Here is a 72,089-nt window from a genome sequence, read left to right on the forward strand (position 1 = left end):
ACAACAATCTCAAGCCACAGGATTAAATCCGACCTGGCTGCCACCAGATGTGACTGATATAAAACATAATGTAATTGTAAAAGAAAGACTTGAAACCTTTTACCCACTCCCACAGTTAGAACTAGAGAAGATTATCACCTCCGCAAACTGTACAAGTTGCACACTTGATGCAATTCCCACAAAATTGCTCAAAGAAGTACTACAAGCTATTATCAATCCTCTTTCAACTATAATAAACTCATCCCTTAGACTGGGACACGTACCCAAAGCTTTTAAACTAGCAGTTATTAAACCTATGACCAAGAAACCAAATCTTGATGCTAGTACACTGTCTAATTACAGGCCTATTTCAAACCAGCCATTTCTATCCAAGATCTTAGAAAAAGCTGTGGCCCAACAACTTAGTTCATATCTACATAAGAATCATATATATGAAAAAATCCAATCTGGATTCAGGCCACATCATAGTACAGAGACAGCTCTAGTCAAGATAACAAATTATTTTCTTCTTGCCTCTGATCAAGGCCACATATCCCTGTTGGTGCTCCTTGACCTAAGCGCAGCCTTCGATACAATAGACCACAATATTCTCCTAGAAAGTTTAGAAAACATGGTTGGAATTACAGGGACAGCCCTATTATGGTTCAAATCTTACTTAATGGAACGTTATCAATTCGTAAAAGTAAACAATCTAAATTCAAATTATTCTAAAGTAATATTTGGAATTTCATAAGGCTCTATTTTAGGACCATTATTATTTACATTATACATGTTACCAATAGGCACAGTTATAAGAAACCATGACATTAACTTTCACTGTTACGCAGACGACACACAATTGTATATTTCAGCCAAGCCCGATGACAAACACAGATTAAAGAAAATAGAGGACTGTGTAAAAGATGTGAAAGGCTGGATGTTGCATAACTTCCTCCTTCTAAACATCAACAAAACAGAGGTCCTGCTTTTGGGTCCGAAGGTGGCAAGAAATAAATTATCAGATTTAATTTTAAATCTCGCTGACTTTCCAGTTAAACCTGGTTCAGCAGCAAAAAATCTTGGTGTCATAATTGACCCAGATTTATCATTTGATCAACACATAGGCAGTACCACTAGGACAGCTTTTTTACATCTTCGCAATATTGCTAAGATTATAAATGGCTTATCCCTGCAGGACGAAGGAACATTAGTACATGCCTTTATTACTTCAAGGCTTGACTACTGTAACACACTACTGTCAGGATGCAGGAGCAGTAATTTAAGAAAACTTCAACTAGTTCAAAATGCTGCAGCCAGGGTCCTCACTAAAACTAGAAAATTTGAACATATTAGCCCAGTTCTATCATCACTTCATTGGCTGCCTGTTAAATTCCGCATCGACTACAAAATTCTGTTATTAACATATAAAGCTCTACATGGGCTTGCTCCTGAATACCTTCAAGATACAATTTCCTATTATGAGCCTCCATGTTTACTCAGATCACAGAATACTGGATTTTTAATAATGGAGCCTTTTCTTATAAAGCCCTCAATCTCTGGAATGATCTTCCAGAAAATGTTTGGGACTCAGACATAGTTGCAATATTCAAATCTAGGCTAAAAACTCATTTGTTTAGTTTATCTTTTGGTAGTTAATGCTCCCCCATAGATAAAGGCGGCAGATCCGGGGGGTCCATGGACACAGGGAATTATAGTTAACTGAGACGCTGGTGCTGTCGTCCTGCCGCTTCACGCGATCACTCAGGTTTGTTGACGGTGGAGCGGAGGGATGCCAGTGTTTCAGGATGCTCCCGTATCTGTGTGTCCTTCTGGTTCCCTGGCTTGCTCACTTGAGGGTTTTTACATTTTTTTTACATTTCATGTCAAATCTTTCCCTTACTGGAACTCTGTGAAGCTGCTTTGTGACAACATCAGTTGTGAAAAGCGCTATACAAATAAATTTGATTTGATTTGATTCTGCTTCTTGTGAGGCAAACAGGACTTTTTGCCGTAAGTCTAGGGCAAGCATGAGGACATTTTGTGGGCTCTCCTTACTTCACTGGACCTCCAAAGTAAGTTGCTTATAAAGCTCTGTGGTGCTTTTCTCTTGGAAATGAGAATGCAAAATTCATCTTAGAGTGGGTAAGTTTAAATGACACTTTCCCTCTAAATAGCTACGCAGTTGCAGGCCTGATGATATTGCTCTAATCACAGCATCAGTAATTTCTATCTTTGGGTAGCCTCAATGTATTCCATTTTCAATCTGGTGTGCAAGGCTTGAGAAAGTGAGCTTAACCTTTTGCCTTGGTTCACCAATTTGACCAATTTGATATTTTGAAATCTTTGTGCTACAGTGAGTTTGAAGGCTGTATGTGTCCTGTTTTTGGCTCTATGGTACTACTTGAGGCCGGGCAGAGCTTACACCCATGTCACTGACTTGATATAGCTCGCTTTGCTTTTGTGCTAATGCATTCTTCAGTTCAGCCAATTCTCTGTACTGCCGTTCCCTTTCAGCTGACTCATAACTGAGGTGGTACTCTCAATTGGGGCAATCACTTCTGAGTTTTTGTCTTTTAACATCAAGAGTTTGGACATCCCACCATCCTCCAACTCCTTTACTTCCTCTCTTTCCAGATGCCAGATGATATGGGAAATAAGTGATATGCTGTTTTTGTCAAAAACCTTTTCCCTATTCAGTCCAATCAAGGATGACACATATTTTAGCAAGTTCTCTGTGTACAACTGGTTTAACAGAATGATCATTTCTATTTGCATATTCCTAGCACTTCCGCCATTATCTCCCGAGAGAAAGGGACATTCTGACTGCAAATTAGTAGGCTGTGAACTGACTCGCGTGACTGCAACCGTTGTGTTTCGGTCTACAATGGCACACGTTTGTTCAGTTCCCTCATCTTGTCCTTGCTACAGCATGTTTCCTCCCTCTACCTGGTTCTTTGGTTTAAGAGATGAACTGTGTCAGAAGCTGTCTGTCTGAGTGACAAAGTCCTCTGAAAGTTCATCCCAGCCTTGCCTCCAAATGTTGTATCCCTGAAAAGGGGAGATAATAAATGAGAAGACTCAAGCATGATGTTTTCACAGTGCTGTAATATCAGTTGTGTGTAATGTCAGTTGTGTTTACATGAAAACAATATTTTAAACAAATAAAAGTTTCAGAACACTATCAGCTTCTCAATATTAAGAATCACCATTTACCAGGCAGTAATAATCACACAGTATAAAGCACTATTTTATCAAAAAGGACATATATATGTATATATATATATATATATATACAGGGGTTGGACAATGAAACTGAAACACCTGTCATTTTAGTGTGGGAGGTTTCATGGTTACAGTCTTTATGTGCATTAATTGCACATTGCACCAGTAAGAGCAGATTGTGAAGGTTCAATTAGCAGGGTAAGAGCACAGTTTTGCTCAAAATATTGCAATGCACACAACATTATGGGTGACATTCCTAAGTTCAAAAGAGGACAAATTGTTGGTGCACGTCTTGCTGGCACATCTGTGACCAAGACAGCAAGTCTTTGTGATGTATCAAGAGCCACGGTATCCAGGGTAATGTCAGTATACCGCCAAGCAGGACGAAACACATCCAACAGGATTAACTGTGGATGCAAGAGGGAGCTGTCTGAAAGGGATGTTCGGGCGGAATGTATCCAAAAACATAAAACCACGGCTGCCCAAATCATGGTAGAATTAAACGTGCACCTCGACTCTCCTGTTTCCACCAGAACTGTCTGTCGGGAGCTCCACAGGGCAGCTATAGCCAAATCTTTGGTCTTTTGCCAATGCCAAACGTCGGTTTCAATGGTGCAAGGAGTGCAAATCTGGGGCTGTGGACAATGTGAAGCATGTATTGTTCTCTGATGAGTCCACCTTTACTGTTTTCCCCACATCCGGGAGAGTTACGGTGTGCCCCAAAGAAGCATATCACCCAGACTGTTCCATGCCCGGAGTGAAGCATGGGGGTGGATCAGTGATGGTTTGGGGTGCCATATCATGGCATTCCCTTGGCCCAATACCTGTGCTAGATGTGACAAGGACTACCGAACCATTCTGAAGGACCATGTGCATCCAATGGTTCAAACATTGTATCCTGAACGCAGTGCCATGTATCAGGATGACAATGCACCAATACACACAGCAAGACTGGTGAAAGATTGGTTTGATGAACATAAAAGTGAAGTTGAACATCTCCCATGGCCTGCACAGTCACCAGATCTAAATATTATTGAGCCGCTTTGGGGTGTGTAATGTATGTTGGTCATACACCGTGATACCTCTGTGAATATATATTTAATATATATATATTTATATTTGTGTTTATAGCGTTGACCTTATTCAAACACTTATAATTACTGATTGTTTGACTAATGATAGCAATTAAAGTTTATAATTGGCTTAAACAATTATAACGTTAATAATTAGTTTGAGAATGGGTAATAGTCAAGCTAAGTGAGTACTTCAGGATTTTCAGGAATTTTAATGAACAAACTGTACACACTGTAATTTCAAATAATGAAAGTTTTATTAACAAAGAGAAGGATATTTAATTAACATAGCGTGATCTTGAAATCTCACGGCATCAACGCAGGGGAAGCCGATTCGACTTTAAAGATAAGCTAGGCACTCTGGCTTGTGACTAAAGTGTTGCTAACTGAGGTTTAATTAATATAAAATTTATCAAGAGACTTGATTCAATTTTCAGCTCTGGAGATGCGTAAGTTTAGCTTACTTTTTCGTCGATTCTCACCACTCGTTGAATACAGAGGCTCTCTGAGGTCCTGGGAGTGAAGGCGTCTCACTTGGTTTCGCGGTTCTCCCGCGGAAGTGTCCAGGCTGAGTCAGCGTGGAGGTCTTCCTTCGTCGGTTGAGTCGCCTCGGGCGTACTCGGAGCGTGATGACGCAGGCGGCAGGATCCTCTCTTTGGCTTACTGTCTTGAGCAGGAGTGTCCAACCATATGGACGTTTTGGACGAAAATTTCGCTAGTTACTGCAGATCCAGAACTGAAATTCGATTCAATATACTTACTTATTCTACGACTTTCTTTATCTCGGCGGTGTTTCTTACTCTGGCCACGAATAAGTTCACCTGCTTTGATCAGTCGTGAGATTAAACTTAGATTGGGCGATAAAACATAAACACGATTAAAAGAAAAGGAGATATTTAAATCACCCGACGTGTTAGTAAGGCTTCATACTCTAGCTAATTCAAGACGTCTCTTGTGAGCTTTAGTGAAGTCTTTTAAGGTTCTTCTTTGTTTCGTTCGTCGGCGTGAAGTGTAGAAAGCGTCTCGCGTGGAGAGGTTTGGAGCTTGAAGAGGTGAACAAAGAGATCGCGTGCAGGCGTTCAGAGCGGAAGCGAAGTTAAGAGTTGAGCTTCTGATCTTCTGAGCTGCGGTTGAGCTGAGTTGAGCTTCCGATCTTCTGAGCTGCACGGGCGAACTTGATGAACTGCACGCTCTCTCCACTTCTTCCTGTTTCGAACTGTGTTGTTCTCTCTACTTGTGTTCCAACTCAACTTTCCTTTGTTTTTTCAACTCACTGTCTGGTGTGCCGAGCTGAACTTCTTTTCAAAGCTAGTGCGGTCACGCCCTAATGGGAGGTGTCATTTTTCCGATTGGGTGCGAGTTCGAGGCTCACGTGACTTTCACTAGAGAGAGAGGAGGGGGAGTTTGAATCAGAGATTCAACAGAAAGAGTGGAAATTTCGTGTATCGAAATTTCTTATACATGTTAGTAACATATAACAATGAGTATCCTGGATTATTAATATCAAACATTTACATAAGATTTCATCCTGGGTACGTTGTGTTTACGTCCCATTTACAATGATATCTGAGGACACAGAAAGTGACATTCATACATATTGTTTATGCATATTAATCAGAATTTGATTTTATTTTCGTTATTGTTTAGGCAACCCCGAGCGAGGCGTAGTTTCGCCAGTGTCCATTTGGGGTCGCTGTTGGTCCATGCCGTTGATCCATGCTGTTCGTCCGATGAGGATGGTTAACGAGAGGTCACATCGAGTTCAATCAGTTTGACCATCTGGGCTGTCTGTTTAGTGGGCTCGAGATAAGGACTGAGACACTTAGGAGCCACTGTCATATACGGCTTATGACTCCCCACTCTTGTTTGATGTCCTTTTGGTCTAAGAGCATCATAAAGTGGATTTGTTATCTTTATGTTTCTGAAGGGAGGAAGGGGTGTTGGGGCCAGGTTCTGGTCAATCTTTTGATGTAGACCTTATGCGTGTGCATAAGTGTGTAGGGGCTACAGGGTATTTGCGCCCCCGCAGTTTGTGGAATGCTGACTTGGTCGCAGGCACACACACAATCCTGTGGAATATTGGATTGTGCCGCAGACGAAAATCCTGGTCAGAGAGGACAGTTCTTTAATGAAGAACTTTTCATTTTTCGATCTATACTCCACTACAGGTGTTTTGGAGGAGCGAGTCAGGAAACGTTTTCTCCCACCAGCATCACGTAGTGACCTGGCCACTATACTGCAAGAAGAATGGCTTAAAATACCTCTGACTACTGTGCAGGACTTGTATATGTCATTCCCAAGACTAATTGATGCTGTCAATATATATATATATATATATATATATATATATATATATATATATATATATATATATATATATATATATATATATAGTGCCAACTCTCCAAATTGAGTCCCTAGATGGCAAAATATGTGTGTCACTACCTAAAGTCTTGAATGTGATCATATACTTGATGATCGATCTGAAATACCATCTTCTGAGGTTGCATGGCACTTTGAGCACCTGAGACCCATAGCGCATGAAATTCCTAGCATGGACTCTTATGCCCACTGACTTTACTTGGGCTGGGTTATAGTTGGAGATGTTTGTTTGGGTTTTGCACACAAACCAGCTGTTCTGAACATGTTCCATACAAACGTACTCTCAAATGGACGTCCAATTATTTGCACTCCATGCCCTAACCTTATTCGTGTGTGAAGGGAATCTTTAAATGTGTGTGTGTGTGTGTGTGTTTGTTTAAACTCTTTCCTCCCTGATAGATGTCTCAGTTACAAATTAACCCCTTATATGGCAACAAGGTGCTTATGTATATGTGTGTATGTATAAGAAAGAAGGTTTTTTGTTCTCTGTTTCAGAGCAGAGCAGAGGGTTAGTGCATGCTTTTACTTGCTCTCAATAAAGGTTACTCAAAGACCATTTTCAGTCTTATTTCTTATTAGTTGATCATTTCCATGACAAACTTGGCATCACAAACAGGATGACTACAACCCTCAGATGCTGAAGGGACAGAGCCACTGAGAGGACGCTCTTAAGGAGAAAGCCCTGAATCAGGAGGGAACTCCGCTCAAGCGTGAAAGTACCGCTGAACAATGGGTTTGTAGGAAAATATGGGACGTCTCTCAAAAATTTATGAAAAATGGAAAACCTTTATTACAGTTGCAAGATAAAAAGATGTACCATGGGTTCAGCGGAGCTAGATTGAACATTGAGTAAAAGAACACAGTATTTTTATATTGCAAACCCGCCTTTCATCTCAGCTCCTCCTAAAGAACACAATACACATAGAACCCTGTCATCTGTGAGGAACTTAATGTGTATTGTGTTCTATCACCTCCTTGTCCAGGCTATGCCCCTTTGGTTGTGATGGCCCTGATTGTCCTCCAACTGTTGGTCACCTCCTTTGGTCACAATGAGGTGTCGTGGCCCTTCCTGTTTATTCATAACAAAGGCTTTCCCATCTCGAGAAGGAAGCTGGCTTCAACCATTTGCCATAATGCTGTTGAGTGTAGCATGATAAATAAGTCAATTTCCTGGGTCCATACTGTAATTTCTTACAGGTTCTTTCCCTGATGCTCTGGGCATGGGATTGAGTTTTGCTGGATTTAAACTATAGCTTTCCTTAACTATAGCTTTTTCTACTAGATATAAAAATAAAACTTTAGATAGTTGGAATTTCTGGGCTCTCTTAGCTGAGCTTCCAGGCTGGAAGCAGATTCATTCCACTCCTCCTGTTTCCTTATTTCTCTACATTTTCTTTTTCTGTTCTGGCCTGGAGAGAAGAGAAGAGCTGAAAACTTTCTCCAAGAATTAAGAATTTTTTCTTGGAGATGCCTACCCAAATAATTTTTTGCGCCACTGGTTTTTAAGCCAGATTTTAGGAAACCCGCCTTAAATGCCTGATTGGTCCTTAGGGATTGAGGTTTGGATCATCTCTTGCCCCTGATTGGATGTTTCCTGTACCCAATTTATGACACTTGACAAGACAAAGACTTAAGGAAGGTTCATGTTGAGTGACTATCCAAGAATTATGAGTCACACTTTTGCAATATAAAATATTATATGTTAACACAATGTAGTATCATTCAGACAAAACCATGATTTACATAATTCTTAACCAAATAACACACAGAGTACCAGGCTACATTGGTTCCCACATAAGCTCATATTAAAAGGTGATTTTAAACACATGTAAATTAATTCCACCTGTTTTGATTGTCTAAATGGAATTCATTTCACACAGTTGTACCCATGTATAATTCAAACTGTTTTAAACCAATGGGAATTAAGGTTTAATTCTATGCCTTTGAGAAGTTCTTGATAAAGAAGTTTTAGAGAGAGCATAAACTGATCCTTGGAGTGTCTCTGCCATCACCAAAGATTCCTCTCTTGACTATATGAGATCTTGAGTCATAAACTGTCCTTGTAGTGTGGTTTGCGATCCTTCTCTGCTCTGTTATCTCAAATTCCAATCTGGGCTGTGTGAAGAGGTAAGGTCTCTGAATTTTGCCATATAGATTTTTAGTATTAAAGTCCCAAAAAATGCACATTCATCTCAGTTTACTATAATGGTGAAGCTTCCTTGAAATAGATGGAAATATGGGTCAATTGTTATGGATTTCCTGAGTTGGGAACATTCAGTGTAAAATGGTGGCATGTCTTTAAAAAAAATTAACAGAGAACCCTAGGATAAGAAAACCAGAAAGTTGTGGGAAGTGTAAAAATGATGCAGTGGAAATATGGTTAAATGAAGCCTATTCCAGAGAAGAGGCTTCGGGGGTGGGTGGGTGGGGGGGCTAGGCAGCCTGTGAGAATAGTGCAACCGCCAGGGCAGCAGTAAGAGCATCCTGTAGCTGCAGAAAACCCTCACCAGGAAAACCCACCTCCGGACGGGGTGGACACCCAGAGACACTAACAGGGAAGTAACTAACCATTATTATTCTTTATATGCTAAACAGTTGAACTCCTCCCCTTTTAGGCTCCTGCTAATTACAATGAAAGTACATGGCAAGTTAATAAGGTTTTAGGTAGACTCAGAAGCTGCATGTTCTGTGATTTAGACTAAGCAATTTAAACTGCCCCTATCTAGGAATATAGTAAGCACCCTCGGGAGAGTTGGGGCATGTTCCTGCAGAAAAATATTCCATACCTGTAGTGTAATGTAGACAGGTCACTCATTCCTTTCTAATGTCTGATGAATACCCTATAAAAACTTACTCACACAAGATTTAACTGGCAAATTGGGATGTGTTTTGCCTAGCACCCCAGGAGTAATTCAAATGGAGATGAGTGATCTTTAATTAGTACAATATAATGGCCACACCTCCTTTTATGCTAAGCCAATGCCTACCCCATGCCTTCTTTAGTATACCAGTACACCCGGAAAGTCAATTTTGGTTTGTGTTTTCATTTGAAAGTAAGACGTACACATGACTCTGCCAAGGCTCCCACCATTTATAATGCTGCCCTACAGGACAGCCTTGAGTCACTAACCATGCCCCAGTGAGTGGCCTTAATAGGTAAACATATATAACACCACAGATTGATTGCTTCTTTGTTCGATGCAATGCTTTTACCAAAACATTTAACCATCTGTAAATATGGAAAAACACATTATTCAGTTTTTTAGAAACAGGAATATCCCATGCTTGTTAAAATGAAAAATGCCCTTGATATCTTGCATACAGGACTGTAAACTCTTTAATTTTTTTAAAGCTTTATTTATGGATTTTTTTTCCAGAGAACATATTACAAAAACCATAACATAATAACAACCCACCCCACCCCACCCTCCCCATTGCACAATGTATATACAGACACATCTGGATGGAGGAAAATAAAGAAGAAGAAGAAGAAGAAGAAGAAGAAGAAGAAGAAGAAGAAATTATAAATAAATAAATAAAAATAAAATTCACTTTTTTCCCATTTTTGTACTAAACAGCTGTACCCAGAAAGAGGGTAGAGTTGTCAAAGATTCAACATAGTCAATAAAGTGCTCCAGTAGGAGTAGAGACACAGTCCGTTGAGCCACATAGAGTAAACTTGATTTTCTCTAGCTTCAGAAAAAGCATCATATCTTTGAGCCAGGAATTGAAAGAGGGAGGTTTACGAGATTTCCATAGTAGCAGTATTCTGCGTCTGGCTATGAGAGAAGTAAAGGCGATAATGTCTGATTGTTTAGAGGATAATTGCAAAGAGTTATCCAGAGTCCCAAGAATAGTAACCAGAGGCGATGGTGTTATTGTAACCTTAATGATATTAGATATCACTTTAAAAATGGAGATCCAGTAAGACTGGAGTTTGTGACATGCCCAGAACATGTGTGTTAAATTAGCAGGTATACCGCTGCAACAATTACAGCTCTGGTCTACGTGTGGATAGATATTTGCAAGTTTAGCTTTACATAGATGAATTCTGTATAGGATTTTAAATTGAATGAGTTTAAGACGGGCACAAGAAGCTGAAGAAGCTCCCCCTCCCATTTAGACCTCTGTTTTACGCAAAGCCTACACTATTCTGAGTCAAAATATGACTGTACAAATGAGAGATTAAACCTTTCTGACTGTATGTGAATTTATCTATAAAATGAATGGGATCAACTTCAGGAAGAATTGGAAATGAAGGGCAGTGGGTTTGTACAAAGTTTCTGACTTTAAAGTATCGAAATAAGTTCCCCTGAGGAAGATTTAATTTTTTACAAAGATCAGAAAACGTGAGGAAAATTTTCGAATTCTCGTCGAATAGGTCTTTGAACCTGACTAAGCCACACTTTTGCCAAGGTGCAAAAGAATAGTCCATAAAAGATGAAAGAAAAAGATGGTTGTTTCTAATAGGAAGAAGTTTCTTAAGGAAAAATGAGATGCTTTAATATGAAAATTAAATTGGGACAATATTCATAAAGTTGAATAGACTATAGGGTTGGAAATTTTTTTGCCAGATTCTATGGGAAGTGAAGAGTGTACTAGAGCGGGAATTGAAAACTGGTGGCATGAAGAGGCCTCAAGAAGGCACTATATAATAATAGAGAAAACTGGGCAAAGCTAAGCCACCTTGTGAGCGAGAATTTTGAAGAGCTTTTAAACTTATTCCAACCATTCCATATAAAGGAAGAAATAAGCTGATTTAGGGATTGAAACACGGGTTTGGGTATGCTATTCTCATCTCTGGTACCACGCTGGTGGAACGAGCTTCCAAGCACTATCAGAGCAACAGAAACCCTCTCCACATTCAAGAAATTCAAAAAATTCAAGAAAGACCCAGCTTTTCCGAAAGTATCTCATGCACTGAAAGTCTTTCTTTAATGCACTTATTACTTCCTGGCATATTGCACTCAATGTAAGGTAATTTGTATAAATTGTACTGTAGTTTGAATGTTAGATCCTCTTTTGTAAGTCGCTTTGGATAAAAGCGTCTGCCAAATGCATAAATGTAAATGTAAATGAATAAAGGAATACATTGAAAGATACATAAACATTTAGGTAATACTGTCATCTTGATCACATGTATTCTACCCATAAGCGTAAGAGGGAGACTTTTCCATTAATGGGGGTCTGATTTTGTTTTAAGAATTAGTGTGTCTAAATTGGCTTTATGTAGTTCGGAGAATCTAGGAGTAATGAAGATACCTAGATATTTGAAGCCTGATTCAGAGATACGAAAAGGTAACATGGATAGCTGAGAGGAGGGGACCTGTTGAGTGATAGGAAAATATTCATTTTTTTGATAATTCAATTTATAACTTGAATTAAGTTCAATTGGAAATTAGTTAGAAATAAGAAGCTACCAAATTTTTCAAGAATAGAAATTATTTTAGGGGTGGATATCAATGGATTGGAAACAAACAGTACGAGATCATCAGCATATAAAGACAATCAGTATTCACGATCATTTCTAAAAATACCACGGAAATTAGAGAATGTTCTTAAAACTATAGAAAGTGGCTCTAATCCAATTGCAAATAATAAAGGAGACAGTGGGCAACCTTGACCTGTTCCTCTGTTTAGTGAAAAATATTTTGATCTGTTGTTGTTGGTGCAAACACTTGCTTGTGGAGAGGCATACAAAAGTTGGATCCAATTAATTAAGTTGTTTCCAAAACCAAACTTTCAAAAGCCTTTTCGATTGTCAAGAGGTGTAAACTATACTTAACAGCTTCCTTATGCTGGAAAAAAAGATGTCGACCAGGTATAAAACCGGTCTGTTCTTCCGCAATGGTGGATGGCATAAATGGACTTAGTCTAGTTGCTAAAGTTTTAGATAGAATTTTAAAGTCTGTGTTTAAAAGAGATATGGGCCTATATGATGTGCATTCTATTGGGTCTTTTCCTTTCTTTGGAAGTAAAATTATGGTTGCTTGTGTAAGTGTAGGAGGAAGAAATTTATCTTGAAATGCTTCATTATACATTTCTAAAAGTATGGGTGCTAATTGATAGCTAATTTTTTTTTTAATTTCTGCTGGATAGCCATCTGGGCCTGGGGCTTTGTGACTTAGCATACTATGAATGGTTTTAACAATTTCTTCTAGTGTGAGGGGGGTCTCTAACTCGTCCACTGCATGTGGATTTAACTTAGGAGTTTGTATATCGTCAAAAAAATGTTTCCATAAATGAACCACCTGTTGGGAACTCTGTCTTATAAAGGGTAGAGTAGTACACAAGGAAGGTAACATTGATTTCTAAGGGATCAGAAATGATATCTCCAGCCTCATTTTTAATTTGATCAATCCATCTGGAAGCTTCTTTCTGTTTTAATTGATGAGCCAACAGCCGATTGGCCTTTTCTCCATATTCATAGTAGAAACCTTTAGAGAGTAATAGCCTTTTTCCGCTTGAGTTGTAGATAGTAAGTCAAATTTGGCTTGTAGATCAATTTTCTTTTTGAAAAGGTGTGGATTAAAATTAGAAAATATCTGATTGTCTAACTTTGTAATGGAGTTTATTAAGTTGTCGAGCTCTGTGTGTTGAGCCTTATAAACGTGGGCTGAAAAGGAGATTATTTGACCACAAAGATAAACTTTTAAGGATTTCCAGAGCAGTAAATATGAAATTTCATCTGTTTTATTTATACTTAAAAATGTATCTATAGCAGAGTATATATATATATATATATATATATATATATATATATATATATATATATATATATATATATATATATATATAATAAATGCCTTATCCGAAAGTAAGAGAGGATCAAGTCTCCAGTTAGCTTTGGGTTGGGGAAAGTGAGAAAGATTCATTTTGAGCAATAAGGGATGGTGATCAGAGATGATGGCCGGCAAGTATTCTGTTCTAGTTACGGTTGTTATTAGTTTGCGGTCAATAAAAAAAAAATAATCTATACGTGAGAAAGTTTGGTGGACCATGGAGTAAAATGAGAATTTTTTTTAATAGTGTCTCCAAGGGTCAACCATGTCGTTTCTGTTCATAAAAGAAGAGAAGACTTTAGTGTGGGTTTAGGGTGTTAGAGATTTTGGGTTTGAACGGTCCAACAGGTGGTCAATAACACTCCACAGTGTGGGTATCCATATCGGGTAATGAGGATAGTAGTTTGTTTGCAAAAGAAATATCATCCCAGTTAGGTGCATAAACGTTCACCAAAAGTACTGGGGCTTGGAACAATATTCCAGTAACTATGACATATCTGTCTTTGGGATCAGAAATGACCTTTGTGTGTTTTAAATGAATTTTTCTGTTTACTAGAATAAAGCTCTGCTACTGAAATTTGAGAAAAATGATTGGCCAATCCAAGAACCTTTAAGCCTAGCTTGGTCTTTAGGGCATAAATGTGTTTCTTATATAAATGCAATATCTGTTTGTAAGTGGGGCAGCACGGTGGTGCAGCAGGTAGTGTCACACAGTTCCAGGGACCTGGAGGTTGTGGGTTTGAGTTCCGCTCCGGGTGACTGTCTGTGAGGAGTTGGTGTGTTCTCCCCGTGTCCAGTGGGTTTCCTCCAGGTGCTCCAGTTTCCTCCCACAGTCCAAAAACACATGTTGGTAGGTGGATTGTCGACTCAAAAAGAGTGTGTGTGTGTGTGTGTGTGTGTTGCCCTGTGAAGGACTGGGTGTATTCCTGCCTTGTGCCCAATGATTCCAGGTAGGCTCTGGACCCACCGCAACCCTGAATTGGATAAGCAGTTACAGATAATGAATGTTTGTAAGTGTTATAGATGAGAAATAATTTTGGACTTTTTGATTGGACCATTCAAACCTTTCACATTCCAAGAAATGAAATTAATTTGAGGTCTATGATAGCCTCCACCATTATCAGCCATTAATTAAGTAACCAAGTAAGCCACAGAGGGAGGAGGGGGGGAAATTGCATAAATGTCTCCTTAGTTAAATCATGTGTGTGTGTTAACAACTTTCCACTTAAGGTGTAACAAATATACACTTTATGCCCTAAGCCCCCTTCCCCAAATGAAGACGGCAGAGGGCCAGCAAAACCATTTGGTTCCCATAACTAATACTGTCATTAAGACAAAAAAAACTTAGATTATATCAACAAGGGGCTCCATACGAAATAAAAACATAATAAAGGGAATAACAAAGTGACAACATAATGAAAGTTAAGGATATTTGGAGCTATAATAGCCGCTTTGTGTGACACTTATGGTACAGATGAACATTTAGCTCCGGACAATCTCACTTTGGAGGGTTCCGACGGTCCAGAAACGTCTGAGAAACCTGGGGAGTTTTGAAAAAGTGTTTGTTGTTGTCAGACAGGATCCACATACGAGCAGGGTACTGAACTCCAAACTTCATCCCTCTTTCAATTAGTCGAGACTTCACTTGTTTGTCAATTGTCGCTAAAATGAACTGAAAAAAGTCGATTTTCCCATGTTTTGTGTAGCAAATAAAGGTGTAAAGGACCTGAAAGCACAGATAGGTTCAGCTAAGCATACAACGGCAGCGAGGGGCATGACCTCATCACTCCCCATCTCAGATCTGGTCACCCTAATTAAAGAAACACACACATTTAAAAATCCCCTTCATAATTCCCCCTTTGATCATTAATCACTAGTCCCTATCCACCTTGGAACGAGGGGACCAAATTCAAGTGATCTTGTTTTGTCGGTTGTGATTGGACATTATTGACAAGAGCTTGCATAGTGGTGGTGCGGGCCAAACAAGTGGTGCAGAACTGCAGGATACTTGGGACTAAGATCGGCAGTAGTAGAATAGTTACAAGCACTGGGATTGCTATTACCATCAGCTGCATAAACCATCCACCAAATAATGCAGCCAACCAGCTCCCCCAATCATTGCCAGCCTCTTGAAAAGTAGTTACTGCACCTCTCCACCAAAACTACCTTGCTTTGCCTCTGGCTTGCCTAACAGTTATTAAAGCAATATATACAGACTTCATGCTACCACTGCATCTTTGATTTTGTATTTCTATTTAATTATAACAAATAACCGGCAACATTCTGCATCAAACTCTCTCCCTGGATTTCTTAGAAACCAGAGTCCGACTCTGAATATGTCCTCTCCTGTGTGGTAAAGACATTTGAAAACTTGAAACAAGGAGTTATGACGAACTCAAATAGTTTTTACCATTACAAGTGTTCTCCTCTGAGCGAGTTGAGCTGAGGAACAGAATCAGAATTTAATGTTCTCTGAGCGTGTTGAGCTGATGAACTAAATCAGAAGTTAGTGTTCCCCTCAGAGCGTGTTGAGCTGAGGAACAAAATCAGAAGTTAGTGTTCCCCTCAAAGTTATTTTGAAGTGTTTTAGAGATGCAAAGGTGTTAAACAGTTATTGTGGTGAGTTTGTGAGGTCTGTTCCTGGAGAAATTAATTTGTTGATTTTATGCAGATTATAAGTTTAGTGAAAATATTCTGAAATATTGCATTTTCTGTTTATTTTAATTAATTTGATGGGATTAAAAATAAATCCCTTTTAATTTGTTCCATTGTGTGAAATAATGTAAATAAACAGTGAAGTCTGAAAATCAACAGCAGGATTATGTAACGGGTCGACAGGCGTCTGAATGTTTCCGTCATCGCTGATCAACCGCCAGAGAAACAGGTTCTGTGTCCTTTATGAGTAAACAACAACCTCATCCAATTACTCATTGTCATCAGGTGTCTGCTAAAGTTCCTGCTCCACCAGCCGGCACTGCCCCATGACCCACGACCCAACAGTCACAAACAAACAAGTTCCAACCTGTCTTTATACAGTTCAACTACGCTCTCCTCCTACATCACCCTCTTGTACCAAGGAGAGTGAGAGAAAGAGAGAGGAGGAGGAAGAGAGAGGGTGTTGTTGTGCGTGTAGTGTGATGTTATGTGTGTAGTGTGTTGTGTGTGTAGTATGTGTTGTGTAATGTGTGTTGTGGTGTGTGTAGCATGTTGTGTGTAGTTTTGTGTCTTGTGGTTTGCTGTGTGTGTAGTGGGTTGTGCGTGTAGTATGTCTGTGTAGTGTGTTGTGTGTGTATAGTATGTATGTGTGCACTGTGTTGTTGCGTGTGTAGTGTTGTGGTGCATGTAGTGTTGTGTCTTCTTGTGTGTGTGTTGTGGTTTGTTGTGTGTATGCTGTGTTGTTGTGTGTAGTGTGTGTAGCTGAGTGTGCATAGTATGTATGTGTGCATTGTGTTGTGGTGTGCGTTTGTGTGTGTAGTGTTAATGAGTTGAGGCTGCTGTTTATTTAGCCTATGTCGCTCCATCTCAGAGATGTACTGGTGTTTTTAAAAAGACTAAGATAAAGAAAAGTGTGATTTTCAAACACTGAAATCACTGATTTATTCACATTTCAGCTTTCTGAAAACAAATAATTAAATAAAACCAAACTCTGCATAAATCACATTTAAATTACAGCACTTAGAGAAACAGTGATTATGGAAAAATGAAAAAGAATTACATACTAAACAGAAAATGGAAAAAAGAATAAAAAAGGTAAAAGTATAAAAAAGGAAACCACAAGAAATATATGGAGGAAAAGAGCACAAATAAAAACCAAAGAAATGTGTAGAGAAAAAACGCAGCTCAAAATATTGTTTAAATAAATTAACTAAAAAAAAATAATTTGTTTGTGCTGTTATTTCATGTTAAATGTCTGTTTCAGAAATCTTTATTTTAAAGAGAAAATTTTGTAAAAAAGTAATTTCATTTCTGAGTAACATTTCATTTCTTAAGTCCATTAAATGGGTTTAAAAATAAAAAAAACTGAATGAATAGGACGGTCCAAGCGGCTCTGGGTTCCTTTTGTGTGATTTTTTTTTTAAATGAATCTCTACACCTTTCTGAAATATACTGATATATTGAAATTAATGCTCTGTGATATTAGCAAAACTGTACAAAACAATTGAAAAAATCTAGATTTAAAATTAAATATTAAACATGTATATTTCACATATTTCACATGTATAAATTATTAAGTTTATTAGTGTTAGTATAAAGATAATAATATTATTGTGATTATTAAATTTAGAAGTCATTACCAGGTGTTAAAAAGGACAGAATCTGATGTAGAAACAATGGGAATAATCTGATTAAACCTGAAGGGGTCAGATACCTGCGAGTTTGTCAGTGCAGACTGATAAACACAGACATGGTTTAATAACAGATAAAAACAAATACATTTTTATATTTTTTATAAAAGGCACCTCACAGTCAATGTCTCGCTTCATTCTCCTCAGTTTCTCAGCTCCAGTCTCTCAGGGTCTCCACTTTCTTCTCTGACCACGAGGGGGCGCCACGGCCTGGATTTTCCCCACTGGTAAACACACGCTTAGTTTCTGTTCACAAACATCTGTTCCTATTACAGTCATGGCCCGGGGTGTATTTTATAAACACTGCTCCTCTGGGATGAGACCCCGAACCTCACTGATGATTCGGAGGCTGAACTCCAACAGCTCCTCACAGCTATGTTCAGATCCTCACAGCTTTGTTGGGTTTAGATGAGGTTTAGTCCCAGGACGATGGACTCTGAAGATTTAGAGCAGGTCCAGATCTGCAGGGGTGAGGGCAACAGGTTTACTCCAGGAGTATATCTTGAATAACCCAGAAGTAAAATCAGGATTAACCAAGTGTAAAGCAGAATTAACCCAGGTGTAAATTAGGATTAACTCAGTTGTATGTCAGAATTAACCTGAATGAATGTCAGGGTTAACTATGGTGTGAATTAAGTTTATCCCAAATGTAGTTCAGTATTAACCCAGACAGATTTCAGTATTAAACCACGTGTAAATCAGGATTAACCAAGTATAAAGCAGGATTAACCCAGGTGTAAATCGGGATTAACTCAGTGGTATGTCAGGATTAGCCTAGATGACAGTAAAGGTTGACTCTGGTGTGAATCAAGTTTTTCCCAAATGTAATTCTGGAATAACACAAATTGACGTCAGGATTTACCCAGGTGTAAATCAGGATTAAACCAGGAGTAAATCAGGATTAACCCAGGTGTGAAACAGGATTAACCCAGGAGTAAATCAGGATTAACCCAGATGGATGTCAGGATTAACCCAGCTGTAAATCAGAATTAATCCAGAAGTAAATCTGGATTAAAGTTTAGCTGCAGATCTCAGGAAACGATAGCCACCTCGGATTCATCAGAGGGAAGCAGGCTGAAGTTGGGTTTAAGTGGGGGATTAAGTCCAGATCTCGGTGGGGACGATGGCCTCCTTGGTTCCGACAGACGGCAGAAGTTTCTGCTCACTGAGGAAGTCCAGAGGGAACTGAACCAGGAACCCTCGGATCTTCTGGAGGTTCTCCTGCGCCAGGCCCCGGTCCAACTTCTCCAAACCCGGTTTAGTCTGGAAACTCAGCAGCTCCGGAATATTCCGCACCAGACTGGAGGGGAGACACCTGAATACCTAACACACACAAACATAGATTACACACAAACAAACACGCACACACACGCACGCACACACACGCACGCACACACACGCACGCACACACACCTTCTCGTAGATGGTGGCATTACGCGCTGCAGTAGTCATCCAGACCTCTTTATAGAACCGGTCACTGATAGGGTCTTGCACGTCCACACAGGGGTCCGTAAACGCCCCGAGAACCATCCTGAAACACAGAACAATGACAATCAGACTCCCCTAGCTCACCCACCAGGGTGTGGTACTGGTGTGGTGGGGGTAATATCCTATGTGCGGTGGGGGTAATATCCTGTGTGCGGTGGGGGTAATATCCCGGTTGTGATGGGGTAGTTTCCGGAGTGCGATGGGGGTATTTGTAGTACTGTGCGTACTGTGGTGACGTACCTGAAGCACTCAAGCCGAAGCTGCAGGGCGAATTTCCCCGCTGAATATTCCTTCCCATCCATCACTGAGGGAACCATAAGCTGGTCCTGGATGACCACGGCCACCTCACTGTCCCTCTTCCCCAGCAGACTACGGTCATTAATGTTGGCAGAGCCTGAGGGAGCAGGAGAGATGCTGGTGATGTGGATGAGCTGTAACAGTGCTGTGTGGATTGTAATCTGTCAGAACTGGGAGATAAACTTCCAAACTGAATTTACACAATGTGGCCAAAAGCAAAAAATTCTTTAGATAAGAGAAGAAATGTAGTTCAGTAACAAAATTTGGCATCACTTAAAATAACTAGCAATCACATGTGATGTTGTGGGACCAAAGCAACCACCTGCAACACAATAGCCCAGCATGATCTCTTTATGTTGTTTGTTTTCTGTATCATTGTCATTGTGTGTAATTTACATTAATAAAGTCTTTGAGGCGTGTTTCAGGATTTCTCAGTTAGCCAAATAACTTAAACTCTGAACACTGTCCAACTTATACTGCTCTTATTCAGTTCAACAGCCTTGAGTTCTGGCTAAAGTTATCCAGATAAACCTGACACAGGATGTTATTTTTGTTGATGATTTTAAACTAAGATGAGTTTAAACTAAGGGTGGTGCAGCTATTTAGGTTTTCCAGCAGGGGGATTTTTTCAGCAGGTTTTCCAACATGAGCTGGTCACAAAACTCATAATACGAAAAAGTATACTCCGCTGACTCATCTTCATTTACCTGTCATTACACTGACACCTAGTGGCCAGGGGTTGACCGGGATTTCTGAAATAATAGAAATAAACCCATTTCTATTATGGCCCCCATTTGGGAGACACGCTCTACGGAGAATAAACTTTGTTAGTTGCTGGTTCTCATGTGTGTTACACTAAGCATAATAAATATTCACTTTCATGAAAACTGTTTACTACATCTTTGGGATGTGTCCACACTGTCTCTCCATCACTGACCGATGATGACGGTGTTGTCGTCAGCGATGAGAAGTTTACTGTGAACGTAAATCAGCTCTGTCACCAAACGGCCTTCCAACTCTGCATGAGTCCGAAGTCCACAGAACGAGATATAATTCATCCACTGATCGTCCACTGAGAGAGGTGAGTGGGGGGTGAGAAAGAAAGGAAAAAGACTGAAATTCACAAATAAACGCATGCACAGGCACAAGAAATAAAAAATACATGAACAGAATAAAGAGACTGTAGGCTTTACTCTCTTTCCTTAGCTGAGAGATGATGGATTTGTCTCCTCTGTTAATTGTCCTGAAAACATCACAGACACACAGACACACACACACACACACACACACACACACACACACACACACACACACACACACACACACACACACACACACACACACACACACACACAAAGAAACTGCTAGGTAATAATCAAAACAATAACACTACTTTGTAATTTAACTCAGATAAACAAATCAGATAAAACGCTATCACTATTCATATTTCTATCCCCAACCATGTGGCAAAGCTGTAACCCCCACCTGGATTACAACAGCAACCACCTGGCAAAGCCTTAGTAGCCATGTTATATACAAGGACCATAGAACCACCTAGCAACACCCTGGCAACCATGAAACCTAGTCATAGCCACCACCTGGGATATCATACAAACATGTGTGTGTACCTGTAGTTAAAGTGCATCACCGCCTGTAGAGCACTTCCTCCTCCGGTGGAGATGTCTCCCTCAAATCCCGGCAGCAGAGGAATCACCACATACACTCTGAACTTTTTATTCTCCCTGAGACACACACACATACACACACACACACTATATATACTACATCTCCAAAAGTATGTGAACACCAGCTCTTCCAAAGTATGGACCTTGTCGCTCCAGAACACCTGACTCTACACCCATACACTGGAACATAGCTATGAGGATCTGATGGAGTTCAGACTCATCATCATCAGGAGGAACTCCATCACTCCAGACAACACAGTTCGACATACCAGAGTAACTCCATCACTCCAGAAAACACAGTTCCACTGTTCAACACACCAAAGGAACACCATCGCTCCAGAGAACACAGTTCCACACACCAGAGGAACTCCATCGCTCCAGAGAGAAGAGGCAATACCCTCTCTGTCTTAAAGCAACTGAACTTACTCGGTACAGAAGGGTGCCCACAGATTTATGGACATTGTCAGCCCCCTGTGAACTCACTGGAGATTAGAGGTTTTCTCTCTCTCTCTCTAATTTTGTTCTTTAACTCACCTCCACTTAACTCCACTCCACTTTTCTGAGTGATGTTTATGAAAAATACAGAAATGTAAATAAGTCACTTGTGAGCGCGGATGATCCTCTCAATGATGACGTCTCCCACTTTGTTGAAAACCTGCTTGTTGTCGGCGCAGCTGATGAAGAACTGGTTCTGAGGAAAACAAACCTATCAAGCAAACACTAACTAACACATGTAACTGAGAGTGTTCATGATTTTAATCAGTAAACACTTATATTTAACATATATATATATATATAACAGAATATTTCCTTTCCATGCTAACTGGAGTTACTGAAAATTTAGTGCTATGCTAAGAGCTAAGAGGAGTTACCTCAATGTAGATGAAGTGTTTGCTCTTGGCGATGACCTGGATGTAGGCGTTATGGATGGAGTCTTCATTGTACTTTATACCTGCTGACCAATCAGCTGCTGACCTTAACACCTGCAAAGGTACAGGACAGGTAGAAGAGTTATCAACACTGTACCCATCACAATAACACACACCATGTAAAGTTCTTCCACACCAAACTCATTCATCCATGTCTTTAAAGGATCTTTATTTGTGCAATGGTGCACAGTCATGTTGGAACAGGTAGGGGCCGTCCTTAACCTGTTCCCAAATTGTTGGATTGTGGACATGAAATTGTCCATAATCTCCATAACCTCTGCATTTCATGGTGATTGACAGTGCTCTGCAGGGTTTACACATCATATTTAGTACCTACTCAGCTCGGCTGGAACCATAAGAGAGCAGGGACCAAAAAAAAATAAATAAATAATAAAAAAAAAACAGTTCCAGGACCAGATTTGGCCAGTTGAAAGGCAAAAGATCAAGTCAAGTAGGTTCCATGCAGTGAAAAAAAGCCATAAGGTGCTGAGCCCAACTCCTGAAAAACAACCCCACACCATCATCCACCCTCCACCAAACTGTACACTCGGCACAATGCAGTCAAACAAGTACCTTCGACCACCAAACTCAGACTCATCCAGCGGATCACCAGATGGAGAAGCATGATTCGTCACTACAGAGAACAAGTCTCCACTGCTCTAGAGTCCAGTGCTTTACACTACTGCATCCGACACTTTGCATTGGGCTAGGTGATGGAAGGCTTGGTTGCAGCTGCTTGGCCGTGGCGCTTCCATGAAGCTCTCTACACTGTTCTTGAGCTAATCTGAAGGCCACATGAAATTTGGAGGTCTGTAGCAAATGTTTCTGCAGAAAGTCAGTGACCTCTGTGCACTATGCCCCTCAGCATCCGCTGACTCTGTGCTTATGACGGTACCACACTGGAACTGAGCTCCTGAGAGCGACCCATACTTTCACAAATGTATGTAGAAGCAGTCTGCACATCTAGGTGCTTGGTTTATTCACCTGTGACCATGGAAGTGAGAGGAGAACCTTAAGTCAGTGGCTTGGATGGGTGAGTGAATACTTTTGGCAGTATAGGGTCTGTGTTTATATACAATAGCAACCACCTAGCAACACACCAACAACTGCCAGATATACCATAGCAAGCACCTAGCAACACCCTAACAACTACCATAGCAACCACCTAGCAATGCCTAACCAACTACCAGTGATACCACAGCAACCACCTATAGCAACACCCTAGCAACTACCAGAGATACCATAGGAACCACCTGTTTAAACCCAACCAACTAACATAGATATCATAGCAACCATCTAGCAATGCCCAACTACCTAAAATACCATTACAGCAACCTAGTAGCACCCTAGCAACTATCAAAGATACCATAGCGACCATCTAGTAACACCCTATCAACTACCTGAGATACCAAAGCAGCCAACTGGAAAATCACAGTAACACTGAGCCACAATGACCAGTGCCAGAGATTGCAATCGGAAAAGCCCATAAATCAGCTCCAAAACATAACCACACTGCAAACACCTCACTTACCACAGAGAAAATAAACAATTAAGGACATTGTGTGTGTGTGTGTGTGTGTGTATAATTAGTCGAACCTGTGCAGTGGTCTGGACACAGTCTGGCACCTGGTACAAGAGTTCATTTGCGGTGCTGTGAGATTTGGGCAATAAATACGGGAACGACAGAGATCTGTATTTCGGCTTCATTATCTGAGAGAGAGAGAGAGAGAGAGAGAGAGAGAGAGACAGACAGAGACAGACAGACAGACAGACAGACAGACAGACAGACAGACAGAAGTGAGAGACAGAGAGAGAGGTACTGGAGATGAGGTGGAGGGAGGGTTCTGGAAATAAAACTGAAATAAACATGGGGAGAGTTTTTATAAACATTATAAACGTTTTTCTGAAAAAGACAGACAAACATGGCCAGATGTACGTGGACAATTTTCCCAGCATCTCTCCTGAGTGTGTTCCTTTCGTTGCCGCAGGAACAGTCTTTTCTCCAGGGAAGATTTACACTAGAATTTATGCAATATTCATGATGATTGGATTCCATTCCAGAGTGTGTGGGCATGTGTGTGTGTATAACCTTGGTGAAGTTCCAGCGCTGTATGAAGTGCCTGGCTGCGTCTCTGGCCGCTTTCCCATGAACCACTGCGGCAATGTCATGCCATGGCATTCTGGGAGTTGTGTATCGGTCTATAAAATCTACAGAGAGAAAGAGAGAGAGACGTTAACTGTTATTACAGTTATAAAATAATTATTATTATTATTACAGCAATTGTCTTTTCATTATTTTATTTAAAACCTCTCTTACCATCGAAGGGTTTCTCCAGCTGAATCCAGTCTTTGAAGACAAAGTTACAGTAATCTTTACCATGCCAGAACCGAGTGTCTCCCACCAGCTCCCCCACACCCGTCTGTAAACTACGCAGAGAACTAGCACCTGCACACACACACAAAGATAATACACTCCAGTTTCTTCGCATGGTCCAAAAACACATGTTGGTAGGTGGATTTGCGACTCAAAAATCTCCACAGCAGGTGTGATTATGTGAGTGAATATGTCAGGATGTGTTGCACTGTGAAGGACTGGTGCCTCCTCCAGGGTGTGCTCCCACCTTGCACCCAGTGATTCCGGGTAGGGTCTGGACCTACTGCAACCCTGAACTGGATAAGGGTTACAGACAGTGAATGAATGAATGCTATGGTATCTCTGGGTTTTGCTAGGTGTAATAAAGGGGGTACTATTATTGGAAATCATCGTTAAAAGGTGTGGTTGTGTTACAAAGGTGTAATAAAACCTGTACTCACGGTCAGAGCTGTCAAAGCTGCTGATGCTGTCCGAGTGGTGAAGCCCGTGTTTGTGAAGGTGTCGATACAAACTGAACCGAGTCTTTCGGGTTCGTCCCAGACCCTTAAGCTTTGGCAAATCACACAACTCCACAGAACCTTTATTCCTGCCTTTATTCACCGACACCACAGCACCATCAGGCTGCAGAAAGAACACACACACACACAAAAAAGTATACAACCAGAACAGGACAAAGAACACACAGAGGACACTGTCACACAGAACAAGTTCCAGGTGGTCTCTAAGGTGTAAGAGGGTTGTTGCTATGGTAGCCAAAATAGTTGCTAGGTATTTTTTTGTGTTGTATGCTGCTTCAAAAGACATTATTACTATGGTAATAATTATGGCTATTTATGGCTTATTTACTATGGTAAAAAAATTTGGTAGGGTGCTGGTGGGGTTTTGCTTGCTAAAGTATGATTGGTAGTCACTTGGGTGTTGCTATATTGTTGCTATAGTGGCTCAATGCTTGTTGCTATAGTGAACATGAATGTTACTTTGATTTTCAAGGTGGTTGCTAGGGTATCCTAGACAGTTGCTGTGTGATTGCTATGGTATGACAGACGGTTGCTAGAGTGTTGCTACACTGTTACTAGAGTGATGGCAAGAAGTTGTTTCTGTATTCCTGATGACAGATAGCATATTGCTAAGGTGTTGCTAGCTGGTTGCTAGGGTGTCAAAGGTCTAAGGTATTGCTATGTGATTGGCTGGTGTTAGTGATTAGTTCTGAATCACACACACAGCTCCAATTAATCCCAGAAGAGCTCCATTGCTCCAGAGAACACAGTTCCTGGTGGGCTGCCTGGGATCGTCAGGTTTGCAGTCAAAAATATTCTGACGTTACTGACATAAAATTAATAGTAATATCTACAAAGTGTTTCAGGAAAATGCAGTGATGACAGCTTTGAAATTAAAGAAAGAAACATCTGAAAATGAAGTGTAAAATTTAGAGAAAAAAATGACAATATTGGGACCTTGTCTCTCAGCATCCACACATTCTGCAGAAGAGATTATGAATATGACAGAAAGGTTCTGGACCTGGTCACAGTTCTGTGTGGAGCGGGTCACGCTGCCCACATCTGTGAGCCGGTGTTCTCGATCGTCCCAGCGGCCATATGCCAGATCGATCCCCCCGATAAATGCCACAGACTGATCGATCACCACCATCTTCTCGTGATGAGCCCAGAGGTAGACGGAGGAGGAGACGTGGTCCGGGTGTCTCATCACCTGTAGAGGACAGACACATGGACACTTAACACTTGTGGACACTCCATCACTCATCATCATATTTCTGATAAAGTGGCCAGAGACCGTACCATTTACCTTAATGTTGGGGTGGAGGTGGAGTAACGTTCTCTTGCTGTATTCACTGTTAATGCCCAGCGCCAGCTCCACCTCCTTATACAACATCACAAAGATACGCACACCTTGTTGCTGAAAACACACACACACACACAATCAGATGTGCTTAGATGATATTTTCATAATTAAATGAACTGTAACTGAACAGATGATTTGACTCTATAATAAATGGATTAACTGATGAATCAGTTTTGTAATAAATGGGAATTAATTGATTAATCAATTCTTAAATAACAGTAAATGAACTGATAAATCGATTCTTTATTATTAGTAAATGAACTGACGAATTGACTTTAAAAACTGAGTGAACTGATTAATCTGCTCTGTTATAACTGAGTGAACTAATGAATCAGTTCTGTAATAACTGAGTGAATTGAGAATCACTCACTGCTTTGCGTTTGAGGATACAGTCGAGTCTCCATCGATTTCCCTCAACCACCGGCCTTTTCAGGAATATCTCTGGACTTAGCCTACACACACACACACACACACACACACACACACACACACACACACACACACACACACACACACACACACACACAATAATGAATTATCAGCAAACTCATCTGATGTTATCTTTTAAATATAACCTTATAAAAGTTACTCATTTTTTCTATATATATATATTGGGAATTTTTGGAAATAACTTGTTTCTGTATGATGTTCTGCAGCAGGTCTCTACCCACCCACAACAATCAGTTTCTATTCACAGTTGTATTATTAAACCCATTATAAAGCCCCAGTGTCACCCCCTGGTAATCACTTTTATAATGACATTGCATACCATTTTCTGTATTCCATCAGAGATCTGATAAAGAGTAGTTTTCAATTTTCCCCATTTCTGAAACTACACAGTCCTCCAGGGTCGCTTTCTGAAGAAGGTTTTTCATACGAGATTCTCAGTCACAGAACCAGTGAACAGCTAAAAGAAATCAGCCAATAGCATTCAACACTTGCCCAATGACTCTGATTGGTTAGAAGGGTTGGCTGAACAGGGCCCTCCCATGGTTCTACAGATTCACAAACCATTTCTGCACCACATGCATTTAAGATGCATAGCTGCAGATTCAGTTTCAGTTTCAGATTCAGTTATTTGGAACAGCCATGGCCTAAAAGTTAGAGAAGAAGGCTGAGGACTGAAAGGTTGTTGATTTGATTCCCATGACCAGCAGGAAAATTTGGGGCGGTGGGAGTGAAGGAACAGCACTGTCCTCCTCCCTCAATCCACAGCTGAGGGGCCCTTGAGCACTGAACCCACAACTACTCCCAGGGCGCCAGGGATGGCTGCTTGCGGCTCTGGGGGTGTGTCCATAGCCCGTAGTGCATTAGTGTGTGTGTGTGTGTTCACTGCCACAGAAGGGTTCAATGCAAAAGACGCATTTTGTTGTACATTGTACAATGGCATATAAATGCACATTTCACATTAAATGCACTGTTTCGACTTGCTAGAAATATCCAAATAAACTAAAAAACTATGTATTTGTGAGAATGTGTTCAGGAGCATAATTCTTATTTCACACTTCTACATTCTGATTTAGAAATATGCAAATCTTCTCCATGGATTTATTTTCTCTGACACAAGAGTGTGAACTTGTTTCCTCTATATTAACTGCTGTAACTCTGTGTGATATTTTATTTACTGTTGTGTGTAGAACTGGATTGTTCTTCTGCAGGGAGGAATTTGTGAGGGTGTTAATGATAAAGTTGTGTTTGTGGAAGAGGAATAATATTCTAACGGCCCGAAACTCCTGAAGTGATTTTCTCTGTGACTCAGATTTACTGAAACACACCTGTGACTATTTTCCCCAGACTCTGCAGTTTCGGTCCAAATTTACCTCTACACTTTCACACCTTCCTTTAATACCTTCATTTTCACTTCCAGTTTTCTGTGAAGAATTTGGATCCGTGTGGTCAGATAATGTTGTTAAACCCAGTTCTCCACAGGTGAACCCACATGCCTCAGATGAGTCAACAGGTAACCAGCACCGAAAACGCTGATTGATCACAACCTTTAAACCCTGCTATAGCATTTTACAGCAGTCCTTATCAGATTATACAGAACTGTCCACAGTGTGTGGAGTGAGGTTTGATCTGATAAGGACAGGTGAGATCATGTCAGGACAGGTAAGACGAGTGAGTAATATGTGGGCACTGCTGTGTTTCTGAGCAACAAGAAAACAGGTTAAAGGAACAGTTCAGCCTCAGTGTCCTCTGACATTCAGCCGAGACAAGCTCAGGGTCCAAATTCTGTTAAGCTACAGCTGGAGCTGAAGATGATGCTAACAAACACTAGAAGTCAATAGTCACCCAAATAGGCTTTTTTTTTTTTTTTATGAAGAAATATTTATATATTTACTACAGGACCTGTTGATTAGACCCTCCCCCAGGAGGAGGACGAGTCATTAGTCCCTCCTCCAGGAGGAGGGAAGGTAATTAGTCCCTCCCCCAGTAAAAGGGAAAGTCATTACTCCCTCCCCCAGGAGGTGGGACAGAAATTAATCCTTCCCCCACTGTTTCAGGAGCTCCTGAGAGATGACTGTAGGATGCATGTATGAAGGCTATTTGGGTGACTATTGACAGCCAGCATTTGTTTACACCAGGGCATGGGGTCCCCAGGCTCAGCAAAGAACCAGTCCATGCTCTAACAGTTAAAACCTACCACCAGTCCGTGATGAAGATCTCCTCTTTAGCCGCTTCCAGAGCATTCGCTACGTCCTCCATGTAGGTCTTACCATTCACATACCTGCACACAGTTGAGGACAGGTGAGATAGCTGAGATTGGTAAGGAAAGACATTTGAGACAGGTGTGAACGTGAGACAGACGAGGACAGGTGAGATGAGACAGATGAGGACAGGTGAGACAGGTTAAGTCAGATGAGATTGGTAAGGACAGGTGAGACAGGTTAAGTCAGATGAGATTGGTAAGGACAGGTGAGACAGGTTAAGTCAGATGAGATTGGTAAAGACAGGTGTATCTGGGGTGGATGTGAGACAGGTGAGGACAGGTGAGAAGAGAGCGGTGAGGACAGGTGAGACAGGTTAAGACAGATGAGTTTGGTAAGGACAAGTGAGACATTTGAGTGGGGTTGGACATGAGACAGGTGAGGACAGGTAATGTATTTGGAGAACGTTAATTGGATTGTACGATTTTGCGGGTGTTTATGGAATGTACCATATAGAGGGTGTATATGTATTATACTATAAAGGATATTTATATTGTACTATACTGTACTATAAAGGATGTATATCAGGGTGTCCAAAATATGGCCACCGGGAGAAATACGGCCTGCTGTAAGATTTTAATTGGCCCGCATCTTCACTTTACTCTTCACATTAGTGGCCTGCTGGCACTTGGCAGTTTCTTCTTTCACCTGACAGTGGCAGCAGTGTATGTATGTATTAATGTGTACTAATGTATAGGATATTGCACCACTGTGTTAATGAACTAAGGTAAACTTAAACACCATTCATTTCTCTGTGCCAAAAAAGTAATTCAAAGAACGCTATCTGGTGATGGCTGCAGCAAAAAAAAAAAAAAACAAAAAAAAAAAACACAAAGTTCACAGTGGGAACCGGTGATTTCAAGAGAGTATTTGCTGTAAAATGTTGGATTTTACACTCTTTTGATGTCCTGCAGAAGTTAATGCTCTAAAATGAAATTCATTAATTTTATGGTAAATTTGTATTTGTCATATTTTTAATACACTGTTATAAAAAATTATTAATAATGTTCTTGGAAAGAGAGACTGGCCCTTAAGAATTTTGATATGATCCAGTTCAACACCCTTTGAAAAAATTTGGACACCCTGGTGTATATGGACTCTACCATATAGAGGGAGTATATGCGCTGTACAATGTAAAAGCTGTATATGGACTGTACCATTTGGCGAGTGTGTTTTCCTGCTCTTGGGCGAAAGAGTTGAATCTGTGTGTACAGAGAAAGGCTTTTCCATGTTTTCTGACAAACTCCTCGATGGCCTGTCCCCACCAACGGGCATGTCTGTAACTGTTACACTTCAAAACTAAAGTCCTGCACAAAAATAAAAAGGTAAAATTATCATTATTTGATCAAAATTCAATTTTTTAAACTCAGAATATCTGCTGAAAATTAATAAACAAAAAACCCACAACTACCTTACAGCTGTCAATACTTAATGACTCCAAAGGAATAGTCAAAACATAATGACATGTTTTGTTTTCATCTTTTGTTTTTTTCCCCCAAATGCTGCTATGTTTTGACTCTCTGGGCCACCATACTGTTTTTGTTTGTGAGTAATAAATTATCCCCCACCAGAAATTGAGAGAGAGATTAGTTATTTTGGGCGGCACGGTGGCGCAGCAGGTAGAATCGAACCCGGAGCGGGTTCGATTCCCGCTCCGGGTGACTGTCTGTGAGGAGTTGGTGTGTTCTCCCCGTGTCCGCGTGGGTTTCCTCCGGGTGCTCCGGTTTCAATAGGTGTCAGTGAATGTGTGTGTGTGTGTGTGTGTGTGTCTGTGTTGCCCTGTGAAGGACTGGCGCCCCCTCCAGGGTGTATTCCCGCCTTGCGCCCAATGATTCCAGGTAGGCTCTGGACCCACTGCGACCCTGAATTGGATAAGCGGTTACAGATAATGAATGAATGAATGAATTAGTTATTTTCAGGTTTAGATTTGTGTTTTAATAGTTTTGTTCAATGAACAAATAAAGACTCCAGCTAAAATAAATTAATAAATTAATTAATTAAATAAACAGTGCTCACTGCTGGATTTCTGTTAAGCTGCTTTGTGACAACATCAGTTGTAAAAAGCGCTATACAAATAAATTTGATTTGACTGCTTCCCTCTGAAGGAGCTCCAGGGCCAATCAAGAGTTTCACCTGATCCAATAAATGTGTTTCTTCTTTCTTATATTTACAGTAATTAATATCTCAATGTAATTGAGCTAAGAAACAAAACAAAACCTTTTATCTCCAAGAAAAGCAATTTCCAGGAAGAATATATTAGAAAATAGAGGATAATTAAATTTGATAGAAAATCAATTTTGAAAAATTTATTTTAATATATTCACCATGCTTAAATCACTAATAATTGTAAACTATATAAAGAATAAACAGAGGGGACCTTATAGTAACTGAGAAACCCATGAAAGGACAAACCTGGACAGACTGTCGATCCTCACGCCATGTTTCGTCTCTGTGTGTTTGGAGTCCATTCTAATGCTGAACTCTTTGTCCACCAGAAGAACGAAGGAAATGGCTCCTGTGTCTGGTTTCAGGTACATTAGGAATGAATCCTTCACCACCAGCCACCTTAAATCAGACCAGAATCACAACCAGCCACATTAAATCAGACCAGAGACAACAGCAGCCACCTTAAATCAGACCAGAATCAACATCAGCTACCTTAAATCAGACCAGATTGGCCCTTGGAGCGGCGTTACTGGGTGTAGTGGATAACATTTCCCACTATGAAATGGGATGACCTTTCAAGATCCTGATACATCATCAGAACACAAATAAAAAGGAGCAGCTCTTAATTCCTAGGTGACCAGCGCTGCTCTGTAGCAGCTCTGCACCAGTCTGCAGTGATATCACAGGAGCTGCTGGATTTTAGTTACATTTAAGGCCTCATTCACATTCAGAAGAGTTCCACAATTATATCCCCCTCACCTCACTCTTCAGTGATATGGAGCTCAGTTCAGTTGCTTATTCTGCAGATTTCTGTTCAAGCCTTCAGTTCCACCTTAAATGCCACAGTAGAATCAGGTACCAGAATGTAATTGTGTCACCATTTAAGGTGGAACTTTAAATTTACAGCTAACTCCAGGGACTTCCCCTGATACTTATGATTTCTGCTTGTTCTGAAGTAAAGGGATATAATCCACTGAAACTATATTAAACTAAGGTAATACACAGGTTATCATATGTGGGTTTCTTTGGGCACTGCGCAGCATCTCACCAGAGATTCACAAGGCTATGTCACCCTCACACTTCACCTCACCCCTCTATCCATACAAGAACTGAGACCCCCACCCCGAGGAGACATGAAGGGAGGGGTAAGGGGGAGGGGCAAGTGAAGATATGGGACTGAGCAGTGGATTCACACATCAGGCATTACAGACTTAGAGTTGTAACAACAAATAAACATTGACTGACCTCTTTGACCAGCGATAACATACACGACTGTGTCCACAGCAGTTAATTCCAGGAATTCTGTGACCTCCTGACCTTTTATGCACCATCCCCTCCCTGAACACACACAGGTAACAACACTAAGGGCCCTTCACACACACATCCATTTATTTTTAAAAACTAAAATTTTCCTCCCTCTTCTTTTGAAAATCTCCCCATTCAGACGAATAAGGATAGGGCTGCATCATGCCAGTCCAGTTGGGTGCACAGCAAATTCACCAGTGTTAAATCAGCACTAGTAGTGCTAAATTAACACAGGGTGTTGACAAGTTTACATTTTTACACTAATGTTGTTGATGTAATTTTCTGTGTGCCATAATACCTCTTAAATAGAGACATCAATACACCACGAAACATGAGAGAAAGAGGTTTATCCCAAATCACTACATATTACCCATGCAGTGCATTACACAAGTCCTGAAATGACTGAATCTATATCTTAACAGTGCATTATATATGTCTAATACATATAATTTGTATTTATTCATATCTGTGAATCTGAAATCTAGTGTGTGTACAGTATAGTTTATGACTGATTTAATTCATTCTAGAGAGAGTGTAATAGCTGTTTGAGTTTCAGACAGAGACAGACACGCTGTGTGACATCAGCATGTCAGTTAGTTAGTTTGTAATTAACGTCATATCTGCCCATAGGGCCACATTCATGGCAAGAAAGGTAGTAAGATGTAATTGATTTACTAAAACAGTTTTATTTTAGATATGTTGAGGCTACCATCTATTTAACTTTGTCATATGTGTTATTTAAGTTTCGTTTATCAAATCATATTAAAATTATATTCACCAAAAAAAAAAAAAAAAAAAAAAAAAAAAAAAAAAAAAAAAAAAAGTTTTGTTCGTCAGCGTTTCAGAAAAGATCAGTTTTCAGTCAGTGACCTACAGCTCTGTGTTTGTGTGGATGGGAGGAAAAACCACATACAAAAACCTTTGTATTTAAAAAATGAATGGATCAGTGTGGACCAAGCCAGTCTCTCGCTCCCTTACACGCACAGGCACACACACAAATAATAATTAATAAATAGTTTATTTTCGAGGCTGAATGTCATTAAAGGTGCAGTGAGTAGTTTTTCTTCTCTGACTCTTATTCTCTTAAGAACCCGTCTCTACACTGACATCTAGTGGCCGGACTATATATTCCGTACTAAATCCTATTTTAAACATGTCTGCCCCAGTGTGGGCGATGGCCTTTGTGGAGAATAAACTGTTCATTCAGTGACGGCACTGTGGCCCGACTCTTCACCTAATGAGAGTTACTCTTCTTCACTTTATAGAGACACTGTAGAAATAATACACATTCATAGCTACACTGATGTAGTGAATACAACAGACTGCAACTATAAGGGTTAAAATTATCTTTTGAAGAACAACAGCAGGAATAAAATCATTCTTACAAGCCCTTTGGCCCCAAATCGTGGATGAAAGACATCTGGCTGACATCAATAAACTCCATCTGAGAGAGAGAGAGAGAGAGAGAGAGAGAGAAATGTTAATAATTATATAAACAATATATATACACAAAATAGTAATTATTATCTCTCTCTCTGAAATGCCCCCCCCCCCACTTCTTGACATGCCACCTCTCGGACACACCCCCTCTCTGCAGTAAAAGTGGACAGAGTCTCACAGTAGCATGGTATTTCCGGTAAAGCCCCATCTTCAGCAGCTTGTTCAGATAATCCTCCAGCTGTTTCTGTACACATCAAACAAACTAATGTCATTTCCTGTGAATAAATCCACCTCAATTCACCAGAGATCAGGACTTGTATTTTGTATTAATTTTTAAATTAGGCTGTGCACTGGCGACTGACCCTGCGACTGGACACCTGCTCTTCCCGGGCAAGCTCCTCTCTTGCCCCTCGAGGCAAACTCGGCATCTCCCTCACCTCACTCTGCTTTATACTCCTTCTCCTCACTGTATGACTGAGAGACACACAGACAGAGAGAGAGGGGGGGGAGAGAGAGAGAGAGATTAAAATTTATATAAAAGTTCTCTATAACTTTCATACAATCTCCACAGTCATTCTGACAGAGTGAAAGGATGTAGGGGGTGGTATAACACTCTGTAAAATTCATGTGACCCACACAGTTGCTCTGACAGAGTAATATACTACAAAAAGCACAGGGTGTGCTATGACTACTGGTAGAATGTGAAATCTGTGGTTTTTAAAACACTGGCAAACTAGGTTGTTTATGTGTGGGAGGGGGGGTGAGAAGTGGCTTTATTACAGAGGGGCAAAGGGAGCTGGGCTGTATTTCTCAGGGTGTGGGGTGTGGGAGGCAGGGAAATCATATTGTCACCCCGGGGTGTACACCCAACACTCCTGCAGAACACCTGAGACACACAGAGAGAGAGAGAGAGAGAGAGAGAGAGAGAGAGAGAGAGAGAGAGAGAGAGAGATGAAAAGGAAGGGTGTGAGAGAGAATCCTACAGACACAAAGAGAAACAGGAGCGGCCCGACAGCACAACAACAACAACATCCAGAACCAGAACCCGCTCTCCAGCTTTCTCTGGTTACTTCATCATCAGATAATTTATGGCACTTTTCCACTGCATAAAAACTATACGACTCATCACAGCTCTTTTGCTTTTCCACTGGCCAAATCTGGTACCTGCTCCATGGAGCCGGGTAGGTTTTCAGTTCCAGCCGTGCCGAGTAGGTACTAAATGGTGATGTGTAAAACCCTGCAGAGTGCTGACTGGCCAGAGTCACCACAAAATTCAGAGCTCACTGAAATCCAGCACAAACTCGCTGCTTGTATAATCTCTTAAATTACAGCAGCTTTCACATTTATTTTTATCTGACTCACAATGGCAGCTTGTAACTTTACCTCGAGTTTTTTTGAAGAGGTTTATATGCTCCTTTGGTTGGTGGCCAACAAAAATTTCCAGCGAAAGTCGAACGTGCCAAAAGTAAAACTGATGTATGAGAACTGGGGTGCAGCGCCGTGTTTAGTCCAAAACATAAAAGCAACACTCGAATACATAATGAGTAAACAGCGCCTAACTGCCATTGTTGTGGTTTTTGGAAATCCAGCGATTCCTGTTAGAGACGAGGTTTTGCAATGTCACCGATCCGTGTCGAGTTGAGTCGATTAGAGCCAGACCCATGCAATGGAAAACACTACAGGTGCAGTCAGTCAATATCCTGCCACAATCTAGTAAAAAACATTCATCGAGTGATTGGCTCTTCAGTGGAGTAATAATAAACAAAGTGCTGTCGTCCATTAACCCGGGTTTAGTTCAGAGTTTCTGACTTATGCAGTCTACTGGACTCCACTCTCTGTTTGGTCCCTGTTGTTTTTCCAGTCCCACAGCTCCCCCTGAAATGTATCCGGTATTGTCTCGAAACCACAACATCAGAGGTGACGTTAAGTGTATTTACTCATTGTGTTGTTATTGTTGCTGTTGTTGTTGTTGTTTGGGACTGAGCACAGCTATGAAGATAATGAATAAGATAATGAAGGTCTGGTGTGTGAATGAGATTATGAAGCTGCGAGAATGAGACAATGAATCAGTGAGAACGAGATGATGAAGGTATGAGAATGAGATACTGAAACTGTGGGAATGAGATAATAAAGCTGTGGGAATGAGATAATGAAGCTGTGAGAATGAGATAATAAAGCTGTTGTGTGTGCGCGCTGAGGCTGGGGTGGGACCTGCGGGTGGGCAGCGGGATGCGGAGGAAGGTTTTGTAGCGAAGTAGCTCTCTGTGTAAATCCATAAAGTGTTTCTCCTTCCTCTTCACCACCCATGAGAAATTCCCATGTCTCATCTCGATCCGGAACACCACTGGCATTGTCTGCAGAACATGGGAGACACAGAGGCACATTGCGGGTCACAGAGGGACAACACAGGACACAGATGGACAGAGAGGGGATGCAGACAAAACCCAACACATTTCAGAATAAAATAAAATAAAATGGAACAGTGTGTGTGTGTGTGTACCCTGGACACACTCCTCTGGTTGGAGGTGTTGAAGCGGTCCTTGGCTCTGATGAATCTCTCCACCTCCAGGATGTGAGCGGTGATGGCTGTGGAGCGAAGGAACACCTCGGCTCCCGCTTCCTTAAAGCCCACTATGCTGTACACCGCCGAGAACGGGATACACTCCTCTCCTGGAATGCACGCAGACACCCACAGATACTGTTTTGGTTCTATACAGCACCAAAAACACTTCCACTATTGTTACAAGCTTGACATTGTAACAAAAGTGGAACACTTTTTGGTGCCGTATAGAACCCTTTAAAGATGCAAAGAACACTTTAATCATGCAGAATATTCTTCAAGAAGAGTTAAGAGTAGGGCACTACGTAGTGAGCAATGTGGGGACTAGGGAGTGTGGAGACATCAGCGAAGGTCCTGTTTCCCTCTGTAAAAGGAGACAGAAGACGCCTCGATCCCTGTACTCATCTCATCCACAATTCAAACACTGCAGCACAGTGCCCCCATGAGCTGTGACCACAGGCTTTTAACAGACTCCTCCCAGTTCTTCATCTCTCTTTTCCACGCTTTAGGACCCCTTTGTTCTCACACCAGTGGACCCCTGGGGTCTGATTATAGACCATGTGTAGATTACTGTACGCACACACAGCACTGAGAAAAAGTCAACACAGCTTATTTACTGATGGAAACACCACTCACTTCACATTCATTCTGAGGATATTTCTTAATTTGTGAAAGTTTGGATGGAAACCCAGTGTGAGTGAGTGTGTGTGTGCATCAGTTAGTGAGTGAGAGTATGAGAGAGTGTGTGTGAACATGTGCTAGATGTGTTGCAGCATGTCGAAGTTTTTGCCACTGTGTTAGTCACTGACCGAACCGGCTTAGGAACCAGTGTTTAACACCCACCCCACATACATCCACACGCAAACCTGTGAAAGGCAGGTTAAGCCACTGCACACACAAAGCCAGGTTTACACACACACACATATAAATAAAGGTGCTACAAATGTTTCTTGGTGCAATGCCACAGAAGCACCTCTTTTCGCTCAATAAAGAATAATTTTTGCTCAAAACTTAAAGAGGTAAAGTACCTTTACGTCTTCATACTCACATCTCTTCAACAAACATGGTTCTCTATCGAACTAAGAGTGGTTCTGTGGCATCGTTCCTTTATTTTTAAGAGTGTGTGAAGCCCAAAGAGATTAAATTATTAAACTCTCTAATTCGGGCAGTAGTATTTTTCCGGTTTATTGTCACAGTCTTAACTCACACGGCCAGTTAGAGCCACGGTTGTCCCCTGTGTGTCCCCCGTGTGTTTCCCATGTGTTTGCTGCAGTACAGGATCTAAGTCTGATTCAAATTTTTATTGTTGGAAAACTGTGGAACAGACTCAAAATAATTTGTTATATTTTGTAAAGGCACTAAATCTGGGTTAGGGTTCACCAACAATGTTCAGATTTTCACAGATGAAAATATACACTGCAGGACTTCACATTGGTTTATTAATGAGCTCCATATGCCTCTCCTTCTGAACACTGTGTGTGATTGTGCTGTCAGAGGCTCAGCTCTTGCCCTCATTACTGAGGCAATAATTGTGAGATAAATGGTCTACATGTACACTCTCAGTATTAACGGTACTGTCACTGAAGGTACAAACAGTGTAATGTACCTTTAAAAGTACAACAGTGCTGTTAAAATCCAGTTGTTGTCCCTAAAAGTTCATTACATTTTCTTTTCCAGAAGGAGAGGGGAATGTGTGTAATGTTTCATTATAGAACTGTTTCAAATAAAACAACAGAATAAAAGTCCTGGAGATTAAACAGGGCATATGAAAACAACACAACTTTAAAATCTAAACAGTGACACCAGGGCAATTTGGCTCATATGCAGCTGCTTTCATGCTTCCCATTTTAACTCACATCACTCTATAGAGACTGTTATACACACTGTGTCCACAAGGGGAGCAGCGCAAACAGGTCACTCAGTGTAGCATCCACACACACACACACACACACACACACACACACACTCCTCTAGAGTAACATCTCTCACCTGCACGATGGGCGTCTCCAGGTTCATAGTCCACCTCCTCACCTTCGTCTCCGATGTCCAGCTCCCGAGTGTCCAGACTCTCCACGGTGTCGTCCATATCCAAGAGCAACACTGGATATCACATTACTCTGCGTGCGCACACACACACGTTAAGACAGGTGTGACTATTCCCGCCCTGCAAACACATGGAGATACAAGGTTTTAATCCCACTGAGATCATATTCACTTCTCTATTTCTCTCTTTTCTTTCAGCTCTTTCTTTATTCTCTTTTTATTCTCTGTTCATACTTTGTTTCACTCTGTTCTTTTTACTGCTTTCTTATTCCTCTCTTTCCTCTGGTTCTTTCTAAGCCTTAAACCAAAATAGATTCTACAAACTAAATGCTACAGAATAAACCTACTCTGCTAAAGTCTTACAAACACTAAACTCTCATCTTTTAATTATTTTTAAAGTTCACAATTTTAATCATAAAACACTTTGTATAAAACTCTGAGAATGTTTATTCTCCATTTGCTGTTCTCCAGTCAGTTTGCACTGAAAACCGGTCTAATGTGTTTATGAAGCCCCAGTGTCTGTAAATGGGTTTTTAAAAAAAAAAAAAAAAAAAACTAAGTGTATCAGTCCTATATACTTTCTCTGTCTCTGCTCACAGCAAAAAAAATGCCATCTGGAGGTTTTTAGACAATGTAGAGACTCCAAAGACTGAAAAGCATGAACCGAGATGAGGATGTTGCTCTATTCCTACTCCATAGGAGGGTATCACTGGCTAATGTTTGACTTATATTTTTAACCACATGAAAGTAAACACTACAAAACTAAACATCTCGAGTTACAAACAGTTTTCTGTGGGAATTCAGACAGTGAACAAAAACTTACAGACAAGTTACACATCAGACACCAATAAGATACAATCGTTTCTTACTCAAACACACCATTCCACCTTAAAAGACATAGAGCTTAGAGCTGCGTTTCCCCACAATCCTAGATGTTCCCTTTAAAAAACACAGAGTGAGGGGAAAGAGTGGCGCATGTCTCAGAGGAGAATAAACAAACTGAACTCACATTAAACCCCACACACATCAGCTGCAGATGTTTAATGCCAGTTTCAGTCGTAAACACAGTTTAAAACTGTAAAAGTCAGAAATAACCCTGACCCTGACCACTGGTGGATTTAGCTCAGGGTCAGAAGGTCAGGCTGTAAACTCTCTGACATTAACCAGGCTTTAAATCTGTGGGATCAGGACTCAGAACAATTCTCACATTAAATACTACTCCCCAACACTGCTTCTGGTCAGATAGTGGACAGTGAGCAGACAGTGGCGCTGAGAGAGGGGACAGTGAGGAGACAGTGGAGCTGAGAATGGTTCCACTGTTCCACACACAAGAGGAACTACATTACTCCAGAGAACACAATTCCACTGTTCCACACACCAGAGGAACTCCATCACTCCAGAGAACACAATTCCACTGTTCCACACACCAGAGGAACTCCATCACTCCAGAGAACACAATTCCACTGTTCCACACACCAGAGGAACTCCATCACTCCAGAGAACACAATTCCACTGTTCCACACACCAGAGGAACTCCATCGCTCCAGAGAACACAATTGCACTGTTCCACTCACCAGAGGAACTCCATTGCTCCAGAGAACACAATTCCACTGTTCCACTCACCAGAGGAACTCCATTGCTCCAGAGAACACAATTCCACTGTTCCACACACCAGAGTAACTCCATTGCTCCTGAGAAAACAGTTCCAGAATTCCACACAACAGAGGAACTCCATCACTCCACAAAACACAGTTGCACTGTTCCACACACCAGAGACTTCAGAGACTCTCATTCACACAAAAACGCCAGTGTTCTTTCTCCAAGGAACATCCACACTGTTCAGGAACTCAGTGCCAGAAAACAACTACTGATACCACACAGAGGAAACACACACACACTCACCCACACTATTTCTCTCACACAAACACTTTCTTTCCTCCATTTCTCCCTCTTCATTCTCTTGACACTTTCTATATCTTCACTCACTCCTTATACTTTCTCTATTCTTTCTTTCTCCATTTTTCTCTCCCTCTTTGTGCTCTTCCTTTGTCCCTATTCTTCCTCTTTCTCTCTCAGTTGGTGAATATACAGTGAACATATTCATAAGTTGTACGGATTGTCCAGGCTTCAGACTGACCGTGCTGCACAGTTTAAGGTGGACTGTAAGAGTTGAAGAAGGAGCCGGTAAATACGCTTTGGTTATGGAGCAATGATGTGTGACACTGGAGATGTGGACACTGAAGGGTTAAAGTGAGTTTGTCTGTGTGGTGAGTGCAGTATGATGTCACTGGTGATGTAATGTGAAGGTGTCATGCCCATGTCTGGTGTTTATGATAGAAACAGATGACTCAGGCTGTTTTAAGGTGGACCCGCCCTGGTGTTTTCTTTATTGACACAATCCACCTGCATCCTCAAGTCTCTGATATGCGTCTCGAGACCCCTCCCCCACCCCCCTCGGATATTTCACCACACTCATTCATTCATTCATTCATTATCTGTAACCGCTTATCCAATTCAGGGTCGCGGGGGTCCAGAGCCTACCTGGAATCATTGGGCGCAAGGCAGGAATACACCATGGAGGGGGCACCAGTCCTTCACAGGGCTCACCACACTCCTTAAATCCTGCTCTCCAGCACCTTAATTACACATTTTCACTGAACTGTGTTGAAATATTATTTTTAAAGTTGCAAGAGTGATTAAAATCCTACGACCGATTTAATTAATTAAATTAATTTTATTAATTAAAATTTAGATTATAAACTAAAATTAGTGCACGAGTTTAACAACAAGATGTTATGTTAATTCCTGAACATAAACATTTTTAAAATTCGCACTACATGAGTCAGAAACTGTTATTTATGACCTAAATTGTGCACAATGTAGGTTGCAGGGAGATTGATCCAATATCTTGATGCAGCAGTAAGTCTTGGTTCTTGTTTTTTCCATTTTTAATTATTGCTCTTATTTCTCCACACTCAGTGTCTCTGTTTTGCTCTGTTTAACCTTATCTTTGCGCTCTCACATAAACAAAGCTGTGACTCAGAAGAGGGTTCAGGGCAATTCTAAAGTCTCTGCACTTGATGTCCGAAGCGGAGCAGAATCAGAATGGCTCATTTTATCCTGACTTAGACCGCACACAGAAAACTGAATTGCTTCTTGTTTCACAGTGTGTGGGTTGGTGGGCTCCAGATTCAGACTTGATGTGAACAGTTACTGAAGAAGTCTCTGGTAAAATACAACCACAAAACAGATCTCTATCAGTCTCTGGTTCTGTCTTCTAATTATTTCCACACTTCTATCTCTCCTTGTGACAGTCCAGTTTTATTTGAGGTTATTGTCTAGTCCCTAGTTTTAGCGGTTAATGAATACTTTAATTCATTCATGCAAGGCAGGAACACACCCAGAGGTAGTGTCAAATCCCTCTCCAGATGACTGCCCGTTGTGTTAAATCAAGTGTGCAGTAGATTAAACAAATCCATACAATCAGGAGAATATCTGGAAACACACTTTGTTCTTCACTGGCTCACAACACAGATACTACTTTTAGAAAAAAGATCCTACTTTTACTGTGTTTATGTTTCTAGGTTTACTGTAATTTTATATAATTTTGTAAAAGCTCCATGCTTAATGGGACTATCTTGTGTCTAAGACAGCTACACAGTGTTGTATTTCTTGGAACAGTGGCCCTCATTCCCACTGGACACTCATGTCCTCCGCTGAACGTCCATTAAAATCAGCCTGTTTCTCCATAACTTCCCCACCCACCCCCAACTCAGACAAGCTTTAAAGGGTCCGTACCACACTGTTTTCTCCTGCTGTTTAGTCCACACCAAGGCCTCTTTACTGAATTTTCACTTTAAACGTAGGGAGATGAAAACATGCCTGACTTTTACTGATTTAAAGTGGAAATATTATAGAGAAACTAAAGGACGTCTGTGTTTATCCAGGTGTTCCTCAGTCACATGTCGCAGTTTCAGTGGCATGTCCCCACTCCGTCCATTATTAATGATTTACCAAAAGAGCGATGAGAAGAAAAGGTGAGCACAGTGGAGACAAATAAACAAACAGTGAGTGAACTTCACTGTAAACAACAACAAAAAATAAACACAAACTATAAAAACACTGCCTCCACCAACCAGCCAGAACATTAAAACCATTAAAACTGAGCAGGTATGATGTAGTGGTGTATCTTTCTCAGCACTGCAGTGACACTGATGTGGTGGTGGGTGTTAGTGTGTTGTGTTGTTATAACTGGATCAGACACAGCAGTGCCTGCTGGAGATTTTAAAGCCCTCAGCCCAGCCAACAACATCCTCTGTCACTGATGAAGGACTAGAGGGTGACTGCAGTGACAGACTTTACATCTACAAGGTGGCCAAAAAGGTAGGAGTGTTTCACAGAGTGGACAGTTAGTAGATGCAAGGTTTAAAAACTCCAGTAGCACTGCTGTGTCTGATCCACTCGTACCAGCATAACACACACTAACATACCACCACCACCACTGAGAATTATAAACCACCCACATCATACCTGTTCTGTGGGGGTCCTGAGGGGGGACTGAGAGGGGGGACATTGTAAAATGCATGTCCCATTACACGTTACAAGATTAATTTTCATTAATTTGCCTGTTCAGGGGTCAGCAGAGTCAGAGACAGCTTCATTACAGACACAGTAGAAAACAGCCAATCAGAACAGAGCTCATTTACATATATCAGTTTTAACTGCACTGTAACCAACACCTGCCTGGACCTGGAAGTTGCTCCACAGAGCAGGATTTCCCAGTGAGTCAGGCTTATCCAATCGGAGACGGGCTATCCAATCAGGCCAATCCAATCAGAGACGGGCTAAGGGAGGCTCCCAATGGACCGTACTCAAATCCAGGCTTGAGTTATCTGGATAACTCTGAAATCCTACTCTGTGAATACAGACAGTTGCTGGAGACTAGAGTTAAAGAAAACACAGGGCGTACAGACTACAGCATGACATGGAGTATCTACATTAAACACAGAGAGAGAGAGAGAGAGAGAGAGACTGTCACAACACACAAACTTCACACTAGGACACCAAGCATACACACACACTAAACACTCTGCATTTTCACACTCACTACACTGACCACAGACACACACACACACAGTAAACTTACACACTGCAACTAAAATTACAAAACTCAATCACTAAACAAACTAAACTTACACCATACTCATACCACTCACACAAACCTCTACACTCACCACACACTCACACTAAACTTACAAACAACACATTTACACTTTCACTAATACTACATTCAAACAAACACCCCACGTAAATTAGTATCTTCTGCGCTATTTAAGGTGGAACGGAACGTGGCAGGAAAGACTTCAGACGCCACCATAACCCTTGTACAGTGTTTAAGGTGGAACGGACAATCCGAATTGTAATGCGGATCAGACTTAAACAGAAGCGGATCTGTGGAAGATTCAAAGAGAAACAGAACTGACCTTCAGCTCGCGGTCCTCTAACTCTCCACAGAACTTACAATTCCACCTAAAATACGGAATCTGCTCCAACGGTGTGTCGGGACTCTCTCTGAACAGCTGAAGATCACTCACAGGACAGTCTATCACAGGGGCGGGGCAATCCCAGCGCCTCCTGTCGATCACAAACACTCCACCAATCACATTCACACAGATTTCCGACCACCCCTTTAAAAGACAAGTCCAAAAAAAGTTATAGAACACTCCTTTAATCCTCTGGGACAGCAGAGATGAAGAGCAGAGTTCTGCATCTACAGAGAACTCTGCAGTCAGAGCAGTGGACAGTGTCGTGTGAATGGAACCAGACATCCTCCTATAAAAGCCCCTAACAGAAAGTGAGGACAGTAAACGTTGGGGGACAGTAGTCCTGAAACAGTGTCAGAACTGAAACCCAAAACCAGGTTTAGTCCAGACAGAACAGAAAAACACTCCTTCCACTGACTACAGGGAACATAATGGATAATCTGATGATGTATCACTGCAATCTTCCTCAGAACCATGTGTAAAAATTCTACAGACGTGTGGGGGTTGTTCCTTCAGCAAAGAGGAATTTACTTAATTAATTAACTTAATTAATATTCAGAGACAGAGAGAGAGTGCTGGTTTGATTCCGAGCACTGGCAAGAATCAGAGTTGAGAGGAAGAGTGAAAAAAATAGTGCTGTCTCCCCCTTAACATCCACTGCCATGTCTTCACATTTTGTTATGTATTGTACATAGATATATACTATACTTCAGACTAAGAAATGGAAGCTAGCGGTCACAATGAGAAAAACACCCCAATTATACTGGAGAGGAGTAAAAGAGCAAATGGTCAGGTAGAGAAGAGTGAGTGAGTGAGAGAGAGAGAGAGAGAGAGAGGGGGGGGGGGGATAGAGAGAGATTCTCTCTTACTCTCTGGCTTGTAAAGAAGTGGTGGGTTTTCACCCCATCATCCAGAGGCATGGGGCTCCCTCACATCTTGCCACACCTACAGCCCCAGCCCCCCCCTCCAACCACATCCAAAACCCCACCCTCCCTCCCATCCAGCCACACTCACAACCCCACCCTCCCTCCCATCCAGCCACACCCACAGCCCCACCCCTCTCCCAGCCAGTCACTCACTCTCATTCTCTTTCTCTCTCCAGTGATTTTTTCTACATGTGCTGTCCCAGTAAACATTTAGCCGTTGATTCAACTTTGAAATAACGCAATGACTGCCGTCTAACCAACGTTCTCTTAAGGTTGAAAATGAAAGTTGAAAAGACGTCCAAACACAGACATTGAAAAGACGACTATTAGACGTATTTTGGACGTCCATTGACGTTATTAATTGGTCCCGAAATAAATTACTTGTATAAAACGCATTTTGGACGTCCACTGACGTTATCGATTGGTCACCACTTAACCAATTTATTGAGATGGAATTTGGACGTCCATTGACGTTTAAAATATGTCCTTGACGGACAGACTATTTTTAGACCTATTTTGAACGTCCAGGGACGTTCCTTGTTTACTGGGGTGTGTTTTGACGTGAGTTGAGCGCCAGCTTTTAGAAAACCACAATGACAACAATGAGGAGTACAAGGGTTTTATTTTGTAGTTAGAGATATGCTTGGTCTGCGTATGTTTAAACAATTACCCTTCCCACTCACACTGAGTCCGTCTCTGCACTTACCTCTTTATCATTCACACTTTTACTTAATTTCTTTATCCTTCTGGATTCACTCCAGACAATGTAGTGTGTGTGTGTGAGGGAGAGAGACAGGTTTATTCTGTAATGATGTAAATAAATGATAAGCTGTGAATATAAAGGTTGTGTAATGAACTCTGTCAGTGATTTCTGGGCATCGCCACACAGTGTACGTGCAACAGAGGGCTCTGTGCCCTCTGTGTCAGGAAAAGAGTTGTTTATATAAAACAACTTTATAAACAATAAACAGCAGTACACAGTACAGCTTCAGGGGACTCTGGGTTCTGCAAGTGCTCAGATCTCAGGCCGAAGCCTTAGGCAGTTGTGAGTTTTATCTTGGATGGACCCTCACTTTAATGACCTACGGCCTGAGATCTGAGCACTTGCAGAACCCAGAGTCCCCTAAGCTGTACTGTGTACTGCTGTTTATTGCCCCCCTACTGGACTGGCATGAAAATGCAGCCGATTCATACTCGTCTGGATGGAGATATTTTCAAAAATAGGGGGAGGAGAATCTCAGTTTTAAAAAATAATCGGATACGTGTGGACAGGGCCTGAGAGTGCTGCAGGAAAATAAATAGATTTCTATAAGTTTTGTGTACGATCTGTCTGCTTAATTTCTGGTAAAGATCAGAAATTACCTGCTGAAAGGTTATTTAACAGCGGATATATTTACTTTTGTTGTTAAACTCTGCTTTGGTCAGTGGAAAAGAAACTGTGTCTTAGAAACTGTCACTTAAAAGAAGTTAAAAACATCTAGAAATATTTAAATGGACCAAGCCCTAGGGGACTGACAGAGGGGACTCGCTATTCCTCACGCCTGGCAGTGCCTCACAAGTATGACCACCAACAGGTGACACTCATAACTGAGTGTTGGGTGTTGAGATGAGGAATATTTATTTTGAAAGTGAGAATAAACAGAACCTCTACGTTCCCCAGGGCCCTACGTGCTCAGAGATCCTGCTTCAGCTAGTGTTCAGCAGCGTGTGAAATCTTCAGAATAAAATCAGGAAACGTGTTAAGGTTATGTTAAAAAGATTTAAGACCTCTCATTCTTGCCACTGGTAGAGGGTGCTCCAGCTCCAAAATATTTTAAAAGTGCCTACCTAATTTGTTACGCAAAAACGTATTAAAATAATTGATAATGCAATATATTTGTTAAATAACAGCATAGTAGCTAATAAGACTACAGGAAAACCTTATGATATCACCTCACTAAATCAATAATATACTTTTAAGTTGTGATACAGGTAGTTAATGATAGAGGCTACACATATCATTGAAGAAAATCATGTAATTATTTTATTAAATACAGTATTTATATTAAATACAATAAATGGAATATTGTCATGTTAATAGGATTGCAAGTAACAATGGGCCAAAGAACCCAAGTTTTAAACTAGCCTATTTATGACTTGTCTAATAAGTATATTAATAAAGCAATAAACAGCAGCTGCATACTTTTACCTTTGCACGATTTTCTTCTTTTCCAGTTCTCTTTTTCCTAATCTGGGCACCTGATGGCTTAGACCTTTTCTTATCCAATTTTGTATGGTTAATTTGGAACTCGACTGTAACATACCCATTATTCATTACACAGACAACCAAGACTTAACCAATTAATTTTAATGGTGAACCGTTATAAATAAAAACCCATGTGCTGATATAAAGTAAACTAAACACCTGGTGGAACTAACAGGAAAGCAGACAACAACAGGGAAGCTACATGACTCATGATGGCAGGGCACCTGCTTCAAAATATGTAACTGAGCTACGTTCAGTAGTGTGATGCACAGTGCAAACATCGCCCCCTGCATGATGCTGCCCTGGGCACCTGCATATGTGGCCCATGCCTAAATCCGCCACTGTTATTAAGAGACTGAGAGGAAAAGCGAGGGGAAGTGACAGAGCAGCTCAGAGAAGTTTTAGAGTTTTATATTTCATGTTTTTCAAGATTTGCTTTATTGGTTTGGCTGTTTCTGTACCCGTTTGGAAGCTGTTTTGATCGCTCGGGTTTTCCTGTTTACTCGTTTCCATTGTTATTTCTATATTTATATCTGTTTTTATAACCTACTAACCATCCATAGATCTATCTTTTAGATTGTCTCCGCAGGAATATTCATTACAGAGGCACTAAAACTGCCACCGGACCCTGGAGTAACGTTCTTGGTGTAAGTTACTAAAATTCACTAAAAGCGGTAAGTACCTGCAATTCCATGGCTACTACTGGCTGTTTTGCCTGCTCAGAGTGTGGCATGTTTAGTTTAACGCCCTTTTCCACCTCTAGCGATAAATATAGTGGTTGTATTTGTAGTAAGTGTCAGCTAGTTAGCTCCCTGGTGGATAAAGTGGACCAGCTAGAAGTGCGCATCCGGAGCTTATTATCGTCTGCGGCAGTCTGAGGTAACTAAGGGTAATATTAGAGAGGTGATTAAACTGGCCCAGATGATGTCCGATGCCGTAATCTGCTCTGGCCCCATACCAATGCGGCGAGGCGACGAAGCTTACAGCAGACTTTGGGCGTTAAACTGCTGGATGTCCAAGTGGTGTTCCGAAAATCAAGTGGGCTTTATAGACAATTGGTTACGTTTTGAGGGCAAGCCTGGTCTTATAGGTAGGGATGGTATCCACCCCACGCGGGAGGGTGCTGCCTTACTTTCTTGCAGTATAGCACATAGTCTTTTAGTTAGTCAGCAGAGTAGTGTAGATAGCTGCTGACAATCCAGAGCCGGGACCAGGCCGCAGACAGACAGGCTAAACCGACCGTCTGCAAACTGTCTTGAGACGTCACCCAGGTTCAACTGTATTGAGACTGTGTCTTTCCCCCGAACTAAATGTAAAAGTAGAAAAACAAAATCAGCCTGCTTCAGCAACCTAATCAATATTAAATCATACACAACACCTAGCAGCAACACCTCAGAACTAAAATTTGGGTTACTCAACATAAGATCACTAAACTCAAAAGCACTCATCGTAAATGATATTATAAGTGATCATAAATTCAATGTTTTCTGTCTCACGGAAACGTGGGTTAAACCAAATGAATATTTAGCACTAAATGAAGCCACCCCCCTAGGCTATAATTATGCACATAGCCCAAGAATATCAGGCAAAGGAGGTGGAGTATGTGTAATTTACCAAAATACCCTAGAAATTAGTCTTAAACAATGTGACACCTTCTCTTCTTTTGAGGTTCTCTCCACTATTATTACAAATCCGGTCACAAAAAAGGACGCATTTTTATTATGCAACATTTACAGACCACCAGGGCCTTACTTAGAATTTCTGAAAGAATTCAGCGATTTTGCTACAAACCTAGCGGTGTGCAATCATAAAGTTATAATTGTAGGAGATTTCAATATCCATTTTGAGAAGGAAAGTGACCCACTAAAAAAGGCATTTACCTCAATCTTAGACTCTATTGGTATTACTCAAAATGTAACAGGGCCTACACACTACTGCAGCCACACTTTAGACTTAGTTCTGACACTAGGTCTTAACATTGACAAAATTAATATCTTACCGCAATCCTCAGCAATCTCCGATCATTACTTAATTTCATATGAGCTACGTTTTATCCATAATATATGTAAGAACCCTCGCTATTCTACAAGGCGTATAATAAAACCATCTACCGCCCTACAATTTATAGAAAACCTACCAGAACTATCGACCCCAGTTCCAACTCCATCAGACCCAATGGACCTAGATGTACTAACTGATTACCTAGAAAATACCTGTCGATCTACTTTAGAAAAGGTAGCACAACTTAAACATAAAAGTATAAGACAGAAAAAGCTCGCACCATGGTATAACGATAAGACCCGTACTTTAAAACAAACATTACGAAAACTAGAGCGGAAATGGCGATCAACCAAGCTTGAAGTGTTCCATTCTGCCTGGAAGGACAGCCTTATAGAGTATAGAAATGCCCTCACTAAAGCTCGCTCAGCATATCTGGCCTCGCTGATCTCCCATAATAAAAATAATCCGAGAGCACTGTTTAGTGTGTTTTCTAGAATGACAAAAAATCAAGCAGGTTCTGAACAACTAATTCCAGCAACTCTCACCAGTAAAGATTTTATGGACTTTTTTAATAATAAAATTGAGAATATTAGACAACAAACTCTAGCCACAGGATCAAATCCATCCTGGCTGCCACCTGATGTGAATGAAATAAAACATAATATAACTGTAAAAGAAAGACTTGAAACCTTTTGCCCACTCCCACAATTAGAACTAGAGAAGATTATCACCTCCGCAAACTGTACAACTTGCACACTTGATGCAATTCCCACAAAGTTGCTCAAAGAAGTACTACCAGCTATTATTGATCCTCTTTTAACTATAGTAAACTCATCGCTTAGTCTGGGCCATGTACCCAAAACTTTTAAACTAGCAGTTATTAAACCTATGATCAAGAAACCAAATCTTGATGCTAGTACACTGTCTAATTACAGGCCTATTTCTAATTTGCCATTTCTGTCTAAGATCTTAGAAAAAGCTGTGGCCCAACAACTTAGTTCATATCTACATAAGAATCATATATATGAAAAATTCCAATCTGGATTCAGGCAACATCATAGTACAGAGACAGCTCTAGTCAAGATAACAAATGATCTTCTTCTTGCCTCTGATCAAGGCCACGTATCCCTGTTGGTGCTTCTTGACCTAAGCGCAGCCTTCGATACAATAGACCACAATATTCTCATAGAAAGGTTAGAAAACATGGTTGGAATCACAGGGACAGCCCTATTATGGTTTAAATCTTACTTAACGGAACGTTATCAATTCGTAAAAGTAAACAATCTAAATTCAAATTATTCTAAAGTAAGATTTGGAATTCCACAAGGCTCTATTTTAGGACCATTATTATTTAAATTATACATGTTACCGCTAGGCACAGTTATAAGAAACCATGACATTAACTTTCACTGTTACGCAGACGACACACAATTGTATATTTCAGCCAAGCCCGATGACAAACACAGATTAAAGAAAATAGAGGACTGTGTAAAAGACGTGAAAGGCTGGATGTTGCGTAACTTCCTCCTCCTAAACAGCAACAAAACAGAGGTCCTGCTTTTGGGTCCAAAAGTGACAAGAAATAAATTATCAGACTTAATTTTAAATCTAGCTAACTTTCCAGTTAAACCTGGTTCAGCAGCAAAAAATCTTGGTGTCATAATTGACCCGGATTTATCATTTGATCAACACATAGGTAGTATCACTAGGACAGCTTTTTTGCATCTTCGCAATATTGCTAAGATTAGAAATGCCTTATCCCATCAGGACGCAGAAACATTAGTACATGCCTTTATTACTTCAAGGCTTGACTACTGTAACGCACTACTGTCAGGATGCACCAGCAGCAATTTAAGAAAACTTCAACTAGTTCAAAATGCTGCAGCTAGGGTCCTCACTAAAACTAGAAAATTTGAACATATCAGCCCAGTTTTATCATCACTTCATTGGCTGCCTGTTAAATTCCGCATTGACTACAAAATTTTGCTATTAACATATAAAGCTCTACATGGGCTTGCTCCTGAATATCTTCAAGATACAATTTCCTATTATGAGCCCCCACGTTCACTCAGATCACAGAATACTGGATTTTTAAATGTTCCCAGAATTCAGAAGGCCTCAGCTGGGGGAAGAGCCTTTTCTTATAAAGCCCCCCAACTCTGGAATGATCTTCCAGAAAATGTTCGGGACTCAGACACAGTCGCAATCTTCAAATGTAGGCTAAAAACTCATTTGTTTAGTTTATCATTTGGTAGCTAATGCTCCCCCATAGATAAAGGCGGCAGATCCGGGGGGTCCATGGACACAGGGAATTATAGTATACTGAAACGCTGGTGCTGTCGTCCCGCCGCTTCTCGCGATCACTCAGGTTTGTTGACGGTGGAGCGGAGGGATGCCAGTGTTTCAGGATGCTCCCGTGTCTGTGTGTCCTCCTGGTTCTCTCCTTTTAGTTAATGCTGTCATAGTCAGATCTGCCGGAGTCATTAGCCACACTCTGGAAATTTTCATATTTTCTACTTTACAAACACAAAACAGTTCAAAACTAATTCCATCCCTTTACATCTTTCCGAGTAAACGACTGCCACCTGTCTGTCTGGACACTGATGGATGACTGTCGAGATCCTCCTCCACGCTTCAGACCAGCTGCCCACGCTCCAGCAACCACCAAGTGCCTTGAAGCTGTCCCTACACTGAAGTTCTCATGGACTACTAACTATCATCACCAGTAGATTGACCAGAGGAGGATGGGTCACCCCTTGTGAGCCTTGGTTCCTCCCAAGGTTTCTTCCTCAGCTGGGGGAGTTTTTCCTTGCCACTGTCGCCCCTGGCTTGCTCACTTGAGGGTTTTACATTTGTCTTTACATTTCATGTCAAATCTTGTCTTACTGGAATTCTGTGAAGCTGCTTTGTGACAACATCAGTTGTGAAAAGCGCTATATAAATAAATTTGAGTTGATTTGATTTGACATGACAAAATTACAAATGACAAAATTTGTTTAAAAAAAGGGAGTAGGAAAAAGTATTAATAGGCTTTCAGTTATAATAATGAAACATGTATTTAAAACTATAAGAACAAAAAAATCTATAATTAAGAAAAGAAAATGTTATGTTAAAATTTTGTGATAATAAGCAAATGTATTATATATATATATATCGATCAATCAAATTTTATTTATATAGCGCTTTTCACAACAAAAAGTCATCACAAAACAGCTTTACAGAGATCCAGGTCCAAGCCTCCTATGAGCAAGCCAGGGGCAACAGTGGCATGGAAAACTCCCTCAGCACACGAGGAAGAAACCTTGGAAGTAACCAAGACTCATATGGGGAACCCATCCTCCTCGGGGAAGGAGGAGGTGATCAGTGATTCTTTGTGAGTTAAAAGTAGGTGCAGAGTTAATTTGAGATAAAACAGCATGGCCAAGCATGATAGTGTAGATGAGACAAGGCCAGGATCTTGTACAGGACACACAGGGGCTGGATCAGGGCAACACCTGGAGAGCAGCAGGACATCTCAAAGCATGAGAGAGACAGGAGAAAGAAAACCAAACAAAGAGAACAAATAAAAATACAGAGGTTAGTAGGTTCATGGTAAAGAACAGGCAAAATTGTCCTGCAAAAAAAGCTTCCATGGGTCAGGCAAGAGAACACAACAACAGACAGCATGTTGTCGGTTACCAGAAAGCTAACTAAAAAAAGCTGTGGCTATGGTAGTATCACAGGGTTAATACAAAGTAGTGATAATATTAAAACCAGCTCTAACCCCAATAGAGAAGGAGTAACCTGTAAGTGAGTGATTAACCATAAGCTTGTTTGAAAAGGTAGGTTTTTAATCTAGATTTAAAGATTGAAAGTGTGTCTGAGCCCTGAACAGTAACCGGAGGCTATTCCAGAGCTGAGGAGCTTTGTGAGAAAACGCTCTTCCTCCTGCAGTGTTTTTCTTAATGCGAGGAACTAAGAGTAGACAGGCATCCTGTGAATGAAGTGTACTCGACAGGCGATAAGGTATGAGAATTTCAGTAAGATACTGCGGGCCTAAACCCGCATAAATTTAGAGATTTATAAGCTAAGAGGAGTATTTTATAGTCAATGCGAAATTTTATGGGTAGCCAGTGTAGGGACGAGAGAACTGGGGTTATATGGTTGAATTTTCTAGCTCTAGTGAGCACCCTGGCTGCTGCATTGTGAACTAACTTAAGTTTGTGTAATGCTTTGCACGAGCTCCCTGCGAGGAGCACATTGCAGTAATCTAGACGTGAAGTTATAAAAGCATGCACTAGTTTCTCTGCATCTTTTATGGATAAAATATGCAGAATTTTGGCAATACTGCATAGGTGGAAGAAGGTGGTTTTGACTGTGTTGGATATGTGGGTATCAAGTGTGAGAGTCGAATCAAAGGCCAAGTTTTTAATGATGGTACTGTGTTTTACTGTTGAATTATCAAGATTAATAGCAGCATTTCTGAGTGAATGTTTCTGAGTATCTGTACCTAGTAACAAGACCTCGGTTTTGTCAGAATTTAACATGAGAAAACCTCATGACTGTGACATCCCACCCTCTATTTTGTATGATGGCGTCTAGGGGTATCAAGGGATGGGTATAACAAGGAGTGTGTGATGCAGTGTGAAAGTGAGGGAAACATACAATATAGTGCTCTTTTCAACTTTTATCTGAATCAAAAAATCCAGGGTACAATAAAGCAGCAATCGTAGTATCATATGGTGTAAAATATACAACATTTAAACGCAAATGTAGTTATAGAAGTAAAGTGCAAAGTAGAAGACAATAAACAACCCAACATGCTAAAACCAACCAACCACTACTGGGTGGATGGTGGATGGAGCCAAAGAAAAGAAATAAACAAAAAAAAACAACTTCCCTAACAAATAATTCTAATCTACACCAAAAATACAGATGTGGCACTCACCCCTTACCTAGTGTATATATACAGGTTTGATCCTAACATGGAAGTTTATAGGCACCTGTACTTGCCTGTCCACACCAGCAGTGGTGGTAGAGATTTTTAACAAAGCAATCAACAGTTTTCAAAATAGCTATATTGAAGCTAGGCTAAAGCTAAGCTAGTAGCAGCATAACTAAGCATCAAGCTCTAGCTATAGAATGCAATAAAGTAACCTCAACAGCAAAAATAACTAAAAGTGAAGCTAGCAGCAAAGATCAAACAAAATAGAGGCAACCTCTGTAGACCTAAGCCAACAATAACAACAATCTCACAAAAGCAGAATTCTCCCTTTGCTTGTTCCACCTCGTTGTGTTCCACTTGGTGGACTTTATATCCAAGAGGTCCTGCCACTTTCAGGTGAACAGCTCATCCTATTGGAAGATCAGGACAGTAGCTCCCCCACTGGCTGAACAGAACAACTTGATATATATATATATATATATATATATATATATATATATATATATATATATATATATATATATATATAGAGAGAGAGAGAGAGAGAGAGAGAGAGAGAGAGAGAGAGAGCAACCGAATCTCTGACTGTCTCTCTGGCATATCTACATGGATGAAGGAACATCACCTCCAATTGAATTTATCCAAAACTGAACTACTGGTCCTCCCAGCCAAGCAAGCTATTCTCCACAACATCAGCATCAAGCTAGAGTCCCTATCAGTGGCTCCCACCAAGGTTGTAAGAAACCTGGGTGTCATGGTTGATGACCAGCTGAACTTCGCAGATCACATTACCACTGTAGCTTGATCGTGCCGCTTCTCCCTATTCAGCATAAGGAAAATTAGGCCATACCTAACTCAACATGCAACACAGCTCCTTGTTCAGACGTTAGTAATCTCCCGTCTAGACTATTGCAATGCCCTCCTGACAGGTCTTCCGGCCTGTGCTGTGAGACCGCTACAGATGATCCAGAATGCTGCAGCACGCCTGGTCTTCAACCAGCCTAAAAGAGAACATGTCGCCCCTATTAGTTGAGCTGCATTGGCTACCCTTAGCTGCTCGCATCAAATTTAAATCACTAATGATGGCCTTCAGAGTATTCACTGGTTCTGCTCCCATCTACCTCAATAAACTCTTAAAACCATACGTTTTAAAACCATACGCCAACTAACACAACCAACCCCCCGTACATGTCAGTTGAGGGTATTCTCATCTCTGGTACCGCACTGGTGGAATGAGCTTCCAAGCACTATCAGGGCAACAGAAACCCTCTCCGCATTCAAGAAATCCTTGAAAACCCAGCTCTTCCGAGAGTATCTTTTGCACTGAAAGTCTTTCTTTAATGCACTTATTACTTCCTGGCATATTGCACTCAATGTAAGGTATTTTGTATAATTTGTGTTGTAGTTTGAATGTTAGATCCTCTTTTTGTAAGTCGTTTTGGATAAAAGCGTCTGCCAAATGCATAAATGTAAAATGTAGGAGAAAAAAACAGTGCCTCTCTGGCACCTAACATAGACATTTTCTTATTTTATGTAGACAAGCAACATCATTAGGTTTGGCTGATATGTACAGTTGTGTGTCATTAGTGTAACAGTGGAACTGAATACCATGCTTACTGATTAGTCTACCCAGTGGCAGCATGTAGAGTGTGAATAATACAGGGCCAAGCACTGACCCTTGGGGAACACCATATTTAACTAAAGTATGATTAGAGGATGTATTATTTAGATAAACAAATTGATAAAGGTCAGATAAATAGGATCTGAACCAAGAGTGGGCAGATCAGATTTTCCAGCCTATCAAGAAGCATCACATAATCTATGGTATCAAATGCTGCTAAGGTCAAGATATAGCCCTTATCAAGTGAAAAGAGTAAGTCATTATTTACTATTGTTAGAGCTGTTTCTGTGCTGTGATTTGGTCTAAATCCAGACTGAAAAATGTCATGAATGTCATTTTTGTAGGTAAGAGCACAACTGCTGTGACATGACATTTTCTAGAATCTTAGAAATAAAAGGGAGGTTTGATATTGGCCTGTAGTTTGTGAGCAAAAGTGGGCCAAGACTGGGTTTTTTAACAATTGGTTTGATTACCACTAGTTTCAGAGGTTTAGGTACATATCCAATGTTGAGGGACGAGTTTATTATTGTGAGCAATGGTCTAATGACTTTAGGTAAGATTTGTTTAAATAATTGTGTTGGTATAGGATCCAGTAAGCATGAAGACGATTTAGATGAGCTAAGCAGGCCATTTTCACTGACAGAACTGAAGTAGTCTAAATGCACCTCAGAGCTGGCGGGGCGTTCATCAATAAGAGCCGATGTGACTTTGGACTGATTTTGGATTTTGAGGCGAATGCAATCAATTTTATCTTTAAAAAAAACCTCATAAAGTCATTACTACAGAAATCAGAGGGGACAATGGAGTTTATTTCCTTTTTGTTGTCAATTAGATTTGATACAGTGCTAAAAAGGAATCTAGGGTTGTCTTTGTTGTTTTCTATAAGAGATGTACTGTGATTTGGCTTTAGATAAGGCATATTTGTAGTCAGTGAGGCTGTGCTGCAATGCAATTCGGCAACATTCTAGATTTGCGTGTCTCCATTTATGTTCATGCTTACGAGCAGCCAGTTTTAAGGCACGCGTGCTGTCACTGTACCATGGAGCAAGCCTTTTCTCTCTAAATTGTTTGGTCTTAACTGGTGCAACACTATCTAGATTTGTACACAGTAAAGTTTGTAGTTTATTTGTAATGAGCTCAAGGTCATTAGGGTGAGTTGGAAAAGAAATGGTGGTAAGGTCTGGAAGGTTAATAATAAAATCACTAACTGTTGAGGATGTTATAGTGCGCTTTCTAATATTGCGTGGCTGTGGACAGATATCAAAGTTCAGCGCAATTTAATATATGATTAGATGGTGATCAGAGATGGTCTCATGTAGCAAGAGGTTGGATAGATCCTTTATCTCAATGCCCCGTGTTAACACTAGGTCCAATGTGTGTTTGCATTGATGAGTGGGCCTTGTAACATTCTGATTGAACCCTAGCGCATCCAAAATTGATTCAAATGCAATTTGTCAATCATGATCCTTCTCAAAGTGAATATTGATATCACCAACAATTAAGGCCTTTTCTGAAACGATAACTACACTTGAAAGAAAATCAGCAAATTCACAAAGAAATTCTGTATAAGGGCCAGGAGGACGATAGATTGTGATGAGCATAAAAGAGTGCCTCCTTTTTGATGCAGTAACTTTAAGAGTAAGCAATTCAAAGGATTTAGTGTCATAACCAGATGTTTGTGTTGTGTCTATGATAGGGTCATAAATTGTGGCTACACCACCACCACAACCAGATGTTCGTGGGCAACTGTAATAGCTGAAGCCAGGGGGAGTGCACTCATTTAGGGCAATGTATTCATTGGGTTTAGCCCATGTTTCGCAGAGACATAATGCATAAAGTTTGTTATCAGTAATAATATCACAGACAGTGAGTGCTTTAGATGCTTTAGATCATATATTTAAAAGCCCTATTTTAATGCTTGACGTGCTGAAATATTGCGTTCACTGCAGTGCCTTGGTGTTAATTCTAATTAGGCTGTTAAATGTATTAGTGTTAATCAGAGTGGATGATATGGACATGCTACTCATCATACTAACAGCAGAGAGATGGTCAGGTGGAACATTAGGAACTTTAATATTACTTATCTGCTCGCTATCCATTCCACCTACCTGACTGATGTGACTGGGAAGGACCAGTTCGTCCCGGCGCAGAACCACCTCAATGTTCTCAGAGAGAACTACGATCCTAGGGAGCTCGGATGAAGCCCATCCCAACGATACAGGGCCACATGCTCACGAAAGTGCTTCACCAATCCAGGAGCAGAGCCCGAAGAGCCTGCTAAATGCCTTGCACCCTTGACGGTAGGTGGGCAGGGGGCCAGAGACCAGGATACTAGCGTCCGTCCTCTTCCGAGCGGTATCCAGAAGTGAACGGTAGTGCTCCTTCAGGACCTCGCTGTGGCGGGCGGAGATGTTGTTCGTTCCCACATGGACAACGACGGTGCCGAAGTCCTCACACTGCCGAAGTGCTGAGGGAAGCCTCCTGGCATTGTCCAGGACACATGCACCTGGGAGACAAGACACAGTTGCGTTACTCTTTGTGCCCAGCACTTTTAAAAATCTAACTATTGAATCTCCAATAATAAGAACACTGCTCTGTTTAGTCTTCGGTGCTGGAGAAGGTGAAGGCCAGGAGCTGAGCACCTCAAATCGGTTGGCTGAAGACTGGCTGCGGTGGAGGGGTGGACGGCCTCAGCTTTCCACGCCCATGCTGGCGCTCCCATCTAGGTGCGACAGCCAGTAGATAGGTACCGCCGCAGCAGAGGAGCCAGTGGCGACGGCCATGTCACGGGTCACGGGCTGTCTCAAGTGTCGTCTTATGCGCTGGAGCTCCGTCTGCTTCTCTAGGAGACGCTGAATCCGGCGACCTAGGTGCTCGAGCTCCACGAGCTCAGAAAGGGCTCGTTCCTCGGCAGGGGCCATGAAGAGAAAAAAATAAACAATGAGTAATAATATGGACGAAAAAATGAAGTTAAGAAACACAGTGGATTAGGAATGATGAAGACAGCACACTAAGATAAGCAATGCCAAAAAAATATGTAGTAGATATTGTAAATAAACGTCTAAAGGACAAAATAAACAGCGACAAACCGCAAACCATTTTAAATCGAGCACGCGACCAGTCAGCCGGAAGTGACGTACCCCTGACGTACCTGAACGTATTTACATATATAACAGTACGGAATGACCTCTGTGTGTGTGTGTGTGTGTGTAGAAATGTGCAGATATGTGCTCACTCTGTCACGCCCTGGTCCTGTCATGTCTGTTTTCCTGGCCATGTGCTCTTGCACATGGTTCGTTATTGTTCCTGTCTCCGCCCTAGTCCCACCTTAGTTCCTCCTCCTCGTCAGTGTCTCCTTTGAAATCCTGCCTCCTCCTTATCTGTTCCAGGTGTGCCTTGTCTGAGTTGTGTATTTAAGTTCCCTTGTCTTAGTGCTTCTTTGTTGGACATTCTGCATTTGCTCGACTGTCTCTGGTCTGTTTGTATCGACTGTTCTTCATCCACCTTCATTTTGTGCTCTCCAGTCTGTCTCGTCTGTTACTCATTCCCTTGTAGTCATTCTTTGTATCTCTCGTCTCAAGTCTGTTTGTGTCTTTACTCCATTTAGGTTTACTCTGTCTAGCTCTGTGTCCAAGTTTACTTGGTTTAGTTCTGTGTTTTTGTTTAGTCTGTTTAGCTTTGTGTTAAAAAAATCCGAAACTTAAAGTTCAGATCTTGAGATTGAACTTTGAAAAATACAACAATGCATTCAAAATTAAGTGTAGCATTGTTTTTTTTTTAGTTTAAAAAGAATTTTGATTATTTAATTTTTTTATTAAATTTATTTTCACTTTCCTATATATTTGGATATTTGAAGTCTTTTTCATTTGCAGGTTTTTTTCAGATTCTTATATATATATATATATATATATATATATATATATATATATATGTATAGGACCCCTCTGAGCCACTGACGAGCACTCAGAATAAAGACTAGGAGACTGGGTCTCCTTGGGAGTGGCCTTCCCTAAACCCCAAGTCTGGGACTGGAGCCTGCGTCTGGGACCAGGAAAAACCCTGAAGTTTAGTAAGGCTAGGAAACCATGTTCTCCGAAAATAACTCCTCCCGTGTGGACACCTAACGGTGACAACAAAGCACGGTTGAGTGAGTGAGTAGGAGTGAAGATCCCACTGGAAGAATTCGAGGGGTAAGTCCAGTTTTTGATCAATATGGCAGACCAAGATAAGAGATTTTTAAAGGAAGAACTAAATTCTCGATTTGGAAAGGGGAAGTGGCAATGGAAACCAGTCAAACAGCAATGTGAAATGTTGGCAAAAATAGTGAAAGGTTTAGAACCGAATGCTAAAAACAGTAGGACATGGAGAAAGAGGTAAAAAGGGACCTGAATGAGGCAGTGAAAGAGTTTAACGCAGGAAAATGGGAGGAGAAATTATCACTGGGGAAAATACTATATGAAATGACTGTGGTGAGAAAGAAGGCAGTGGAGGAAGCTGGAAAAGGCAGGTATTTTACATAAAAAGAAGGCTAAAAGTAAGAGTGATCAGGCAGAAGAGTACCTGATTAGGTTGAAAAGGGTGAAATGTGCTTACAATGGCAATTTGTTTGTTATGATCACACATACCACTTTTTAAGACTCACCAGCAGCAGGCACTGAGGCAAGTGAGCAAAATCAGGAAGTGCAGAACACCCAGCATGGCCCGGAGACAGGGACCCCGCCCACACACATCACAGACAGGAAGCATGCTCCCACACACACTAAGGGGGAATTAGAGACTACTCATCCCTATAATGCAAGTTATTTGAATACATTGCCCCAACCAACGTCTCCCATACCAGTTGGTAATATGATGCCCATGATAAGTATCAGGATAAAATGGTAATGGAGCTGTTAAAAGCTCAGCTTAATGAAATTCGTAAGAACGAAAACAGACAAAAGAAGGAGGTTAAGAATCAACTAACCAAACCCGACACCATGATGCTGATGACCCAACCACCTCCTCCTCCTCCCATGGCCACCATCACCTCCGACTCCTGCTGGTCTGTTGGCTGCGGTCCCAGCTCAGACACCTATGCCATATATGCCACCCCAACAATGGCCCATACCTCAATATAATTATGGCCCTACGCTGTATGCACCCCAACCGCTCTGAGCCAGGGGGCGAGGGTGGGGACGAGGACACGGGCGTGGCGGACCTCCCAGGCCACAAGGATGCTTTCAGTGTGGAGCATTAGATCACTGGGCCAGGGACTGCCACATGCTGAATCAACCACATCCTCAGCCTCAACATCAACCTCCACCGTCACACCAGCCACAAGCCTACTATCAGGCTCCCAACCCGGGGGCGGCTCCAGCAGGCCAGTACAGCCTGGAGCCCTGGGGGGACAGTGACGAGGCCCAGAGAACCACCAAGACAGCATGGCCCTGGCAGAACCCATGCTGTCACTGACCGTGGGGACCCTGAAAATTCCATTTTTGATCGACACGGGCCACTCACTCTGCGTTAACCAGCAGCTTATCACCCAGTATGATGAGTGACATTTCAGTGCCGGTCAGGGGTTTCTCGGGTTCAAACATGTCACTGCCAAGAACCAAACCTTTACGTGTGAACAATGGTAAGCAGACTGTTTTACACTCATTTTTGATTGCACCACAAGCGCCGCTCAACTTATGTGGCAGAGACTTGCTAGTAAAAACGTGGGCCTGCATAATGTGCTCCCCAGAGGGACTGTCAATCACATGGCCTGATGGGACTGAGCAATGCTGCACTGGTTGGCATGGCCAAGGAATGTATCTGATGAAAGCATCCAGTCCAGAATCAGTGGACATTTACTGGGGATTGCTACAAGAATCCAGCAGTCAACTCCTAACATTCTTCAATCTCTGGAAACCTTGGATAATGGCGATGGAACCGTATGCTCCGCCACCGGACCCCCCACACACACACACATCACCCTGTTCTATGATACGGGCAGGGATTTAGCATACTTTGACTTATTTGAATCTGAACTAATGAATACTGATTGGACTATTGAATCCAATGGAATTTATGTTGGGCCGGAAGGGGTGGCATCACTGCTTACCCTATCACCAGATCAGTATAAATGGTTTAACCGAATGTAATCTATTCACTGTCCAGTGGAATGTATCACATTAAGGGCTGCTGCTCTGACAAGGTCACATTAACTCATGAACATAGAACTGCAGCAATGGAGACAGACAGGATTTCTCACGAGTGGAGGTAAGCCTGTAAGACACAGAGGAACTGAGACGGCTGGAAGCAGCCATACACAAACCAAAGCGAGTTGCCAGAGGTCACCAAAATGGGGACACATTGGTAAGTAGAGGTAATGAAGCAGCAGACAAGGCAGCAAAAAAAGCTGCAGGGTATACAGAGCCCAGCACAGTGATGGTGTTGGACCCTAGTGAACCATGGGACCCCGTTCCCAAAGGTATACACCTTAGACAGATACAAGATTGTGCAAGCCCAGAGGAAAATAATATGTGCATAAAGGCAGGAGCAGAGAAATGTGGATACGAATGGATGAAGGGAGGTCAATGTGTGTTACCGGGCAGGTAACACACATGTCACTGGCCAGGAAGGTGGTGGAGGAAGCACACATGGTAGCACATGTAGGAAGGAGACAGATGATGGAAAACCTTAAACAATGGTGGCATCCTTTTATGCGGGCACTAGTATCAGACTTCTTAGCCAATTGCAATGATTGCCTGGTACACAATATAGGAAAAGCATTTAAGCCAACACAGGGACGGTTTCCACATCCACTAACTCACGGGGAAGAAATTCAAATTGACTATACAGATATGATTGATCCTGTACGTAAGTATAAGTACCTTCCAGTGGTAGTGGATAGGTATTCAGGATGGGTCGAGGCAATCCCCACTTTTAGGGAGGATGCCAAATCAGTCTGCAAAATGTTGATCAACCACTGGATCCCTCAACACGGGTTCCCAAAAAGATTCACTCCGATAATGGAACTCATTTTACTAGTAAGACACTGCAGTGGGTAGAACAATTGTTAGGATTGAAACATAGCTATGGATGTGTGTACCATCCGGCTTCACAAGGTCAGGTGGAGAGGATGAATCAAACTTTGAAAACGAAATTAGCAAAAATCAAACTGGCCACAGGCATCAAATGGCTTGATACCCTTCCAATTGCTTTAATTAGTGTCCGTAGTTCAGTAAATAGAACTACAGGATTTACTCCTTTTGAATTAGTGAGAGGCATGCCATTTACGGGCCCCAACAATGTGCTTGCGTCCCCACAGAAACCACCTCAAGCAGAGTACCAACAGCTATATGAAGAACTAAAAGCTGTTTGTAAAGATTTCTCTATACAGGTGCAGGAAAGGAGAGAAGGAGAAGAACCAGAGAAGAAGGATCCAGAAGTGGCAGTCTCACCTTGGGTCCTCCTGAAGGTCATCAAGCGGAAGTGGTGCGAACCTCGCTGGACAGGACCCTACCAAGTGATGGAGAGAACCAGTTGTGCAGTCCGGCTGAAGGGTAAAAGCTTACAGTGGTGCCACCTTACACAGTGCAGAGCCGCACCAACACCTAACATCAAACATTCACTGAAGGAAAACAACACCTCAGAAGAGGCTGATCAAGCAGCCTCAACCAACATAGGGGCAGAATAATCCCGAGGCAGGGACACGACAAGGAAAGTCTATCCTTGCCCGCAGCGCAGATCCCTACCAACGGATGAAGAATACACTTTAACACATACACATATAGGGCTCATTGTAATCTCTTAGTCCAGAGGGTGAGTGGTAGGACAGAGGTGTCCATTCCCAACAGGAGCGGTGTAATTGCCCGCTACCACCACCATCTGCCATCACGCTCTACCTAAGTCACTCGCCAACACGGGGGTGACCTAGGCAGACCCATCTAACATATTAATTGCTTAGCATTTATCTAAATGTATTGACCTGTCAGTTGGACAGGTCAAAAGGGGGAATTGTGGAAAATATTATTAATAAAAGTATTTGTATGGTTTGGTTTTAGTTGACATTAAAGTAACCCTGCAAGGTTTAGGCAACATGAGTACATGCAGGACAGTAGTCAAAACAGGAAGGTCAGGGGTTCATAGCAATCAATATGATCTGCATATGCAGACAGTTAATCTTGAGCAATCTTGCAAAGCTTAGGCAATATGAGTAAGTGTAAAAAAAGCAGCAACACACATTAGCGCACTGCTAATCAGATGGATCAGCTAAAGCAAAACAGAATGTTCAATAACACTTACATATCCAGACAGAAAAACAGTTATACACACATAGCAACCGCCTAGCAACGCTGATGCGCACAAATTGAGGTCCAATCACAAACAGACACCTTGCTTAAGTGTCAGACAGAACATAGTATAAGAAGAGGAGTCAGAAAGCGAGGTCTTCGGAGAACAGGACGTAAAAGGCTAAATGTATTGAATGTACTGTTCTCCCCGGAATTCCGTATAATTAAAACTGTTTTGATTGTTCACTCAAACTCTGTTAACCTCTTCTGTTCCAATTATTTGCATCAACGAATGCGCAGGACAGATTTGTCCACAACACTGATGATCTTGAAATAGCAAACCCACTTGGTACATCAAGGAAAATCCACAAGCTAACAGCAGTGTACTGGGTACTTGCTTATCTCCCTAGTAAAAACAGATCAGCCTTGTATGTTATTCAGCCAGCAGCATTGTGTAAAGTTTCTGACATTCAGAAATTTGGCTATGAAAGAATACTCAGTCCACTGCTAAAAGACACTTGAACAAGATGGTGTATTCATAGAGTCCATGGGTAAGGCAGTTCGGGGCATGGTCACATGTGTGGTTTCTGACAATCTTGCTGCTCATATGTTAGCAGGCTTTACAAAGTCTTTCAGAGCCAAAGATTTTTGCTACTGATTATTGGTGATAAAATTCCAGAGGGAGATGGGGCATGGACAGAACTCATGGATTTGAAAGTGGTAGTTGAGTTGGGGTGTCCCCAACATTTACAGAGGAAACTATCCAATGTTTTCATACAAAGATACAGGACCATAGACAAATGTTGCTGGTGGTTTTTCCTCATTTCACACTCCGCCCTAAACATCACTATGTTGAACATTATCCTGAGCTCATCCACTGTTTTGGGCCACTTGTCCACTTGTGGACAATGAGAATTGAAGGCAAACATTGTTTTTTCAAGCGTGTGGTTCAGGACACACACAAATTGCTGAATGTGCTAAACAAGCAATCATCAGTACATGGTGGCATACCATGTCAGTGCCCCGTCATTTATTTATTTATTTATTTTTTAAATCACACCAACAGACATCTAACGTCTCCTCTGTGATGGTGTCAGTACTTCCTGATATCGCAAAGGCAAACCCAAGTAAACATTTAGCCGTTGATTCAACGTTGAAATAACGTACTTGACTGTCGTCTAATCAACGTTTTCTTAAAGTTGAAAATGAAAGTTGAAAAGATGTCCAAACACAGACGTTGAAAAGATGACTAAAAAAGTCACATTAAAGACGTCCTTTTAAAGCCATTATTTCAATGCTGAAATCACGTACCTAAATGTCATTCAATAAACACCGAATTAAAGTTGAAAAGACAACCAAACATAAACTTTGAAAAGACGAGTAACAGAGTCACATTACAAATGTGCTTTCAAAGTACAGTAGGTTCCATTAAGAATTTAATGGTTCAGACTGGATTTTAATGGTGTCTACATCTAATAGTTTCCATGATGTAACCCATTAGCACTTAATGGTTCCTAATAGTTTATCCATTATTTATTTTAATAGATTCCATTATGTAACACTTCTATTACTATTTATTTGTACTTGTCAGTTCACAATCCTGGTTTTTAAAAAAACATTACACCCATAGGTAAAAGCAAAATATTTATAAACATATAGGCAAATTTTTGTAATTAGCCCAAAATGTGACTCAAACATGGCATGGCATACATGTATTTAACATTAGCTTTATATATATACCACCCCAGTGACAAACCATTTTGTACCCTGTGGTGACTAAAGTGTACCAGAATTATTAACACAAATATTCATAATGGGCGGCACAGTGGCACAGCAGGTAGTGTCGCAGTCACACAGCTCCAGGGACCTGGAGGTTGTGGGTTTGATTCCCGCTCCGGGTGACTGTCTGTGAGGAGTTGGTGTGTTCTCCCAGATATAATGTTGTAGGTTCACCCTACAGAAAAACAGAAATAGACTTGGCATGACACACTAAGACATAATACTGACTTTCCATTGACTGTGACTATTTCAGTTGGTGTGGCAACAGTTTACCTTATGATACTTAATGAGGGGGTCAGAGTTGTAAATCAAGAAAAGTCAATGCCTATACATCATGAAGAAAAATGCTTTAATAATGATCCCATACCTATTAACTATTAATTTATATTGGTGCCCCCCTCTGGAGTTTGGTGTTTTCTTACTGTGTCTGTATGGGTTTCCTCTGTGTGCTCCTGGTTTCCTCCCATGATCCAAACACACATTGGCAGGTGGATTGGCTACTCAAAAGTGTCCATTGTGTGAGTGAAATTGTGGGTGTGTGGTGCCCTGTGAAGGACTAGTGCCCTGTCTAGGGCTCTGTGCCCTGTGAAGGACAGTGCTCTGTGTTCTCACCTTGCGCAGAGTGACTCCAGGTAGTATGTAAATATTTTGTACCCACCACAACCTTGAACTGGACAAGCAGAAAATGAATGAATACATAAATGAATGAAAGCACAGAAATTGATGCAATAATTGTTAAATTATTATTTAGGTCAAATGTTTAAATCAAACCTGTAAGCTTTGACGTCCTCTCTCATCTCAACGTCAGTGTGGTGATGTGTATTTTAGGGAGTACAGCTGTAAATCCATTGCTGAACTGGTGAATTTTGTTCACGGTTAGAGTATGGATTCCATCAACCTCATCAGACAACTGTAAAAACAAAGCAGAACACAATAGATGAAAGCTTTATTATAATAATCCAATAAATTATATCAATAAAGACAATGGTGTAGTGTAAATAAGATAGAATAAGGAAACGATATTAGACAAATATTAATATAATAGAATATTAATAATGGTCTTACAGTAAAAAACTAATATAAATCTAGTATTATATTATAGTATTATATTATAAATATTATAATAATATTATACATATATATACTATTTTCAGAATTATAAAAGATACAATAATACTTATATGATGTTGGTTCACTTGCTACCAGCACTGAGCATTTGGTGACAATGCTATTGATGCATCTGTTGACTTCCTTGCCTGATAAAATTACCGAAACCTTCAGATCTCTGCAACATTGAAAAGTGGCACATTTTCTAGCTTTTGCTTGAGTGACATATGCAAGGCGTGCTTGAGGATGGACAGTATTGACTCAAAACATGTATGCTTTCATTAATAATCAGATCACAGCTTATAAGTTTTAAAATATTATTACTGATTCTATAATATAATAAAATACATACTTGCATTAGTGTTCCCACAACATTGTTGTAACACACTGAGCCTCTCCGTCCTCAGGAGAGAGAGAGAGAGAGAGAGAGAGAGAGAGAGAGAGAGAGGTGGAGAAAAGCTGGAGAAGAGATGAAATGGCAGAGAGTGAATCAGTAAACGAGGAGCAACACGAGCGCCTCCAGACTCTGGCCAATCAGACGATCAGATTACAGCAGCACACACCCGTCTCCAGAGAAACAAACCCACAGATCCCTCCATCATCTCAAATAGAGACGCTCCCGACACCCCCCAGCACCAGTAACACCACCCTGCCTCAGGACATGCTCCGGCTGGAGGGTAATCGCCATGGAAACCTTTAGCATTAACAAAGAGTCACTTGCTGTAACCCACTAATGGTGATATTAACAACAAATACACAAACACAATCAGCACCTCGCTCTAAAGATGACATCATAACACATCAAATAAACAAATATTGCTCACCGCTGCCCTCTAAAGACAACATTAAAACCCATAAAATAGCATCATCACTCAGCACAGCCTTCTAAACAAACATCAAATAAAACAACAACGCTCACTGCTGCCCTCTTAAGTTGTAATTATGAAACAAACAATAAAATACACAAACAACACTCACAGCACAAAACCTGAGTCAGAGCCGTTATTGTTTTTGTACGTGTTCAAACAAACACTTTTTCTGTTTTCTTTTATTTACATGTATTTACCTCGACCCAACGAATGGAAATGACCCCAGGTCAATTTAAATATTTAATGATGAAATCAAACAATGGAAAACAACTGTGTCCAGATTAAATAATCCGGGTCAGCTCTAGTTTCTTTCCACTGAATGATATTAAAGACTAACTCTGAAATCCAGGAGTCCAGCTCCTGAATGTCTCTCAAGACAGAAGCAAATTGACCACACAGTGGCCTGCATTAGTTCAATAAACCACATTACTGAGGACAAATGTCCGTCTTGTAAAGACACTAACTGTTTAAGGAGGCTCTGTTCACTGCCGGTGAGTGACTGATCACTGGAGAATTGTGTTTGTGTGCGTTTCTAACACGATTTACTCTCTACAGCTGTTAAAGAGACGGATAAAGAAAACAGAACATTGTTTCTCATGACAAGAGTCGCGATCTGATGTAGTTATAGATCAGGGACTTTGACAGATCTATTGGAAGCACAACTTCAAACAGCTCAGTTTAGTGCACAAAGGAACTCAAAGTGGACACAGGACAGAGACTGTGTGCTTTTGTCTCAGAGCTGTGACACAGAGGCAGCTAAAAATGAGTCTGAAATGTGTTCCTTATCTGCAGCTTCTGGAACTTTCCAATCCAACTTAAATAGCAGATACATCCTGGTGCATTTATGGTGTAATGACCATTTCAGAAAGAAACTGGTGAATAAGGAGCCAGCTTCAGCTTTTTACTGGTTCCTTCAATAAGTGTGAGGAGTGTGGTGAGAGTGAGGAGAGTGTGGTGAATGTGGGAAGTGTGTGGTAAATGCGAGGAGAGTGTGGTGGGTGTGTGGTGAGTGTGAGGATAGTGTGGTGTATGTGAGAAGTGTGTGGTGAGTGCGATGAGAGTGTGGTGAGTGTGTGTGGTGAGTGTGAGAAGTGTGTGGTGAGTGTGAGGAGAGTGTGATGAGTGTGCGAAGTGTGTGGTGAGTGTGAGACGTGTGTGGTGAGTGTGAGGAGAGTGTGGTGAGTGTGAGAAGTGTGTAGTGAGTGTAAGAAGTGTGTGGTGAGTGTGAGGAGAATGTGGTGAGTGCGATGAATGCAATGAGAGTGTTGTGAGTGTGAGAAGTATTTGGTGAGTGTGAGGAGAGTGTGAGGAGAGTGTGACGTATGTGGTGAATGTGAGGAGAGTATGTTGAATGTGAGGAGAGTGTGGTGAGTGTGAGAAGTGTGTGGTGAGTGTGAGGAGAGCGTGTTGAGTGTGAGAAGTGTGTGGTGAGTGTGAGGAGAGTGTTGTAAGGCGAGTTTGTGCTCTATTATTTTTTTATTTAATGAGCTGTTAGTCAATGCTTAATACCAAATTTATTACTACGGCCTGTTAATACAGTGAATCCTAGTTGTATCTCTCCATTATAATCCTACTTAAGGTATAGGACTAGGAGATAACAGTGAACATTTCAAATATGTTACTATAAAATAGATTTAACAAAATGAAAAGCCAGCGTTTAATAGTTAATAAACAAATAAACACAATTAATTACTTTATCCTTGGCTGGTATATTTATTAAAACCAGCAAAACCAAGAAGCATCTTAAACTCTCTCAATCCAGTCACTCAAATCTGAAGACTCTATTCACATAACTATATAAAAATAAAAATAACATAAATAATAGTTATAATAATACAGATTTATAATACACTTTTCTTATCAAATGTTACCCAGAATTATTTAACACACTGACATTGTAAACCTGTTGAAATTTCTAAATTCAGAATTATTAATAGAGAATTTAAGCACAAACAAATCGATATGGGGTACCCCTTTTTCTTGGTGTGAGTGTATATCAGGGTACGTTGCAGGCCTGAATTGCTGCTTGTGAACGTGGTGGCCTGAAACTTAATCGCCGCTTCGCACTTTCGCAAAAAAAACTTGACTCACTCAGGGTCCATGGTGGGAGAATGGAGTGGAGAGCTGCAACCTTGCTTATGAGAAGGGAAATTCAGCGTTGCCAGAGGAAGTCTGAGCCTCTTCGCCGCTTGGACTGCTATCTGGTGTTGGTGGAGTTGACGACGGTGCACTAGTCCTTGGTACCAAGTTCCACTGGTTCAGTTCACTGGGGAAGCGAACTTTAGCTAACTTGGGTGCGGTGAGCCGGTTGGGCTAACGCTAGTCGCGCCTCGTGCTAACCACAGCAGTACTTCGGGTAGCTTACTTTACGAAGGAGAGTTTCCCTTGCTTCCGATTTCTGGGCTTATCAGTCCGCCATCGAGGTTCTCTAGTTGACAACCCAGTGCTTGACTTAACAATAAACCAAAAATATATAACGTTTTACATTATATTTATACTTTAAACTGCCGCGTTTTCCTCTTGCCCCCTCCTCTCTTTATATCCTCTCTCTCTCTCTCTCTCTCTGGAGGAAAAAAAACCCAATCAACAAAAAAGGCAGACTCTAGCAATGAATGACACCCACTCATAGCCAATGAAAACATTTTTAAACTTGAGTCTCATACTTCGTATTTTAACCCATATTAAACAGTTTTTACAGATTTTTAATATTTTAAAACATAATCACGTTATGATATAAAATACCAAAATACTTTATAAAGTAAAATCCCAAAATTGACCAAGGGCTACATCCTCCCCCCTCTAAATGTCTGGATGTCCTCATCAGACGCTTTTAGAGAAAAAAAAAAAGAAAGAAAGAAAAAAACCAGATTGAACACCAGAAAAGACTTGACTAAGACACACTACTCAAACCTTACAATACTTAATGTTGTCCCTAGATTTCCCCAACTTAATAGTTATACCTCTGTGGACTATGGTAAGTGGCTGATCATATGACCTACCCTTCTCATCATAGGTAAGCCTTAGGACTGGTTTAACTGGTCTTTTTAGGACACTTGGGGCTCTATCTGATCTTAAAGGGAGTGGCCTGGAGCTAGACCTCCCACTATGGTTATGGTTTATGAAAAGGTCCCTTCCCGAGTCATGTTCAGACTCAGATTCACTTATGACTTGGGGGCAGTAGGTGTTCTCTATAGACTTTGTAGGGACGGGGCAACTGACCACTGTCCATATCAGAGGAAGACTCAGTGGACTCTTGGGACTCTTCCTTTGTCTGGGTCACATTTTGTGTTATTTTTTTATGTGTAGCCTGTGTTTTCTGACGCACAGTAGATCTGTCTGACGTTTCCAGCTCAGTTAGCCTCACAGAGGATGCAATAGGCAAAAGATGATCACGGTGAAGTGTCTGCTCATGACCACGATGCCCCTCTGGTCTCACCCGATACACTGGCAAGTTGGGCAGTTTTCTCACCACTGTATAGGGTATGGGTTTCCAGCGATTCTGAAACTTGTTCTTCCCTTGCAAGCCCAAATTCCTCAGCAGCACACGGTCTCCCTCAGCCAAGACTTGACCTACAAATTGACCATCATAAGCCTTCTTGTTGCGCTGATGCACCTTGTTAGCATCCTCAGCAGCCAACTGATAGGCTTCCTGCAGGTCCTTCTTAAGCTTTTTTACATACTGTACATTATCTTTCACTGCAACCCCATCAAGCGGGATCCTAAAACAAAGGTCCACGGGAAGTCTGGCTTCTCGCTCGAACATCAGATAGTACGGGGAGCATCCAGTGGCATCACTCTTTGTACTGTTATAGGCGTGCACTAGATATGCCACATGCTGGCTCCAGTATCTCCTTTTTTCCGGTCCCAGTGTACCGAGAGCAATGTACGGTTAAACCGCTGAGGCTGGGGGTGGTAAAGCATTCAGTTTGGCTGTGGTCAGGACATAGGTGAGTGGGTTATTGTCCGTGTGTACTGTAAAACGGGCTCCATAAAGGTAGTCATGGAACTTATCTACAACAGACCACTTTAGCGCTAAAAATTCAAGCTGGTGGATGGTGTAATTCCGTTCAGAGTTACTAAACTTCCTGCTGGCAAATGCCACTGGTCTTAACCCTTCTTGGTGCTCCTGGTACAGGACAGCTCCGAGCCCTTTTAAGCTGGCATCAACATGCAGGAA

At 41.2% G+C, this 72,089-nt stretch overlaps 1 protein-coding gene and 1 long non-coding RNA gene across 8 annotated transcripts; both read right to left on the reverse strand.

Annotated features, from left to right (window-relative positions):
• Positions 1-17,073: 17,073 nt before the first annotated feature.
• pld1a (phospholipase D1a) lies at positions 17,074-44,243 on the reverse strand. 7 transcript variants are annotated; one of them, XM_066662410.1, is made up of 27 exons: positions 44,123-44,243; positions 38,586-38,760; positions 36,537-36,706; positions 36,248-36,390; positions 34,399-34,510; positions 34,215-34,280; positions 33,982-34,040; positions 32,537-32,629; positions 31,538-31,690; positions 30,283-30,432; positions 29,062-29,145; positions 26,788-26,869; positions 26,361-26,471; positions 26,076-26,264; positions 24,998-25,178; positions 24,501-24,629; positions 24,273-24,391; positions 23,780-23,893; positions 22,127-22,237; positions 21,857-21,945; positions 21,198-21,311; positions 20,763-20,812; positions 20,507-20,641; positions 19,513-19,666; positions 19,198-19,315; positions 18,834-19,107; positions 17,074-18,245 (listed from the first exon to the last, which is right to left on the reverse strand). In XM_066662410.1, exons 2-26 carry the CDS (start codon positions 38,680-38,682, stop codon positions 18,883-18,885), a joined length of 3,048 nt encoding a protein of 1,015 aa, XP_066518507.1. In that variant the 5' UTR covers positions 38,683-38,760; positions 44,123-44,243; the 3' UTR covers positions 17,074-18,245; positions 18,834-18,882. The 7 variants fall into 7 exon arrangements, 6 of the variants coding, with proteins under 6 accessions (XP_066518507.1, XP_066518508.1, XP_066518506.1 ...); XM_066662411.1 differs by having other exon boundaries at positions 17,074-18,285; XM_066662409.1 differs by having other exon boundaries at positions 17,074-19,107.
• Positions 44,244-65,490: 21,247 nt separating this feature from the next.
• LOC136664229 (uncharacterized) lies at positions 65,491-70,449 on the reverse strand. Its single transcript, XR_010795094.1, has 3 exons — positions 70,004-70,449; positions 66,708-66,846; positions 65,491-66,606 (listed from the first exon to the last, which is right to left on the reverse strand). It is a non-coding gene; the product is annotated as an uncharacterized lncRNA (long non-coding RNA).
• Between the last annotated feature and the right edge of the window lie 1,640 nt (positions 70,450-72,089).

The sequence above is a fragment of the Hoplias malabaricus genome, chromosome 1, assembly GCF_029633855.1.
Source record: "Hoplias malabaricus isolate fHopMal1 chromosome 1, fHopMal1.hap1, whole genome shotgun sequence".
NCBI lineage: Eukaryota > Metazoa > Chordata > Actinopteri > Characiformes > Erythrinidae > Hoplias > Hoplias malabaricus.

Excerpts from the sequence above, each read along its gene's own strand:
- pld1a (XM_066662410.1), bottom strand. The coding sequence starts at position 38,682 with ATGGACGACACCGTGGAGAGTCTGGACACTCGGGAGCTGGACATCGGA. Across the intron at positions 24,630-24,997 it reads CAGCTTTGACAGCTCTGACC|GTGCTAGTTCTCTGCGTAGT; the intron begins GTGAGTACAGGT and ends GTGTGTGTGCAG. Across the intron at positions 22,238-23,779 it reads GTGTCCAGACCACTGCACAG|GTGTTAAGGTCAGCAGCTGA; the intron begins GTTCGACTAATT and ends GTACCTTTGCAG.